Source organism: Quercus robur, chromosome 5 (assembly GCF_932294415.1).
Source record: "Quercus robur chromosome 5, dhQueRobu3.1, whole genome shotgun sequence".
Lineage (NCBI taxonomy): Eukaryota > Viridiplantae > Streptophyta > Magnoliopsida > Fagales > Fagaceae > Quercus > Quercus robur.
Window position 1 is genome coordinate 59,979,219 of NC_065538.1, and position 71,436 is coordinate 60,050,654.

General features: G+C 35.5%; 6 protein-coding genes, 1 non-coding gene and 1 pseudogene across 8 annotated transcripts in view; 5 read left to right on the forward strand and 3 right to left on the reverse strand.

The window, feature by feature from the left end:
• The window catches only part of LOC126726503 (histone acetyltransferase of the MYST family 1-like), a 6,693-nt gene extending 4,091 nt beyond the window's left edge, over positions 1-2,602 (forward strand). Inside the window, exons 7-10 of the mRNA XM_050431772.1 lie at positions 88-249; positions 1,147-1,240; positions 1,349-1,491; positions 1,989-2,602. Coding sequence (XP_050287729.1) covers positions 88-249; positions 1,147-1,240; positions 1,349-1,491; positions 1,989-2,192 — 603 coding nt within the window. The 3' untranslated portion in view covers positions 2,193-2,602. The remainder of the gene's footprint in view (positions 1-87; positions 250-1,146; positions 1,241-1,348; positions 1,492-1,988) is intronic.
• A 3,465-nt stretch (positions 2,603-6,067) lies between these two features.
• LOC126728464 (homoserine kinase-like) lies at positions 6,068-6,457 on the reverse strand. Its single transcript, XM_050434278.1, has one exon. The coding sequence runs from the start codon at positions 6,455-6,457 to the stop codon at positions 6,068-6,070; it is 390 nt and encodes a 129-aa protein (XP_050290235.1).
• Positions 6,458-8,377: 1,920 nt separating this feature from the next.
• On the forward strand, positions 8,378-10,728 carry LOC126726504 (60S ribosomal protein L18a-like). The gene is made up of 4 exons (XM_050431773.1): positions 8,378-8,539; positions 8,855-8,970; positions 9,073-9,136; positions 10,170-10,728. The coding sequence occupies exons 1-4, from the start codon at positions 8,525-8,527 to the stop codon at positions 10,509-10,511; spliced, it is 537 nt and encodes a 178-aa protein (XP_050287730.1). The 5' UTR covers positions 8,378-8,524; the 3' UTR covers positions 10,512-10,728.
• Positions 10,729-20,697: 9,969 nt separating this feature from the next.
• Positions 20,698-20,769, forward strand: TRNAK-UUU (transfer RNA lysine (anticodon UUU)). Its single transcript has one exon. It is a non-coding gene; the product is annotated as a tRNA-Lys (tRNA).
• Positions 20,770-23,964: 3,195 nt separating this feature from the next.
• On the forward strand, positions 23,965-26,857 carry LOC126726510 (cytochrome b561 domain-containing protein At4g18260). Of its 2 annotated transcripts, none has more exons than XM_050431779.1 (4): positions 23,965-24,486; positions 24,683-24,847; positions 25,541-25,689; positions 26,241-26,857. In XM_050431779.1, exons 1-4 carry the CDS (start codon positions 24,346-24,348, stop codon positions 26,581-26,583), a joined length of 798 nt encoding a protein of 265 aa, XP_050287736.1. In that variant the 5' UTR covers positions 23,965-24,345; the 3' UTR covers positions 26,584-26,857. The 2 variants fall into 2 exon arrangements, with proteins under 2 accessions (XP_050287736.1, XP_050287737.1); XM_050431780.1 differs by having other exon boundaries at positions 24,339-24,486; positions 24,670-24,847.
• Positions 26,858-28,699: 1,842 nt separating this feature from the next.
• LOC126726506 (serpin-ZXA-like) lies at positions 28,700-31,491 on the reverse strand. Its single transcript, XM_050431776.1, has 2 exons — positions 31,072-31,491; positions 28,700-29,599 (listed from the first exon to the last, which is right to left on the reverse strand). Exons 1-2 carry the CDS (start codon positions 31,438-31,440, stop codon positions 28,805-28,807), a joined length of 1,164 nt encoding a protein of 387 aa, XP_050287733.1. The 5' UTR covers positions 31,441-31,491; the 3' UTR covers positions 28,700-28,804.
• Positions 31,492-35,778: 4,287 nt separating this feature from the next.
• Positions 35,779-37,156, reverse strand: LOC126728465 (serpin-ZXA-like; annotated as a pseudogene).
• A 10,487-nt stretch (positions 37,157-47,643) lies between these two features.
• Positions 47,644-52,644, forward strand: LOC126726509 (urease accessory protein G-like). The gene is made up of 6 exons (XM_050431778.1): positions 47,644-48,067; positions 48,927-48,987; positions 50,481-50,682; positions 51,320-51,441; positions 51,583-51,687; positions 52,354-52,644. The coding sequence occupies exons 1-6, from the start codon at positions 47,766-47,768 to the stop codon at positions 52,435-52,437; spliced, it is 876 nt and encodes a 291-aa protein (XP_050287735.1). The 5' UTR covers positions 47,644-47,765; the 3' UTR covers positions 52,438-52,644.
• The last annotated feature ends 18,792 nt before the right edge of the window (positions 52,645-71,436 follow it).

Consider the following 71,436-nt stretch of genomic DNA (forward strand, 5'->3'; position numbering starts at 1 on the left):
TGTTTTATAGGATACCCTGTTGTATATGATTGTTTTTAAATTTTTTAATTGATTTAAGTTTTTCTTTAATTAAATGTTTCAAAACAGGTTGATGGCAAAAAGAACAAGGTTTATGGGCAGAATCTTTGTTACTTGGCAAAATTGTTTCTTGATCACAAGACCCTCTATTATGACGTTGACCTCTTTCTGTTCTATGTATTGTGTGAATGCGATGATCGAGGATGCCACATGGTTGGTTATTTTTCTAAGGTAAATTATTTATGCATTATTTTATTTTATTTTATTTTATGTGCTGTCTGAGTGAAAATGTTGTCTCATACCATTTTCTTAAGTATCATGACATTTGTATCTGTCAAAATCTGAAGGCAGGAATACTGGCATAAGAAGCATGGAATTAATTGGTCATGCATTTAGGTGAATCCCGCCTTCATTTGGAATTTACTCAAACGGTGGCTAATCACAATCCTACAAGTTATGATTCTTTTGGCCTACAATGTTGTGGCATTGTGATTTATCAAAAAAAAAATATACGTTGTAGGATCGTGATTTATCAACAAAAAAAAAAAAAAAAGTTGTAGGATTTTGATTAGGATTCTTAATTGGCATGAATGGAATGCATGCTTGTAAGTTGTAAGTTTATTTAATTGCTTTTATGAACTATGGTACTATATCTTGTATTGCCTCTTTGCTACAAATATATTTAGTGGTTTTGTAGTGATTTTTTTTCTTCTGACTCCCGATTCAATAACAATGTTACTGCAGAGTAATGGCCATATCCCTAAGTTAATACTGTGTTTGAACTTGACTTATTCATCAGAACTATTATAGAGGGTACTAAAATTAGTTTCAAGATACAAGGTTTAAGTGTTAGGTTTTAGTTTCTACGGGCTTCTTGTCTTTTGGTTCATGACACTTTCATTTAGGAAAATTTTGGTACTACAAGTTGTAGGCAATATCTTCAACCTCCCATCTCTTTTTTGCTCCATTGCTGACCTTCCTTATGAACCGTTATCCCTATTTTACAAATTTTGTTAATGTTTGTTAAATATAATGGATAAGCAGAGGGACAATTTTCAATGTAGACGTGAGTTTGAATCTTTCTGAAATTTACATATATACATAAGTATGTTTTGTCTGCTGGTGCAGGAAAAGCATTCAGAGGAGTCTTATAATTTAGCATGTATCCTCACCCTTCCTCCCTATCAAAGGAAAGGCTATGGAAAATTTCTAATTGCCTTTTGTAAGTTATCTGCCTATGGAAATTCTACTTTCTATTTTGCATGTCTTTGTTTTGGTCATGTATTTTCAAGCAGAAAGAATATCTAACAATATTTCTTGCATGTAACAGCTTATGAACTTTCTAAAAAAGAAGGTAAAGTCGGCACACCTGAAAGACCCCTTTCTGATCTTGGGCTATTGAGCTACAGAGGATACTGGACCCGGGTTCTTTTGGACATATTGAAAAAGCACAAGGCCAATATTTCTATCAAGGTAGCTTTGTTTGAATGTTTGATAAGATCCAGACAAGTTTGCTTTTTGTGGTTCAATTGCATATTGTCTTCTGTGAATTTGTTTGGCGTGTTCAGATATCCCACAGAAATGGTTTGAAATGTTATGTTTAGAATTTTTACATCTCTAATTGTTCACATTACTGTGCCTGAAATGACAACATAAGTAATCTGCACCAAATGATTTTTGAAAAATAGGAGCAATGCAAAGATTGGGCTCCGCACTCTGAAAAGTAGAAAACATTGGATTTGTCTATAGATATGGTAAAACCTGATAATTTTGTATGATATATTAGTGTAGATGTTGATCTTTGACAAATCACTCTTAGCATTATCTTATCTTTTTTTTTTCCCTGTCTGGTAAACATTTCTAGAGTTATCCCATTGGTTTTTATTTTATGAACTTTTCTCGTGAACCTCCCGTTTTCTGCTGGTTATTATTGTATTTGTACTTTTCTATAAATCCTTCACTCTTTACAGGAACTTAGTGACATGACAGCCATTAAGGCGGAGGATATCCTGGCCACCCTTCAGAGCTTAGAATTGATTCAGTACAGGAAAGGGCAGCATGTCATCTGTGCTGATCCAAAGGTCCTGGATCGTCATCTAAAAGCTGCTGGTCGTGGGGGTCTTGAGGTTGATGTTAGCAAATTGATATGGACTCCTTATAAAGAACAAGGTTGATGTCAAACAATTTATCCAGATACTGGCTGCCAACTTAGACTTGTAACTGACCTCCGATTGTATAAAATATAAGCTTTAGGGTATGAAACTGGGGATTCTTCCTGGAGACTTTCTTGTCATTATCCATCTTATGACTTTGTATTATGCATGTATCAACAAATAATGATTGGTATATTCTTACTTTAGTAGGTGTAGGCTACAACTGACTTTTAGATTTTAGATTTGTGAACTACTTGTTTAGATGCATTGTAATGCTCTTCTGATGATGAGACAAAATGACAAAAAATTGGGAAGGTGATCCGTGAGATTGGATAGGATTGATTGCCATCTCTTTGAAAATATTTTGTAAAACCAAACGTCTGAGATCATTTTAGGCATAATTTATATTATCCTTCTGACTTATGAGTGAAGTATCTTTCTGTCAAAATTTGATGCAAATTTGTGTGGTTCTATGGGAAAGTATGTAAATGTTTGAGCTTTAAAGGAAAAAACAGAAATTTGAAGCAAATTTGTGTAGTTTGTATGTGGGGAAGTATGTAAATTTTTGAGCATTTAAGGAAAAAAAATTATGCCGTGGCTTTTCTTTCTTTCTTTCATGACTGCCATTTGGAATCCAACAACGCAAACTACCCCGTGCTGGTGTTACCACTGGTTGAGTCATCCTGGTTTGGCTAAATTTGTGTTCGGCTTGGAGTTAGTGGTGGTTGCCAGGGCTGATGATGTCCGCAAAATGCTTGTACATGTACATGTACTCATTTTAATTCTCAGCATGAGTAAACTATGGGCAAAAGGCTTTCCTTTTCATTTGGTTCTTTTTGTCCTTGATATGACATTGAATTCCCCATCAATGCTACAGTCAGATGATGACACCTAACATCTCCAGCTTGATTTCTGTTTTGAGAAACCTCCTTGAAATAATGACTGCAAGAGTTGAATTCTCTTGCTATTCGTTTGAAATCCATGCACTGAACTGAGAAATGAACTAAAAAGCTTTGTTATTGCAATTTTCATATCCCATTCCGTTCTGCACTCTTTTCTTTGCTTAAAGACTAGGTTTGTCTTAGTTCCAATCCATTTCTAGTATTAACTGTTCTTGCTAGATGCATCAAACAAGTGAAGAAAGTAAAAATCAGAGACAAATGCTAAACAATAAGATAGGGATAGTGGACAGCCCAAGTCTCAAAAATATTAAGTGTACAACCACATCATATATTCATATCAATTACACTTGATAATTTAGAAAAGGCTCTAATTAGTACAGAAGAATATTCACAGTATCAGAAATACAAATATACAAAAAGAGATAAGCATTATAGCTTGTAAGAAATAAGCATTACAACTTGACCATCTCCATGTCTTGGCTCTTTTGTTGAATTTTCTGTGTGAATCTGATACCTTTTGAATCATGTGACAACAACCCCATGCAAAGATTCATTTGAATGTGTTTGTCTGTATGTGTATATTACTACAAGTGGGTCCAACAATTTAAGGTAGAAATGGTCTCAAACAGTTTCACAGTGGACTATAACGAAGTTTTTTTTTTTTTGAGTTGCAACTATAACGAAGTTAAAGGGTTTAAAAAAATGGAGTTTCTATATTGCAGCATCCATAGGGCCAATCTCCACTGATGCGAGATTGAGCATAAAAATCAAGTAAAAAAAAAAAGAGTATATATAAGCAAAACGCCAAAACATGAAGTAGAAAAATATGAAAATTACATAAACTTGAGTCAAATGAAAACACGAAATTAAGAGCGGGAAAAGACTAAATCATTGAATTTCAAGGGAGCCAAACATGAAGTAAGGATGAGAGAGAGAGAGAGAAATCGCGAGATAGAGAGAGACACACCCGGTGCTGCTGGAATAGAGAAAGCGTTGCCAGAGTAGAGAAGACACTACTAGAGGAAAGAAGGCACCGTCGGAAGGAGGGTCTGCCCTTGTTTAATAAAATCTACAAATTTTCTTATCAAAAAAAAAAAAAATTGATTTGGGTTAAAAAAAAAAAAACTATTGTGGCAGGACATGCGTCTGTTGATGTGGCAATAAATTAATTTTGGGTAAATTACAAAGTTGGTCTCTGTCCTTTACATCAGATGTCAATTTAGTCCTTAACCTTTCAATTGTGCCAATTTGGCCTCTAACTTTTTTAGTATTGTGTTAATTTAGTTCATGTAGTTATCCTTAGATGGAAAATGCTGATATGTCAAATGAAATAGTAAAAAATTATTTTTCATGCTACATTAACTGCCAACGGTACATTCATGTCAGATTAAAAAAAAAAAAAAAAATTTAAAATATGCTCACGTGAGATTGGATTCATCTCACTAAATGGTTCTAAAATTAAAAATCCTAAAAGTTTCTCTCTCTCGTCAATATGATCTCCATAGCTGCCGTTATACAAATTTCTCAAAAGTTAAGTGTTGTTTAACAGTTTGTTTAATTTTCTCCTACAGGCTTGCTTTAGGAGCTTGGGCTATAAACAAATGCAAAGCACCTTATGAAACCACTGTTGGCAGCTCATTAAAAATGGATTCATTTTTCTTTTTATTTGAGAAAGGTTGCCCACCATTTTGTAAAACTCTACGCGTTATCAGGTTTGGTTTGAATTTGAAATGATGGTAGATTTGTTGGTAGGTCTACATGATGATTCTATAAAATCTGGAAAGTAAAAAAGAGTAGTAGCAAATCACTCGTTTGCAAAGGGATCTGTGGCACTAGGTAGTGCAGGTTTGATCCTATTGGACTAACTCAAATTTTTTGAGCTGGTTTCTAGACTAGCTTTCTTAAACGGGATTGTTTCTTTTAAATGAGAGAGAGAGAGAGAGAGAGAGAGAGAGAGAGAGAGAGAGAGAGAGAACTTTTAGGGATTTTAGAACTATTTAGTGAGAAAAATCAGATTTGTGTGCAGATTTTAATTTGGGGTTTTTTTTTAAAAAAAAAAAATTAATCTGACTTGTTCGGTTGGTAGTTGACTTGGCATTAAAAATGATTTTTTACCATTCCGTTTGACACATCAGTTTTTTTCATCAAAGGGATAACGACAGGGATTAAATTAACACAACATTAAAAATGTTAGGGACTAAAGTGACACAATTAAAAGGTTAAGGACCAAATTAACATTTGGTGTAAAGGATAGAGACTAACTTTATAATTTACCCATGAATTTTTTAGGCGAAACTATAACATTGGTCCCTCAAGTTTATCCTATGTGCGTAATTGGTCCCTCAAGTTTGAAGTGAGCACAATTGGTCTCTCAAGTTTTAAAACTGAGTTGTATTAGTCATTTTATTAACTGCTGTTAGTAGTATTGCTTATGTGGTTAACGGAACAATGATTTGTCATTTATTTTAATGATGTGGCATTTATTTTATTAAAAAATTATTAAAAAAAAAATTACACGTTGCCAACAACTTTGCCCGTGGCCATTATTCTATTAAGCATTTCACACTTGTCAATGTTTTTCATTTTTCTTTTTTTGGGCCATTTTAATTACAGCATCTAAAACAAAACAATTTCCTCCGTACCAAATCTCTGATCCGTCGTTTATCCACAAAAAGAGAAGTTTCTGAATCTGCCACTCTAATCCCACCGCCACCATCCTTCACATGAACCCCATTCGGCTGGAAATTTGCAAGCGAATGCAAAATGAACATCCTAACTCAACTTCGCATTCTTACCAGGTTGACCCGCCTTAGTTGGCAAGTAGATTGTTGATCAGTGCTTGGACCATATCAGAAAGCTTGCCGACAACTACACTGGCCTCCAAGGATTTCTGGTTTTTAATACCGATGGTGGAGGCACTGGTTCTGGGCTTGGCTAAAGGCAAGCCTTTTTCTAGAGAGAGAGGAAGTCCCACCAGTCAGATTTCGAGCATTTTCATAACCTTGATCGTGCCATCGTGGCGATTCCGACGGAATTGGACAGAGGATCGCGGCTAATTTTTCCGGCGGCGTTGCCAGATATTTTTGTGATGGAGATCTTGCCGGGGTGGACGGATAAGTCGATGGAGAGGGAGATGAAGTCTCCGAGACCGTCAACGGCGTAGCTGAGGAAGTCGAAGCCGTGGCCAAGGTTAGCCACGGTGGCAAGAACGAAGGTTTTGACGGAGGCGAATATGGGTTCGGGTTCAAGTTCGGGTATGTGGGTGGGTCTGGAATTCGGAATAGACAGGTTGTAGCTGCAGGTGTAGCGTAATGAGTTAAGTTTGAGAGTGGGTGAGATACGATTCAATGTAGGAGGAGGAGGAGTTTGATACCAAAGAGCCATTGCTTTGTTTTGCAAGCTTTTTGCTTTGCTTTAGCTTTTTCTTTGATCCAACTTCGCATTTTGGAATTTTTTAATAAAAGAAATGCCACATCAGTAAAATAAATAACAAATCATTGTTCCATTAGCCACGTAAGCAACACTACTAACGGCAGTTAATAAAATGACTAATACAACTCAGTTTTAAAACTTGCGGGATCAATTGTGCTCATTTCAAACTTGAGGGACCAATTGCGCACATAAGGTAAACTTGAGGGACCAACGTTATAGTTTTGCCAATTTTTTTTTTAGGTTGTTTGACACGTCAAACTTTTTGATCCATGAGATAACGGCAGGGACTAAGTTGACACGATACTAAAATGTTATGGATCAAATTGACACAATTGAAAGGTTAGAGATCAAATTGAAATATAGTGTAAAGGATAGGGATCATTTATGTAGTTTATCCTAAGTATTATGGTGCATGTTTGAATTGGACAATGTAATGAATGGTTGAAAATTGCAAAAATTGGTTTGGAAACTCAAATATTGAACCAAGGGATCAGCTTTTTAAATATTTTGAAATTTAAAATTAAAAGAGTTTTTATTATTAATATTTTAAAGGTTTTTATTGTATTGTTGATATTTTTTATGGATTTAAATTTTTTTTTTTTTTAAAGATTAAACTTTCACTTCATTTTTTTTTTTTTTGTTTTTGAGAAAAACTTTCACTTCATTTTTAATGTACCCAAACTATTAAGAGCCTGTTTGGTTTAAGTGTTTCCGTAACTCAATTCTCAGTTTCCATAACTCATAACTCAAAAATGGTGGGACCCATAGCAAAAAGGTTATTTGGCCAAACGATAACTCTGTTTCCATAACTTTGTTTCCATCACTCAATTCTCTGATTTTTGAGTTATGAGTTATGGAAACTGAAAACAACAAAAGGCTGTTTTCAGTTTTCATAACTCATAACTCAATAGCATTTTCGTAAATAAACACACATGAGGGACCCACAGCCGCAACTTTTGACCACCTTTTTTTTTTTTTTTTTTTTTTACTGGTTCGTCTGTTCTGTTCTATTCTTTTTTTTTTTTCTTTAGTCCTAGACTCACCAAACTTAGTGGAAAAAAAAAAAAGCTGCACTGTGACAGGCGTGGGCCCTCCAAATAGTGTGAAAAATAGTGAGTGATGGAAACTGAGTGATGAAGGCAAACGGATGTGAAAAATTGAGTGATGAGTGATGGAAATTGAGTGACAGAAATTGAGTGACGAAAAAGGTTTACCCAAATAGGCTCTAATTTGCTCAATTGACACACAAGTTAAAGAGATTTGTATTAATATACCCCTTACCGTCTAAATCGAGCATTAAATAAGATTAAAATTGTGGTTTTTCATTGCAACCAATGAGGATATTTAATCCAAGCTCAAAAAAAAAAGAGGATATTTAATCATTACACCAATTTTTTTGTCTCATTTAACATCCAATTTAAAATGTAAGAAGTGCGTTGATACAATTCTTTCAAATTAAGGTATCAATTGGACAAATTGATAATTTGGAGATGCATTATAAATGTAGTGAAAGTTTACAATAAAACAAAATGTAATTTCCCCTTATAAGAAGATAGAAAACTAGCATATTGAGGATTCTAGAAAAAGAGTTTTCTTTGAATATTCTTCGGAAAAATATATATTTATTCTGAACTTTTATTGTAATTCTCATTTTTCTAAATTGCTAGTCGATTTCAAGAGAAGAGATGAGAAAATCAGAAAAGTTTGTGTAATTCAGAACTTTTTATATTTTTTCAATTTTTATTTTTCTGGGCTAATCAACCGGGCCTGGTCCTCAAACCAGCCCAAAGAAAAAAGGCCTCATACATATGAAAGTCAGCACACGTGTACACATTCTAATGGCTGTCACTAAATTTTCCTTATGTGGCAGTGACTCTAAACTCTCTAAGAATTAGGGTTTTCGTCTCCCAGTCCCATCTCATATATAACCAAAAGAAAACCCTACTTCACCGCTTCTTCTTCATACACAACGAGAGGGAGAGAGAGAGAGGCTTCTGAGATCTCAGCTTGTTATCGGAAATGGTTACTTTCAGAGTAAGCCTACGCATCTCAGCTCTCTAATCCATGGCCAATCCTCTATTGTTGTGTTTATATAACTCTTTCTATCTCTCGCTCTTCAAATATTGCTTGTTGTTTCCATTCTAATTTATTCTCTGTTTGTTTCCTGAGAAATATCTTGGAAGAAAACTGAGAACCCCTTTTCTTTAAACTTTTGATCTTATTATTATTAACAAGGATCTTGAATTTTCATTTTCTCTGGAACAAATAAAAAATTGGGGATAGAGTTTGGGATTTTTAAGGTTTCGAGGCTGTTAATAATGGTGTTTTTGTCTGACTTTGGTGTTACAGTTCCACCAGTACCAAGTTGTTGGGCGTGCTTTGCCCACTGAATCCGATGAGCACCCTAAGATTTACCGCATGAAGCTCTGGGCCACGAACGAGGTTCGCGCCAAGTCGAAGTTCTGGTGAGTGATTCAGTGGAGATCTATTGGAGTTTTTGGATTTGATATCTGGGTTTGTGTTTCTTTTTTGGGATTAAAATTTGGTTAAATGTTTGTTTGGATTAGGTATTTTCTGAGGAAGTTGAAGAAGGTCAAGAAGAGCAATGGGCAAATGCTTGCTATTAATGAGGTATATTGTCTTATTTCACTTTTTTAATTTGTCAAATGTATATTTTATATATATATTTTTTCTAAAATGGTTTCTTTAATGATATTGTGGTTAATTGTAGTTTGAGTTCTCTTTGTTTTGAACTTATTAAGGAAATGTTTTTTGCGTGTGGTTGTTTCTTGTGAGGTTGTTGAGCATATTGAAATTTTGATTCAGTTCTTATTCATGCTGAAAATGCACTGTGGAATTGTTTGAGGTCTGAGGTTTACTGTGTCAACAAGTTTTGTTTTTAATTTATATTATGAAACTGTAATCGGGATCAAGGCCCATCTTCTATTCAGCAACTAAATTGTTAACAGTTCTATGAGCAGTTTGTTTACCAATAAATTAAAGTTGTGTGGACATTAAGGGTTATTTAATTTGAATGGAAAGCAACTTCAGTTCCAGATACATTGTTATTAATTCAATGATGTATTTTCATGATATCTATTATCTTGTCAATTTGTTGGTGTAAAACCCCTTTCAAATGATGTTAAGCAAACTCTGTAGGTTTTCATTGTCCAGTGTTTCCCCAAAATTTCTCTCATCATTTTAACTGACAAATATTTTGGGATTTGTTGCTGGTGGTGTATTAGTCACCATGTCTGTTCTCTTGCTTGAGTCTTATATGTTTGCTAGATAGGTTGGAGAGAGGTAACTGATTGCTGTATGTTAATTGTAGTCCTCCCTGTCTTTGTCACCAGCTTGTAATTACTGCAACCATTAATTTAGAGTTGGACGATACTTAGGGTAAAAATAGATTTGTTGAATCAGGAGTAGGTAATTTGAATACCTGCAATAGCATGCTGCACATGCCTAAAATTGGTGTAACATTAACAAATTTTTATTTGGACTTTAGCATTGGCAATGTTCTATGTTTATTGAGGTCGTAACTTAGCCTATTTAATTGCTCTCCTTTTAGCATTGCTGGTTGTACGTCTGTGGAGAAAAAGTATGGGTGATTTTAGTTGACAAATTATGCAGTTAATGAGTATATATCATTGGGATTATGCAGATCTTTGAGAAGAACCCAACCAAGATCAAGAACTATGGTATCTGGTTGCGATATCAGAGTCGAACTGGTTACCACAATATGTACAAGGAATACCGTGACACCACTCTAAATGGGGCTGTGGAGCAGATGTACATTGAGATGGCTTCTCGCCACAGGGTCAGGTTTCCTTGCATCCAAATTATCAAGACTGCCACCATCCCAGCGAAGCTTTGCAAGAGGGAGAGCTCAAAGCAATTCCACAATTCCAAAATTAAGTTCCCCTTGGTGTACAAGAAGATCAGGCCACCATCTAGGAAGCTGAAGACCACTTACAAGGCATCAAGGCCCAACTTGTTTATGTAACTTGGTCAGTTGAGGAATGATCTCAGGATTGTTAGACCGGGGTCTATTTTTGAATCATTTTGTCAGAGACCTAATCAGTGAATGTTTCTTTTGGGTATTGTTTTATTTAAGAATATTAGCAAACCAAAGAGTTGAGTTTATCTTTGTGGTTTCCAAAATCCCTGTTTTGTTTTCGTTATAATTTTGCTATGACATATGATAGTAATTTTTTCTTTCAGGAGAGTTGAAATCCCTCATTCTTATGGTTGTGGTTCATTATATTCTCGTTTTCCACTTCTATGTTTTTAATGGTTATATTACGAATGAAAGATTTGATTAGTGGTGGGAAAAGAGCTACATGTTAAACTGCAACGATGGTACACAAATGTGCGTGATGGGTTTGACCAGCTCGGGTCTCTGTTTCTGTGTTGATGTTTGATTGTTTTTTGACTCATCGAGTGTTCTTGGTTTTTTTAAAAATAAAAAATGTTCTCAAAATATACGTAGAACGTATTTATTTGAAAAACACCAAAGTGATGTTTTCTGGTTCCCTCAAAATGATGTTACTATTCCGTAAACCAAATTGCCAGTTAGCCATAGCCGGCAAAATGATGTTACCATGGCAAACTGGCTTATTTGTTCTTTCTTGCTTCTTTAACCGATTTTAATGCAATCCAAACCACTTCGTTTTTCTCCATTTCTTCTTCAATTCCTTGGCGGTCTCGCACTCAAGGTCGATGGGTGATAGGATTCTCAAACTTGGTTGATTGCGGTGATTGACTCATGGTTTTTTTAATTGAAGGGGTTATGGTTGGTGGTGTAGAATTGTGGTTTTGTGATCGATTGGAGATTGGGTAGTGGCAGTGTGATTAGCTTGGGTAATAGGATTTGTTGGTGGCCCTTTTGTCTTGTTGAGGTGGCTAGGGTGAAAGAGGTTGAGTTGGAGCCGAGGAGATGAGCGTTGTGGCCTTGTGGGTCAGTTCGACTAGGCCACAATTGATAAGAGTCGTTGGGCTGAATGTTTTGATTAATGGTGTTGAGACCTTGTCCAAAAATACAATCTGCCAGTTTTATTTTCCACGGCTGTAATTTTATGTTGATGAATTTTTAACATGGATCTTGTTTTGGTATTGATTTGAGAAAATTTTTGGATTACAACTTTTGTCACAACTTGCTCACGTGGCAAGTTGTGAGTGTTGAAGTAAAAGTTATGGGTCCATAACTCCACTACTTATGACTTGTCACGTGAGCAAGTTGTGGCAAAAATTATGGCCTTAGCATTACTCATTAATTTGTACTTGAAATTTCAGATTGGTTTGTGTTGCTCATCAATTGTTTATGGAAACCTGTAAGTGGATTTTTTTAGGAAAAAAATAGGTAAAAAAATCCATAGTTTTATATTTAGAACACATATTAAATTTTATGCTTTGGGATACTCTAAACCCCACACTTTCACACAAGTAAGATACTTTAAACTCCATATTGTAATTTTTTGGGTATATTTTTAAAAGCATGGGATTTAAAGTGTCCCATCGAAAAGTGTAGGATTTAATGTGCTCTAGGAATAAAACTAAAGTTTATTATTATTATTATTAAATGTATTTTTCTAAAAAAAGAAATAAGCACATCTCGTGGGTTTCCATTTACCCTAACGATAAAGAATTAAAGAACAATCATCATAAAATAGACGTCATATGTTGAAATTCTATCTTATTTATTATAATAATAAAAGTTAAACCTCATACAAACCAAAACACTATACACTTTTTTTTTTTTGGGGACAAAATCGTACATCTATTTGTTTTTTTTTTTTTTTTTCCCATGTACATTCCCAATCACCAAACATCTACATTTGGTTGAAAGAAAAACTCAATCTCAAATTTAAAAATACACTAATATTTTGAGTAACCAAATAAAAACAATACTTAAATCTAATTTCAAGACACACAAAAAGCAAGATATTCACAAACGTCCATCTAAAATAGTATAAGCCCTATAATTTGTCTAACCAACCCCAAAAAACTCCCATAATATACACGATTATTGTTCGTATGCAAATTAGTTCTTTAATATTTTCTTTACTCATAGAAAGAGAAATTTGATTTGAGAGAGTAATAAAAAATTAATAAAGAAATTATATTATATTGAAATGTAGTGTAAAATAGATAATTTGATGTATATGTTTTTGAAAAATGGTTAGTAAAATAGAAAAAAGTATATTTTTATGTTAAGATAGACATGAATTTTTGCACAAGTTGATGCGAAAGTTTTAAGCTCATCTTACTTAACCAACACACCGTACATCTATTAGTCTTTATTTCCCAATTTTAAAAATAACAAAAAAAAAAAAAAAAAAAACTCTCTCAAACTCTAAAGTTTACAAACACACCATTTTTTTAAGAAAATAAACAAAAAATGAGAAAACTCAAAACTTTGCATCCAAATTCACATATACAATACACTTTCTCCTGGTAGTGCTTAGGCCAGTGTTGGTGAGCCTCCTTATGCGGTATAGGCTCTCCAATAAAATTAGCATCACTCTCATTAGACTTTTCTACCACCTATGGTTCCTCGGGGAACTGCTGCTCTCTTTCATGTTGCCACTTGCGTTTGTGCCTCTTTCTTAGTTACTGACTTGCACTTCATCATTACAACTGCGATCAAATCAAGAGAGGTGCAACATAAAAGAGACCATGAGACAGATAAAGAGTGAGAGAAAAAGAGAAATAGTAGGGCTAAGCATGAGTTAAGTGGGTATGAGTTTGCCCTCAATTTGCAACTCGATTTGTACGCATCGTGTTGTAGAGAGGATAATGGTAACCTTTTTCATGGAGTAAAAATAAATGAATAGTTATGGGCAGTAGACTCTCTAAAATAGGGTAGGGAACAAAATAGAGAAGGAAACTCAAAAAACATCCCACATTAGCTTACCTATCTCCTCCCTATTTTGGATTTTTGCTACAATTTTTCTCTCTCTTTCACTCCCTTTGTGAATCGTGAACACTCCCTCACTACAAAACGCGGGGGCCTTGGGCCGCGTTTTTTAAGCTGTGGCTATAAAAAACGTGGCCCAAGATAGACTGAAGCCGCATTTTATAAAAACGGGGCTTAAAAAAACCTTAAATTCGCATTTTATACGCGGGGCCATAGAATGGTCCTGAGGCTGCGTTTTTTTGAGCTAAAAACGCGGCCTAAGGACCTCCGTATTTAATTTTTTGGCAAACTCTTTTTTTTTCCTTAACTGTGGCCGCATTTTTAAAATGCGGCTCTAGTATACCTGAAGACGTGTGTTATACACGCGGCTTTAAACGGGGCTATAGGACCTGGGCTTGGGCCGTGGTTAAAAGGTGCGGCCATAGGACCGTTAGTCCTATAGTCACGGGTTTTAGGCCACATTAGAAACTGCGGCCTAAAAAAACACGGCTATAGGCTATAGCCACGTTTTTTTGACATATAGCCGCGTTTTAAAAACGTGGCCAGAGGACCTTTTTTTTGTAGTGCCTCTACACTATGCTTTGCTTTCATCACCTTTTATTGAGTGATTTTCATCTATATCACTACATTTGCAAGTTCATTCATCTATTTGTGACCACTAAATGACTCCATTAAGTTGCTCAAAAAAAAGAAAATGACTCCATTAAGTAGTAGATAAAAACAAAAACTCCACATAGAACTAAGCTCAATACACAAGGAAAAAAGAAGAAGGAAGAAAGTACGTAAAAACCTATTTTACCTATAATTTTATACTTGGGACAAATTAAACCATATACTTTTAAATAGTACACTTTAAGTACCCCAGATTGGAATTTTTATGATATATATATGAAAGTATAGGGTTTAAAGTGTCCCATTTAAAATTATGAGGTTTAATGTGTCCTATAAATAAAACTATAGGGTTCATTATTATTATTATTATTATTACACTGCTAAAAGCTTGTTTCCCACCAATACAATGCTTCTGAAGATTCTCAATAATGGTGCTCATTTGATATTATTTGACACAAAAGTTCAACAATTATCTCTACATATCCTCCGTATGATTCCCTAAAGATTGGAGTCAAAAGAGAAAAAATTCACTTTTTATTATTCATTTGTCACTTTTCACTTGTTATTGTTCACCTGTTATTATTCATGACATTGTTCACTCCGAATTTTGCCTATTTAAGGGGGGTTGTCCCTTAAGTTTGGAATAAGTTTTTCTTCAGAATATTCTTTCCTTAGAACTTCTTCCCTTAGAAGCCTTCTTTAAGAGAAAGTTCTTTATTTCTACTACCACTATTTCCTTACAATCTTGTATTTAGGACTAGAATAAGCTTTGTAATTGTTAACCTGTACTGTTGAGATCTTGTAATCACTACTACTACTGTAAGTGTTTTATTTTACTTTCAATAACAAGTATTTTCAGTTTTTAGTTTATTGTACTACTTATTACTATCGCCATCTTGGATGGTTCTAAATTTTATTGCTTTCATATATACTACTTGGCTGGTTCTACCGCCTTACTACTGCTTTTAAATTACTTTTTATATAACTGCAATACCGCCTTCTTGGCTAGTTCTACTTTGTTTTTATATTATTTTCAATATAATACAACTGTGCTTCTGCCTTCAGCTTGGTGTCCCTTCATTGAACATTTTAAAAAAGTACCCATTTGCAAGTAAAATAAATTTTGGTTTCTACACAAGGGTTTTTTTTTTTTTTTTTTTTGTGGGTTTTATTTATTTATTTTTATTTTTATTTTTTATATAACCTTAAATCTCTTGTTAAATAACAATGGAGTTTACCAGTTTAATTAACTAGAACTCAAGCTAAATAAGTTATTTATCGTTGATTTTATATGTTAAAAAAATAGTTTTTGAGTTACATCATACCAAATAAAACACTTTAAAAAAATTGAACAGAAAAAGAAAAAGTATTTGTTTTTATTCTTATTTTTTTTTTAAAAGAAAATGTTGCGACAAAACATATCCTTGGGTTTGCATTTGCATAGAAGAAGAGATACAGTAAAAAAGAGAAAATGTTTTTCCAAGCCCAAACCCGCCCGAACCCCACAATCTCAGCCCATTAAGCTCAAAATCCATCAGTCACATAATACCATAACCATGTCCAACTCAAACCCAACAATACTCCAATCCTGTGCCTGAACAGAGCCCAACTACAAATCCAGTCAGCCTGCGACCCACCTAACTCTAACCAAGAGAGCCCAACTAAGTATATAACCTACCTATCAACTTGAACTCAAGCCCATCTTCCACATCTTGACTCAACCAAGTCCAAAACTCAGCATCTTCGGCGCAAGCACAAACAAACTTAGCCCAAAAAAAAGAAAAACCCAATATCTCAAGTCTCAACTCTCAAGTGCGCTTTTGCATATTTTGTTGGAATTTTGAATTCTTGGCCTTCCACCTTAACGCTAGGAATTATTCATTTCTATTTAAGCTCTAAGGAATAAACTTCCCACCCATAATTCAAAATTTGGTAATTAATTTATGTTAGCATTTAAATTTTAAAAACAATAATTTTGCAAGTAACATAGCATTTAAATAGCTCAGATATTTTTTTAAAAAAGCTTAGAGAATGAGGTGTTTACAAGTTGTTATAATTTTTTTTCATTTGAAGATATTAAGAACCAAAATTTTTTAAATTTGTTTATATATTAGATAATGAGAAAGAGGAGATTTGAACTCTAACATCTCTGTTAGAATTAGAAATATCAGGATTTGTGAGTTGTGTAACAAACCTATTGATATATCTCTCAATTTCTTTTTTAGCCTTTTATAAATACCTTTAAATTTTTTCTTTATGATTAAATATTCTCTATATATTTGTTTGCCATCAACCTTTTCTTTTAATTATTTAACTTATTTGTTTATTTAGAAGTTTTTTACAAAAGTCTCATTCTTTTTTAGATATGACAAACTTTCAACAAATAAACAATCAGTAAAAAGCTGCATCCAGACGCATATCAAATATATATATATATATATATATATATTTTCCTTTTCATCTACAAATTGCAAATGAGCAAGGCACATTAATCTCCAAGACCATACCCCCTTCAAAGAAAAAAAAAAAAAAAATCATCCTCAAATATAATTGGTGTATGCAAAAAACAAATGATAATTCAATAGGCTAGCTAGTAGTGGCTAGTTCCTTCCTCCTATGAATGAGACATTTGACGTTCCAATGCATTAATTGTGGTAAACTATGTACTCACGTAGTACACAGTCACATCGATTAGCTATATAAAATTGCCGGCAATCCCCTTCAGTACACATTTGATTATTGACCCTTTTTTTTTTTTTTTTTTTTTTAACGGTTGTTACTGTGTCACTCTGGTTTGTTCAAGTGGCACTGTAGCTACAGTAATTATCTTTTTTTTTTTTTTCTTTGGTCTTTTAAATATTTATAAGAAACCGTATATATATTGTTATACTGACACAACAAATTTTATAATATTTTCATAATTATTGAGGTGTCAATTTTTTATAAGTCAAAATAAAATAATAAAATATAAAACTGTAACCAATCACAACTGAAAATAAATGTTTTGTGAAAATGCTGTAACACTTGTTGGGTGAATGTGTAAAAACTACAATAATTTTGGTTTGTTCAATATGTACTATTCATCTTTTTTTTTAATCAACGATTTGTACTATTTTTTCTATATATAAGAAGAGTGAATAGACTCATGAATAGTATTATGAACAGTATTTTTGGTTTAGTGACTTGCTTTTTTCTCCCCTTTTTTTTTTTTTAAGTTCACCAACTTGGTTTGAGTTTTTATTTTATTTATTTTTTTAAGATCTTTAAATGTTTACTTTGTATTTGTAACGTAAGTTTACATTGTATACATATAAAAAGTAACAAATATTATATACATTTAATAAGCTCATAAACAGTGTTATGAATAGTATTTTTGGTTTAGTGAGTTGCCTCTTTCCCTTTTTATTTATTTTTATTTTTTTATTTCTTCAAATTCACCAACTTGGTTTGAGCTTTTTTTTTTTTTTTCTTTTCTTTTAAATGATCTTTATATGTTTACTTTATGCTTGTAATGTAAACTTACATTGTATATACACAAAAAGTAGTAAATATTATATACATTTGCAAAAAAGAAAAAAAAATGTACAAATTGTACAAATTTTACATTGTAAATGCAATGTATATTTCTATATATAAAAAGAGTGAATGAGAAAAGTTACAGTAATTTCATTATAATAGTTTAGTTTGTTCAACTTTTACTGTTTTGCTGGTCGTGTTTTTTTTTTTTTTTTTTTTTTTTTTTTTTTTTTGGTGTGTGAATGCATAAAGTTATAGTATATTTGCTATATTATTTTTGGTTTGTCCAATTCACGTTGTTTTGCATTATAATAAAATATTAACATCACAAATTGGCACAATATTTTCACAATTGTTGAGGTGTTAATTCATCATAGGTCAAAATAAAATAATAAAATATCATACTAGAACTAGTTACAACTAAAAATAAAAATATTGTGAAAAAGAAGTGCTATATCCACAATAATTTTCACAATACTTTAATAACAAATCAAATATGGTAAATTGTTATTAGTTTTAATTTAAACTTACCAATAAAATTACTTTTTTGCCCACCAATAACAACTTGTAGTAACCTACTACTTATGATTTGTTGTGAAAATGTCATGGACATAACATTTTTTTGTGTGAAAAATATTAAGACATCTTGATGTTGTCACAATATGTTCAAAACTGCGAAACTGTCAATTCTTTACAAGTTAAAATAAAATATAACAAAATTATAAAGATATTATGAAAATGTTGCGTCATTCTGTTGTATTTTTTTTTTTGTTGATTTAATCAACTTTGTTGAGTCAAAATTCACTATTCCACATACAATTTTCTTGGGTTGACTTTTTGTATTTTTTTTTTCTTTACACACTATTTTAAGTAAAAACACATAGTTTTACACACAAAAACAAAAACAAAAACTTGGGAAAAAAACATTTTTCATCTTTTATGTTTGGGGTAGTTTACAATTCTTTCTTAAACTTTAAAATCAAGCAATTTTTCCCTTAATATTTTGGAAAAGAGCAAATATGTCATATTGTTATTCTCTCAGTTAAACCCTAATGAAACCTTATGATTCTTAAAATATTTTATTGTGTAATGTTTAAATTACTTCCGCTAAATTTTAACATCTTAAAAATTTTATTTACGTATTTTGAGTTTTAAATGACAGAAATTCTTAGAAAGTTAGAATGATGATGGTAGGTGTTTTATTTGTTATCTAAAGAGCATTGATTTTCTAGATTTAAATTTTCAAAACTTATAATTTATCTAATGAAAAATTTGATTACATGTGCCTTTTGTTATCTTTTTATTTTTTTTATTTTTATTTTATTTAAAATTTCTTAGCAAAACTTAGTTGTTCATTGTTAGAAGATGATGATACTCGTTATCATTCTTAGAAATTTTTAGAGAGTAGATATATTGAGGCCGTTTGGATTCAGCGTTTTCCGCTGAATCCAAGCTGCGTTTTCTGAATTTTTTTTTTTTTTTTTTTTTTTTTTTTTTTTTTTTTACTTTAGCCGCATATTTTGACTAAATCAACTGTGAACAGTGCATTCGTGCACTGTTCACGGACCCACAAATTTTACTTTTCAGCAACTTTTTCATTAAAAATGGGTCCCACAATACTATTCACATATTTAAAAATTATTTTGCTACAGTGTTTTCAGTTTCAGTTTTCAGTTTCAGCAAAAATAAGCTCAATCCAAACGGACCCATTGTCTCTAGCAAGTAGGTACTAAAAAACTATTATAGTTAAATAAATATTTATATATTAAATAGCTACCCTAACTTTGTGGTTGATCAAAATTCTTATACGAATAAGATTAACTTTTTATGACATAATTATCAAAATTCTTAAAATTAATGTCTCTTTTGATTAATGTAAATCTTTATATACTTTAAAAATCAAATGATTCATATATTTGTTTTGTGATACAAATAAAATCTAGAATTGACTTAATTATTACTTTTTTTTTCCACGGCAAGCACGTGCTGCCCTAATTAGTATTAGTATATATTACCTATGGGTGTCCAAGCAGACCCGAAACTCGACCAACCCGCCCAACCTGGTCAATGCCGGCTTGAAAACCGACCGACCCGACGCCAGCGATGATTGGCAGTGGGTCTCCGCCCATAAAACCCGAGACCGGCGGGTCGGTTGATGGGTTTGAGCATGAAAAATCGATTTTCAACTGATCCGACCGGGAAACACATCGAAAAATGGTAACATTTGTTCTTCGCTGATTTTATACTAAGATCTCGCTGGATCTCTTCGAGATCTGCCAAGATCTCTTCAAGATTCGGCCTAATCTCATTGAGATCCGCCAAGATCTCTTTGAGAGTCGGTCAGATCCAGCAAAAACCAGAGATTTCGGTGAAATCCGGTGACGATTTTTGGAAAACTGAAACCAATCGATACTCGATCGGCAAACCGTTGACATTCGACCACTCGAACCGTTGCCGTCGGCGGGTTGATGACGGGTCCAAGTTTAGGAGACCTGATTTGGTCAGGTCGGTTCTGGGTTGGGCACAAACCCGACCCGGACCGATCTGTGGACAGGCCTAATATTACCTATGTAGTTAGAGTAGATACATATTGATTCAGTTTTTTAAACATGAGAATGAAAATGAATCGAACAAAGATTATATGGACCACCGACCGAATCTTTGATGAGTTCTCTGTCCACTTTAAAAAAAGTTTTTTTTTGATACAACACTTTAAAAAAAAAGTTAGTTGAACATAATGCAAATGGCAATGATTACTGTTACTTTTGAATGTCTGAAATGATCCACTCGATTTGTCCTCCTAGTGCGTTATTAAAGAAGAATATGTTTTATCCTCTTTTGTTTTATCCTCTATCTTTGTTTGGACCGTCTAAATCAAGGGACAAGGGTAGCTCCCTTTTCAAAATTGGAGTTTTCAACGTTGAGGGTTGAAAATCTTTACATTTTTCATCGTTTGAGTCAAAATTTCCACTTCAAATTAAAGATATATATAGACAACTTTTTTTTTTTGGTTCCGTTTCAGACTTTCTCACTAGGTGTTGTCAGTTGTCACTTGATAATTTGCTGATAGAGGAATTATGGCGTATGGTTGAGCACGGTTCTTTTACGTAGACAATACAAACAATGTTTACTTACAATCAGTGAAGCCGTCTTAGCTCAGTGGTAGAGCGCGTGGCTTTTAACCACGTGGTCGTGGGTTCGATCCCCACAGACGGCGATATCTCTCTATGTTTTTATTTGGATTTTTTCTCCAAAATTATAATGATTCATATGAAAATTCACGTGTTTTTTGGATTTTTCTCCAAAATTATAATGATTCATATGAAAATTCACGTGTTTCATTAAACTGTTAAAATAAAACTACATGCAGATAATTATCATTTTTTTTTTTTTTTGAAAGTTCATGTAAGCTGGAAGAAATTTCATCTAAATTTATTTGGAAGGAGAATTTTATCTATCTTTTTCTTGTTTGCTCCCAGCTCCATACAGTGGAAAAAGAGAAACGCTAAACAGAGATATGATCACAGAGTCAATACCAGCCAATAATTGATGATGCATGAAAGGAATGAGAAAAAAGAAAAAGAAAATAAAAATCGACAACCTGATTTGATTAACCTAGTCTGGGTCGAGGCTCCTGGGTATGATTGATTTGAGCAAGTAAAGATGGTAAAACAAATAGTAATAGATACAGATACCGATTGATCTAGAATGAAATTCAGTATATGACGATTGGCAACGTCTAGCCACATTTGCAAACCCTGTTTCTCCTTTTCTCATCACTTTTCACACTGATAGTCGATAGATAGATAGATATAAGGATTAATTGTCAATATCAATATCATGAGTGTGAAGAAATCAATTGCAGCAGAAACGAGGCAGGCAGGCAGGCAGGCAGGCTTGCCTTGTTCAATCACCAAATTTCTAAAGCATTGAACTTGTTGGACCATCGTAATTTTTAATTTTTTTATTGCAGGGAATAGTTGCACCGACAATATATAGATGGTGCATCCACATCACATGTACCTTGAAGCAAATTAATGGGTGTGTTAATATTTTGGGTAGGACTAGGAGATCAAAACAGGAGAGCAAGATAAGATCCCCAATGTCCTACTTAATGGGTGTGGGCTCTCTAACATTACCCGTGAGTGCTCAATGATCGAATCACCCAATAATTAATTAAGACTCCTACCGTTTTAATAATTAATACTTATCCCCTTTATATATATAATATTTATATAAATCTGTATGTCTTCTTCATGCACATCATTTGGTTCTTCTACGATTTAGGTAATATAATTCACATCAAATGGCCATTCTTAATGAGTACTCCCTCTTTCTCTTTGTGCGTAAGTTTGTGAGTAATGTTGGGTGCATTTTTTCCCCCTTACAAAGCTTATAAATGGACCCCTTATTGACAACAATGTTTTTTTTTTTTTTTAATTGTTTTTATCATATATTTTTAAAATTTTTGTTATTGACACAAATATTATTATACACTGTCACAATATGCCACTCCTATAATTATGAAATTTTTGTGTCACTCATTGTAAGTATATATTGATTTTTTTTTAAAATACTAAATATTTTTATCACACACATGAGGAGGGGAGAAAGTTTTAAAGAAATTGACAGTGATGTATATCCAAAATAATCTAACTTTTAAATACACAACATAAACTTTAAACTTCTTTAACTCACACTCATTTTCCAATGTGAGTTAACCCACATTTTTTTTTAAAGAATACTAAGTATTTTTAACACATATATACTTGAAAAGTTAAAAGTGAATAATTAGCAACACATGGATCAAAAATTTTGAGAATTTAGTATTTTGTTGTTCTTATGAACATAAATTGACAAATAAAATAAATTTCATAGAATTTTATTTTACCTCAAAATAGAAAAATTAGAAGATATAGCCTCTTTACTATTTTGATATATCTTATAACATGAAATATTACGTGTTACCTTGAGAGTGATGAAGTTAAGATGCAAATATCTTGCTATCTTGAGAATATATATATACACACAAACGTGTACTGTATAAACATATTTTATCAATCGATATAACATGCATCAATCACTCTTACCATTATCTTACTAGCACTATTAAGAAAGATAAATCATAAAAGTTATAAAATAATACTCTCCTTCGTATCAAGGTAATAGTTATAGAAAGACTCCAAGTTTTTGCAAAGAATGAGAGTGAAAAAATACCAAAAATGAGTTCTTACTATTAGACACTAGACTAATGGTGCATCTCTCTACTAGATTGAGGAAGAGAACCTATTCATAGGTTTATTGGATTAAAAAACACAAAAAGAATAAATATGGATTTAATAATTATGAAAAATGTGTCTTTATTAGTTATGGGGGTGGTCTATGAAGTATGCATCCATTGGAATTTGTTCATATCATAGCCAAAACAAAAGTTTTAGGTCATAGATCTCATTATGTTAGGCCATGGTGGGTCGGTGGTTAGTCTTTTTGAAACTTGTTTTGCATTTTCACCATTTAATATTAGTTCGATATTGCCATGTGATGTGTTAGATTGTTAATGGGAATTAAAGAAGGGCAATACTTGATAACAGGGGAAACCGATGAGCCAAAAACCGCACTATCCTAACTATTACGGTTTTACCCCTGTGGAACTTTTGTCCACTTTGGGCATTATGAGGCTCGTATTAGGTCTTGAGCCCTTGACATTTAAGAAGATAAAAAACAGTTAATTACAGTAAGTGTGCTACATCAGCTAAAATTGTGTTTTCAAACTAACACTAAGATTACTTTTTTGTTCTAATAATAACAACCAGTAACAACCTGTCACTTAGAATTTGTTGTAAAATGTTGTAAAAATATTGTAGACATATTATTTATCTTTCAGTTAAATTGTAAAATCGTATTTTAAAAACATATGATTTTCAAAGTTGCAACAAATTATGTATAACAAACATTAACCTAAGAAGATAGGGGTAGGTGGTATTGGTAATATAGTTTCTATCATCATCGAAAGACATATACCTCAACCTCAATCTCAACATCTCCATATCAGCTAAGCTCACTAGTGCTCATCTGATGATGTACCTCAGTTGTTGACCGACCAACATGTTGTGTATAACTTGTGCCATAATAAAACATACCTAGACTTCAAGCTATTTCTAATTATTTTTTCACATGAAGCGCAATGCTTAAAATTATTGTAGGAATGAAGAAAATAAGGCACGTCCTACAGCAATGTCCACTAGGACCACTACGATTCCACAAACGTTGTTATCAAATTCCTCATCCATTAGAACTTTGACCCTTTTCTATTTGCATTCCCACATTCCCTTTTATGTAACCAAAAAGCTTGTCCATGTTAACCCCACATCGTTGAAAGTATTCATACCCTCTTATCTTTTTTCCTTAGGGAGTTACATTCTCTGCTCTTCCCATTCATACCAACCACCATGAATTACCTACGCTTATAAATGTCGTAGTCATAAGTCATAACTAACACAACATGGCTTTAGCTATTCTGTATATTCACTAATCATACAACATTTTTTCTTTGTGCAGTAAGAACTTGCAGTTACTAGATCAGTAACGTGGCCATCTTTTGTAGAACTCTATTTAAATCCTCTCATTGCCACCGAAATAAACTAATATTCACAAAGCATCTACCTTTCAAAAAGAAAGAACAGAAGAACTTTCGAGGGAAAGAGAGAGAGAGATAAAGAAGAAGGGCAGACATATAGAGAGCATTAGGATATTGATTTGTTCTCATATTCTGGTTTTTCTTGGATATTGAAGAATGCAAAATTTTCACAATTGTGTACCTTTCTATGTCTCTGCATACTACCTTATTCTTCTACCATTAGTTGGCTGTTCATTCCACGAAGACATGAATCATTTCAGCAGTCACAAGAGCAATATTACAGATAACTTTCACAAGGTAAACTAGTTTTTCTTCAAGTTTCCTTTCTTCGCTTCCTCTTCATCTTCTACAAAAGTGTTAAAAAAATTATATTATCCATGGCAAGCCAATTAGTCTCTCATTTTATTTATGTAGTAGTTTATTATCAGCTTTCTAGTATCTAGGAAATGTTGTGCTTAAGCTTAATTAACTGTTATTTAGTCACCTTTTGCAGCTAAGTCCTCAGATGACATCTGATATCACAATTCATGGGATTCTCCTATGGGCTTCACTGGGGTTCTTATTTCCTGTTGGGATACTTATTATCAGAATGTCTAGCAGAGAGGAACCTGGTTCTGCACGGTTCAAAGCTTTTTTCTATGTCCATGTCATTTTGCAGGTAAGCTCTTCATTCTTGTTCTGCATATTATTCCATGAATGTTCATGATCGATTTTTCTTTTTAATCAATAAAAGTAGTGTCTGTGACCCATTACATCAATGTATATCTTTTCTGTTTTTTTAATGTACATGACCACAGATGCCAATTCAGAGCTACAATATGTAATCATTGAAGCTTTGATCTTAGTTTACATCATTATCATAAGTCACTTTTACTTTAATGATGTTGTCCACAATTCTTTTAAAAGCAAATCTTTTTTGTGGCACACGGTTTTGAAACAGTTAAGTCGAACTAATTTAACTATATATTTGATTATGTAATTCTTGTCATTGATGTAATCATGTTTTATTCATATTCATGAGTTTGTGTATGCTAAACCTTAATAAGGTCCTGTATACTAAACCAATTTATTTCCTTTCTCTATTATTGAATTTGAAAAAAATCATAATTTCTATAAGAACTAAACAACCTACTACTGTCACTAAAAGGATACCTCTGTATTAATTTTCCACTATATCATAATCATTTACGAATTTTTCCATGGGTCTAGGAATTATTAAGGCACTAGTTTTTGAGGATTCAAATGAATTAAAAGGAGAAAATTTTCAATTTCTTCCACTAGTGATCATTATTCTATTTTGGTTTTTAACCTTTGCCTCCTATGTGCTAAATTCTATCTCTTCATCTAACAGATACTCTCAGTGCTTCTTGCCACAGCCGGAGCTGTCATGTCAATAAAAAAATTCGAGAATTCATTTGATAACAGCCACCAAAGACTAGGTCTAGCACTTTATGTTGTCATATGGGTGCAAGTCTTTATTGGATTTTTCAGGCCTAAAAGGTATTTCATTTTTTTTAATATAATATTTTGGTTTAATTGTGGAAATTATGATAGTTTTTGAGGTACTTGCACTTTGCACCCTAAACTATGAACACTTGTAATTACCATACCAATTGTAACAAATTTTAGAAATTATTCCTTATAACCTGATTGACTAGTAAGATTATCATGTGTAAATTATATGACCACAAAATTTTTGTCATTAACTGATTGCAAAGGAAAAACAGAGAATTTAATTTTTAACAGTCATGTGACTTGTACATAATTGTTAATTTTAATAGTCAATCAAGTTACATGGTGCAATTTGTAAATTTTTATAGTTGTTAACTACAAGTTTTCATAGTTTGGAGTGGAAAGGGAAAGTACCCTCATATTACTGATATTAATTTAGGGTCAATTTTCCATTAACCCTTTTTTCAATCACAGTAGAAACCGGTCTCTCACCAAGTTATAGTTGATTCTTAAATATTGATGCAAATTGTAACTACAAAGTCTAAATTATTGCAAGTTCTTGTTTATTTATGCATATCTAAATTTCCCTCCTTTTGCAGGGGGAAGAAAGAAAGGGGTATGTGGTATATCTTGCATTGGATACTTGGGACAATAATTTCTCTGGTGGGGATCATCAACGTTTACACAGGCTTAAATGCATACAATAGGAAAACATCAAGGAGCACAACCCTTTGGACTATACTTTTCACAGCTGAGGTCTCTTTTATTGCTTTCTTTTACCTCTTTCAAGACAAATGGGAGTATATGCAAAAGCAAGGTGTCACTTTAGGTGATTTGCCGATCGCACTTTCTAATCAAGAAATTCCTGAAAGGTTCAACCAAAAGGAGATGTTGCCTGAACCATGTAGCAAGCGCAATGCACTTATGAATTTGTTTGACTAACAAGGGGTTCTTTATAATATCTTTTTTTTTTTGCTATAATTTTTCTTTTGGGTTTCTCATTTGCGCTTTGTTTTTGATGCATGCACTTTATACACGTGGAAGGTAACTTTACAAAAGATTACACTAATGGAGTGCATGCATCAAAAAGTGGAGTACGGATTGTGAATCCAATTATGTCTAAGGATTTTTCATTTTTATGTGTAAGTACATATATATGTATATTGTAGCTATATGTTTGATATTATGGGATTAGTAAATTTGGTGGTTTTTTTTTAATTGATTATTTTATAGATATGACGGAGGAGAGATTTGAATCTTAAATGTCTCCATTGAAAATATCAAAAGATGCTAACCAGTTGAATTATAAGACTCTTGCAAAATTAGACATTTATTAATATGAAATTGTTAAGAGATTATGTAATGCTTTGTTTGAGAATATTATGAAGTTTATAAGCATATTTATGTGTAATACTGTTTTGAAGTGTGTTATGAGAGAATATTAGAATGCAGTACTTCAAATTTTTAATAGCATGATGCATCATATACGTAAAAACATGTACCACTTCTTAACCACTGATGTGCTAGTCTCCTTTATTAATTATTGACAAGGGAAATTGTTTAGGAAATTTTAGCGTTAATAAAACTCGTCATCGTTTTGAGAAAGGAACACATACATGTGTTATTGTTGTGTTAAAACTTAATTAATTTGTAAAATCAAATAAGAGGCAAGGGCTAGCTCCATGATCACAAACAGTTAGTTGATCAGAAAAAGATTTGGTTGCATACTTTCTAATTAGACACTTTGATGTTGCTTGTTTTGGTAGGTTCCGGAAAAATGTCATGGAGTTCTGATTGGACTATTTAAATAATTTGACTGGCTTACCAAAAGAAAAATTGAAAAAAAAAAAAAAAAAACCAAAGCATAGAACCACATTAATTAGGTTGGCAAATGATTCGAGCTAGGTAGAAACAATGTTACCATCGTATCAAGTGAGTTTAGAAGAAGCTACACTTTTATTTATTAGCAAAGTCAAAACTAGCCATTCCTTGTAAATACTTTTGATTAGTAGTAGAGCTGCGGAAGATGCATATATATGATAAAGCTTTCAAACACTAGTAATTATGAGAACTTCATATCATTATCATTAATCTGATATACTTGGCTCATAGCATAGAAATGTAAGAATTGGTTCTCTTTCATTAAAAAAAAGAAGAAAGAAAGAATGAATCGGTTCTCATACCTACATCTAAGGGAAAATAAGTGGGAAAAGAGCCTAACACTACAAAAAAGGGGCTATCCCAACGTTTTTAAAGTGCTGGGATAGCCCCAAAAAGCGTCGGTATAGACCAAAACGACTTTTTTTTTTAAATTTTTTTTTTTTGCACTTTGTAGTGCTACGCAACGAGTGTGGCAATAGGTCCGTCTAACCTACACTAGTGCTTTTAAAACCGTTGGTATAGGTCCTAGTGGTTTTGAGACCCTCTTCTAGTGTTTATTTATTTATTTTTAAAGTGTTGGAACATTCTTTATTAGCAGTTTCAAGAACTATAGCGGCACTTTTTTAAAATGAAAACCATTGTTGTATGTGTACCTATAATAGTAGTTTTAAAACCGCCCCTACAAGGGTATTTAGGGAAATAGAAATACAACCTATACCACTAGTTTTAAACCGCTATAATACGTATTGCCTATGCCAGCACTTTTAAAGCCACTGGTATAGATCATTTCAGATATAGAAATAAGCCCTATATTAGCATTTTGGAAACGCTGTAATAGGCCCAGCCTATACCAGCGTTTTAAAAAATGCCACTATAGGGTATTTAGAGAAATAGAAATACATCCTATATCAACGGTTTTAAACCTTTGTAATATGTACTGCCTATGGTATACCATTATGGAGATTATAATCTCCATAGTGGTATAAAATTCATTAAAAAAGTAAGCTAAATGAATTTAGTGGGTTTGGAAATACAATTTTGTCCTCTATCCACCCAAAATGAGAGAGAGAGAGAGAGAGAGAGAGAGTCCAAAGTACTAAAATTTGCAAAAAAAAAAACACCAAACAAATTTAACCTTGAATACAAAGTACTAAAATTTGCAAAAAAAAAACACCAAACAAATTTAACCTTGAATACAAAGTACTAAAATTTGCAAAAAAACTCAGAATAAATTTAAACTTGAAAGACACATCAAACCTCCTTTAACATAAACAAATATCAATTAATCATAAAGCGGGTTAAGAATAACTCCAACGAAGAACACGACCCCAGATATCTCTTCTCTAATCATGAATATGAACGGATGGTCTGCCACAAAACTGGGAAGTGGAGGAGGTTCATATCGTGAACAAGTTGCAGGAAGATCAAAAATAGTAAAAGACATTGCCTCAGTACCTTCCTCATTAACTTCAATAAAAGACCCGTGTAATATTTTGGAAACAAATACTTTTTCACTTTCAAGAGAATCAACCATTCCTTTGAAGTCTCCAACCATCTCAAAAGGTAATGTCAATCCTATATTTTTCATGATTTTTGAAGCATCAAACTTATATGAAAATTTAAATTTTGGAATCCGCATCTCGGAAAGATATACTTCTTTTACCTTAAAGCAATCACCCAGTAACTCCGGGGTGGAATTAAAATTTTGAACTAAATCTTGTAATCCATCTTTCTTGTTAGGAAGAATGACATACATGGAGAAAATTCTTTTATCTTGTCCTTTTCGATATGGAATTTTAAGAACCTTAAAACTTTTGGATGATCCATAAAAATGTTTCTTCTTTGTTTTTGCAATCATGAAAGGAACCCGAATTGGTTTACCATCAAGGGGATAAAAATCTTTATGTTGAGTCATATTCATATCAAAAGCATTTAACCAAGCTCCCTTGAAATAAAGTGCACTGGCTAGGATGAATATTGTTTCTTTATTAATGGCGTTATGTGGGAGAAGCTCTTTTATGAGCCCTTTCGTCGCATTATTTGCCCATAAATTCACTTCATTCCTTGCTATTTCCGCCTACAAAAATATTTCAATGTAAAAAGTTATAAATAATCATTGTCAAAGAGATTTGGTGGCAAACAACATTCTAAATCAATAGCAGTTTGTGGCAGTGACCTTTATTAAGGGAAACTATTGTGCCTTAAAGCACATAAAAGGCTACTAATGAGTGCCATTTAGATAATACACCGTAGGTGAACCTTAATTCTTGTGCAAGAAAACAACGGGCCATTTGTGCATTTAGAAGAAGCCACTCTTTTGTTTATTGCAAAAAAGAAAAAAAAGAAAAAAAGAAGACACAAAAAAAGTTTTAATATGTGTAAACAACTACATTAAGTATTTAGACAGTCCTTATACAAAATTTAAATAAACATTAGGGTTTAGACAGTCATTTAATTGTATATACATAATATCGTTAGAATGGAGAACTAATTTTGCTATAGATTCTATTTCTTTTCAACTATTATTAGTAAAGGGCCTTTTTTTTTCAGCTATTTAAATGTAAGGCAATTAACAGTATCATAAAATTACAAAACATGTTATAGAAGTCTTTCAAACAATATCCTAAACTAAAGAAAAGCTAACAGTTCTTGTTTGACATTAAAAAAAAATCCCTAAAAAGTCTTAAAAGTCAATTAAAGAAAAACTATAAAAGATATATTTCCATACATCTCTCTCTCAAGAAAAAAAGAAAGGAGAAAAGGAAGCCCTTTTCATTTCACAAATCATCAAACAACTCTCTTTCTCTGTGAAGAGAACCTTTTCTCTCTAAAAGAAAGTCTCCCTCTTCTACCTTTCTCTATTTACCACCTATTTCCATTATCATTGCTTACCACAACAAAACAAATAACAACTTATGTTATTCTTGGTCTTCCTCCCATAAAAAGGGAAAAGAACAACAAGAACAATCATATTCATAGCACCCTTTCTTCTCAAAAAAAAAAAAAAATTCATGACACCCCTAACGAAGAGTTTTTCTTCTTATAAAAAAATTAGGTTTTAGATTAAGTTACCCTTAAAAAGAAAAGAAAGAAAGGAAATCGACAATTGAAGTGACGAAAGCTATTAGAACATCACCATTAGCGGCAATGAAGAACTCTGTTAATGCCATGGTCAAGACCTAACCCTATTCTTACTCTTCTACTCTAAATTTACACAACATTCATAGTAAAAATCTTTCAAACAATATCCTAAACTAAGAAAAGCTATGGGTTCTTGATTTCTTGGAAAACCCAGAAAGTCTTAAAGATTCAATTCACGAAAAACTCTACAATCAGTATAATAAAAGTCTCAAAATCTTTTACCACAAAAAAAAAGTCTCAAACTCTACAAGCATGCAGTATAATAAAAATTACAAAACATATAATAAAGGTCTTTCAAACAGTACCCTAATCTAAGAAAAACTAAAGGTTCCATTGTTTGACAAAGAAAACCTACAAACAGTATGATACAAAGTCTCAAACTCTACAAACAGAGAAGAAGTTTCATACCTGATTAACAAAGTCAAGAGTGTGGGCTTCTGCTTTGAAAACGGTTTTGGCAAACTCCTTGAAAGAGGGTTTGAGAGAGAAAGGTTGATTAGTCCAAAGGGTATTAAGAGAAGAGAGAAACAGTCCTTGATTGTTGTTCTCAATGGGTGCTCCAGCATCAATCATTAGCAAGGACTTGGCTTTGAGATCGTTCAAGTCCTTTGCTCCAAGGAACCACATCAATTGCTCCAAGGTACGACCCATAGAAGCAAAAGCCAACAAATTCAATGCGTTGCCGATTGAGATTGGAGACATCACGACATTCTTATTGCAACCCTGATTGATCTCATTGAGAGTGAGTTGCCAAGCCATGTGCATACAGAGTTCCATCTTTTCCTGTAAATATTATCAGTATACTTTCATGGGTGGGGGAGTATGTGAACTTATATTGGTGGAGTAGCGTAGTTTTTACGTATTTCATTCATATGACAAATACGCTGAGTAGCGTGATTTTTAAGTTTTCCGTTGGGAGAGTAGCGTCATTTTTACAATTAGAAGCGTTTTTGTTTTTTTTTTTTTTGTTTTTAGAGGAAATAGAAGCGTTTTTGTTATTCAAAGTTTCAAACTGACCTAAGCCTTGCCTTTTTATGTGCACTTATCATTTCTTAAAAAAAAAAAATATTGCTGAAAATGTGAGGAAAAAAAAATAAATAAAGAATAGAATTGTGGCAATGGTATTGCCGAAATAGGTGAAAAAAATGATAAGTGCATACAATTTTTACAATATTTTTACAACAAATTTTAAGTGGTAGGTTGTTATTGTTGGATTAAAAAATTAATCTCAGTGTTAAATTCAAATTTGAACTAATAATAATTAATCACCTGTGATTTGTTGTGAAAATATTGTAAAAATATTGTGAACGTAACACTTTTTTTTTTTAATTTCTCCCCAGATTTCGGCAACCACAAATTTTTTTTTCCTCCCATTTTCGGCAATGACATTGCCACAATTGCCAAAAAAAAATTTCACCTATTTTGGCAATCCCATTGCCACAATTCCATTCCAATTTTTTTTCCCCCTCCCATTTTCGGCAATGACATTGCCACAATTACCGTTTTTTTTTTCTAGCAGGAATTTCGGAAACACCGCCGAAATTCAAAATTTTCTCTCTCTCACTTTTCCTCTTTCACTCTCTTTTCTCATTTCACTAAATAAGTTGGAACAGTACCTATAACGGAAATAAATTTCAGATTTAGCAATATTCAGCCAAAAGACTCCAATTGACGTACCCGTTGGCCTTTTTTTTTAGCAGCAGATTTTCATTTTTCAGCTAAAATCCAATTTTCTTTTGAGTATATATGACTGGAATAACCTAGTATTTGGAGCGGCACGAAATAACAATGTCTTTGTACCGACGTAGGTCCTGGTAGGAAATTTTCGGTCATACCACGTGGTACGGTACAAATTTAACTTCATTTGTTTTGGCTCACTATTGGTGAATTTTCCATTTAAAAACTAGAAAACTATTTTTTAATTATAGCTTCGGGGACTTAAGTTGTACAAAAAATGGTGTAAACATAGGATGCATTAAGAGCGAGATTCATGTAGTTTATCACACTATGAATGCTAGAATACTGTTTACATTGTATAAGTGTGTAATTACTTATAAATTGGTCCCTTAACCATTATGCTTCTTTCCGTCAACATTCATTTTAGAATCTTGTTGTGAAGCACCCCTAAAATCTCTATTTGAACATAAAAATAGAAGAAAGGAGAGTCTTTTGGCCGAATATTGTTAAATTTGGAGTTTATTTGCGTTATAGGCACTGTTCCAAGTTATTTAGGGAATTGAGGAAAAAGAGTGAATTTTGGCAACGGTGTTGCCAAAATTCAATAAAAGTATGAGAGAGAAAGAGAAAAAGTGGGAGAGAGAAAATTTTGAATTTCGGTAATCACATTACCGAAATACTTGCTGCCCAAACCTGTTGACCGAAAACCAATTATGGCAATGCCATTGCAGAAATAGGAGAAAATTTTTTTTGTGGCAATGTCATTGCTGAAAATGGGAGGAAAAAAATAAATAAATAATGGTTGCTGAAATTTGGGGAGGAATTAAAAGAAAATGCTCCGTCCACAGTATTTTTACAATATTTTCACAACAAATCATAGGTAATTAGTTATTATTAGTTCAAATTTGAATTTAACACTGAGATTACTTTTTTAATCCAACAATAACAACCTGTCACTTAAAATTTGTTGTAAAAATATTGTAAAAATTGTGTGCACGTATCATTTCTTAAAAAAAAAAAAAAGTGGAATGAATTTGTGGCAATGGTATTGCCGAAATAGGAGGGATTTTTTCCCCTCCTATTTCGGCAATGCTATTGCCACAAATCCATTCCACTTTTTTTTTTTTTTTTTTAAAGAAATGATACGTGCACATAATTTTTACAACAAATTTTAAGTGGCGAATTGTTATTGTTGGATTAAAAAAGTAATCTCATTGTTAAATTCAAATTTGAACTAATAATAATTAATCGCCTATGATTTTTTGTGAAAATGTTGTAAAAATATTGTGGACGTAGCAATTTTTTTTTTAATTTCTCCCCAGATTTCGGCAACCATTATTTATTTATTTTTTTTCCTCTCATTTTCGGCAATGGCATTGCCACAATTGCCACAAAATTTTTTTTTCCCTATTTCAGCAATGGCATTGCCACAATTGGTTTTTGGTCAGCAGGTTTGGGCAGCAGGAATTTCGGTAATGTGATTACTGAAATTCAAAATTTTCTCTCTCCCACTTTTTATCTTTCTCTCTCATACTTTTGTTGAATTTCGGCAACACCGTTGCCGAAATTCACTCTCTTTCCTCAATTCCCTAAATAACTTGGAACAGTACCTATATCGCAAATAAACTCCGGATTTAGCAATATTTGGCCAAAAGACTCAAAGAAAGGATGCCTTTTACTGTTAACGATGAGATTTGACCAAGCATAACATACATACATACATACATATATATATATATATATATATATATTTAGGGTGGTCATTAAGAAATTTTAATTATACAAATCTAATAAAGCGATAACTTGAATAGATCAATGTCACCAAATAATGCATATATTCACGAAGTATTACAATTTCATTCTACTAACATAGAGAAAAAGGAAAAAAAAAAAAAAGAACTGATAATAGATAAAATGAGAATTGATAATGCTAAGATGAAAGTAATAAATTAAGTGAAAGAGTTTGAAATGATAAGATATATATATATATATATATATATATAAAATATTTGCTAGAACTATGAGTTGAGTCGCTAAGGAGTAAAGAGAGCAAAATTGTTGCGACTACAAAGTCAAAAAAAGTATAACTGTCGTTACCATCAAAGAGAATTTACAACCACAATATTTTTCTTGGTATCATTTTTTAAGGAAAAATGAAATTATGAACTATTTTTATTAAATAGGTTGAATGAGTTACAAATTCAAGTAATTAACAATTTTTATCTTTTTGTTTTATAATAGGATTTTTGTTGAATAATTTGTTCACTTGTTATTGTTTGGTCTTATCTTGTTTTTGTTTGGTTTATTATTTGGGCTAATATTTATTATTGTTATTTAAGCCTTAAAAAAAAGGATTAAGAATTATGTTTGGGGGGTAGAATTAATATTGGAATAACGCTATGTCCACAAAATTTTTACAATAAATTTTAAAAAACTGTTATTAGTGGGTAAAAAAAAATACCATATTGGGACCAAATTAGAATTAATAACAGCTTACCACTTTAGATTTATTGTGAAAAATGTTGTGAATGTAGCATTACTCTTATTTTTTTTGAACCAAAATGTTTGTAATTCTCAAATCAGGATGTTCAACATTTTTATTAGGGCAGTCACAATAAATTAGTTTAGCATATAATTTTTTTGGCAAGTATGTGTAAGTGTATATATATATATATATATATATATATATATGAGATATATTTACATTGTTGTTATAGACCAATAGTTAATGATGTAAATTACGAGTCGCAAAAGTTAAGTGAAAATGTGACGACAAAGCATAACATAAGGAGTACATTAACATCATTGTAATAATATTTCGATGACATAAAAATTGGTTCTCTTTCATTAAAAAGAAAGAAAGTAAGAAGTGGTTCTCATACTTACATCTGAGGGATAATAAATGGGGGAAAAAAAAAAGACTACTCTCCAGAATTGCATAAAATTCATTTAAAAAGTAAACTAAACATTATGAATTTAGTGGGTTTGGAAATACAATTTTACACTCCATCCAAATAAAATTTGCAAACCTCCTTTAAAATTTAACCTTGAAAGACACATCAAACCTCCTTTAGCATAAACAAATATCAATTAATCATAAGCGGGTTAAGTACAACTCCAACAAAGAACACGACCCCGAATATCTCTTCTCTAATCATGAATATGAACGGATAGTCTGCCACAAACTTGGAGGTGGAGGAGGTTGATATGGTGAACAACCACATAGAGGAGAGCCAAAAGTCAAAGCTGTAGCCTTAGTTCCTTCCTCATTAACTCCAATAAAAGACTGGTGTAATATTGTGGAGAGAAAAACTTTGTCACTTTCAAGAGAATCAATCATTCTTGTGAAGTCCCAACCATCTTAAAAGGTAAGGTCAATACTATATTTTGCATGATTCTTGAAGCATCAAATCCATACGAAAACTTAAACTTTGGAATTCACATCTTGGAAAGATTTACTTCTTTGACCTCAAAGCAATCACCCAATAACTCTGGGGTGGAATTGAAATCTTGAACAAGATCTTGTAATCCATCTTTCTTCTCAGGAAGAATGACATACATTGAGAATCATCTGTTATCTTGTCTTTTTTGATATGGAATTTTAAGAACCATAAAGTTTTTGAAAGATCCATAAAAATGTTTCTTCTTTGTGTCTGCGATCATGAAAGGAACTCGAATTGATTTTCCATGTAGGGGATAAAAATCTTCATGTCAAATCAATTTCACATTAAAAGCATTTAACCAAGCTCCTTTGAAATAAAGTGCATTGGCAAGGATGAGTATTGTATCTTGATTAATAATGCCATGGACGAGAAGCTCTTTTATGAGCCCTTTTGTGGCACTCTTTGCCCATAAATTCACTTCATTCCTTACTACCTCCGCCTACAAAAATATTTCAATGTAAAAAAGTATTAATAATCTTTTGTCAAAGAGATATGGTGGCAAACAACAGTTTATATTTGATAGCACCTTGTCGCAGTGATCTTATAGGGAAACTATTGTGCCTTATAGCACTTAAAAAGGATATTAATGAGAGCCATTTTGATAACACACCATAGGTGAACCTTAGTTCTTGTGCAATAAAACAAGAGGCCATTTGTGCATTTAGAAGAAGCCACTCTTTTGACACTCGCAAAAAAGAGTTTTAATATGTGCAAAAACTACAATCACGAAAACCTAGAAAGTCTTAAAGATTCAATTCAAGAAAAACTCTACAATCAGTATAATAAATGTCTCTAAATCTTTTACCACCAAAAAAAAAAGTCTCAAACTCTACAAACAGTATAATAAAAACTACAAAACGTATAATAAAGGTCTTTCAAACAGTATCCTAATCTAAGAAAAACTAAGGGTTCTATTGTTTGACAAAGAAAAACCTACAAAGTCTTAAAAGTAAATTCAAAGAACTCCACAAATAGTATGATACAAAGTCTCAAACTCTACAAACAGAGAAGAAGTTCATACCTGATTAACAAAGTCAAGAGTGTGAGCTTCTGCTTTGAAAACGGTTCTGGCAAACTCCTTGAAAGAGTGCTTGAGAGAGAAAGCCTGATTAATCCAAAGGGTATTAAGAGAAGCAAGACTTAGTCCTTGATTGTTGTCCTCAGTGGGTGCTACAGCTTCAACCATTAGCATGGACTTTGGCTTTGAGATCATTCAAGTCCTTTGCTCCAAGGAGCTGCATAAATTGCTCCAAGGTACGACCCCATGAACCGAAAGCCAGCAAATTCAATGCATTGCCTATTGAGATTGGAGACATCACGACATTCTTATTGCACCCCTGGTTGATCTCATTGTGAGCAAGTTGCCAAGCCATGTGCATACCGAGTTCCGTCTTTTTCCTTTAGGCTTACACTTCTTTTCCTTCTGAGTCTCGTAAATATTAGGCTACTTTCGTGTGTGGGAGTTTGTGTGAACTTGTATTAGTATTTATAGGTAGAGTTGCGTGATTTTTACAGGCCATTAGTAGCGCTTTTTTAATTCAAACTGATAACTCATGGCCGTTAGGACTTTTTGTAGCCGACTAATAGTGTTGCAATGGGTAAAATCAAGTTCTACTTTTTTTTTTGATAAGTAAAATCAAGTTCTACTTGGTTAAGGATTAGTGCACAGGAAGCCCACTAGCCGAGTTTGCCTAATATAAGTATGTTATTATTGTTATTATTTGGGCCTTGCTTAATTTTATTTGTGAGAACGAGTTAGCCTCTTAGGAGAAATAGTGCAACAATATTATAGTCAATAGTATATTTGGGGCTTGGTATGGTTTATGTCTGTGTGCCAGTATTGTAACATCGACATGGATTTAGATTCGGTGCAATAATGCACCATGTAATTACCCTTTGTTGTGATATATAAAAAATAACATGGTAAAAAATTTATGACCTCATACTTTAAAATTTTTTTTTTTTTATTATCTTAACTTTTACATCCCACAATTGAGTGGTAATCAATATGCTATTGCACAAAATCTAAATCCTCAACTTCATACGGATTAAAGGGGGGAAAAAAACTGGCAAAAGAGAATATAAACATGTTAGTTCGGTCTCACTCCCTGATGATACACTCTGCACCTCTTTGATATAGAGTTATTAGAGTGTATATATATATATATAAATTTTTTTTGGGGGAATTTTCAACAAAGTTTAGAAAGGACAGTTTTCTATCTCTTAATCAGAAGAGATGCCTTGTCCATTGATTATAGGGTACCCTTGGAAAAAAGAGGTCTTTAACTACTTTGGGGTAGTTTTTTTTTTTTTTTTTTTTTTAAATTTATTTTATTAATAAATGGTGATATTAGGGTTTCTTCCACCAAATGCATGCGCCCTAAGTATATGCACACATGTTTTATGAATGCATACACAACCCTATATGAGAACTGTTGGGCTTTGTGAAGCTTAGTTGTGTTTAATCTAGTTGACGACCTGACCTGACTCGAAATAATGTTGCATAGTTTTTAATGGGAGATTTTTTGAGGCCCAAGCCGAAGAAAATTTCGGCCCGTTTTGTAGCCCATTGTGAATCCTGTGCGCAGGATATAGAAATTTTTTTTGGTGATTAGGGTTTTGTTGTTGTTGTCATCTTTAGAGAGTGTAAAAAACTATAACCGCACTTTGTATTTTCCTTGATAATAGTGAAATCCCTGCAATTCTGTAGACGTAGGTAAATTACCGAACCACGTAAATATTGTCTTGTGCGTGTAATTGTTTTCTTTGGCGTGCATTTTCTCTATTTTTTGTTTCTCACAGGTTGGGAATTTCGGGTTAATTCCCAACAAGAACAACTATTTTTGTTTCCAACCTAAATTTCCTTGAGCCATATATGATTGTTTTGGCTCGCTAATGGTGATTTTTCAATTCTAGAAGTAGGAAGCTATTTTGTCATTATAGCTTTGGGGACCTAAGTAGTACAAGGGGACCTAAGTAGTACAAAACAAGGTGTATGTTAGAGTCATAGTTTCTATGTAATTGACTAATCCTTTAATAAAACGCACTTTACTTGTAATTGGGTAAATCTAAGTTGGGTTTAATATATCAAGAAGTATGTTTTTCAAACATATTAAGTGGTATCATTAAAGACATAAAGGTTGATCCAAAAAACAAGTGAAGAAAAGCTGTTTTATTAAGTCTTGACACAAGCTCAACAAATACTGCTATCAAAGTTTAATGGAAAAACTCGACACAAGCTCGATTTATTGAGATCTACGATTTTAAAATTTCCAGATCTGAAATTCGGCCCATGATAACTTGGATGATTAGGACTTCTCTTCTTACAACCCTAGTCATATATGAGGCTTATTCTAAAAGTCATCATGCACAAAAACAAAGACTTAGAACTCATACACTTTGTAAGAAGCTACTGCGTTTTGTGCACCTTAAGATTTTGTAACCAAGTGCTTTTGGATCTTCATCGTTTATGAAGTGAAGAACTTTGCAGCCAACAATAATCAATCAAGTTGCTAGAGTTAGTCACGTACTAGGATCCGTGCAAAAGAGTTAATCACAGATTGGAGATTTGTGCAACAAATAAAAGAAGACTACTACAATATCAAGTTCAATTGGGTATTGAAGTGAAGGTTCAACTATATGCTGGTATTTTTCTGATAGGCCAGGGTAGTGGTAAGATTTTGTAACCAAGTGCTTCCGGATCTTCATTGTTTATAAAGTGAAGAACTTTGTAACCAACAACAATCAATCAAGTTGCTAGAGTTAGTCACATACTGAGATCCGTGCAAAAGAGTTAATCACAGATTGAAGATTTTTGCAACAAATGAAAGAAGACTACTACAATATCAAGTTCAATTTGGTATTGAAGCGAAAGTTCAACTGTATGTTGGTATTTTTCGAATAGGCCAGGGTAGTGGTAAGATTTCTCATACTTGTAATTGTTTGATTATTGATTAGTGGATTCTTAGGAGTGGTGACCTTAAATTCACCTAGTGGAGTTTTTGCCTTGCGAGAGGTTTTCCCCATTTGTCAACAAATCATCATGTTAATTTATTTTTTGCTGCATTTAGTTTATTTGGTGATTTGTTGGTACCTCCACGATACGATATGTATGTATTTGATCTAATTAATTAACTTGGTAATTGAATTAATTAACTGGGGTCAATCTATCTTAACCCAACAGTGTAGACATAGGGCATATTAAGGGTGGGATTCATGTAGTTTACTACACTATGAATGCTAGAATACTATTTACGCCACCTAAGTGTGTGATCACTTATAAATTTGTTCCTTAACTATAATGCCAATGTGTTATTTCCGTCAAAATTTATTAGAATCTTGCTATGAAACATCTCCAAAATCTCTCTTTGAACACAAAAGTAGAAGAAATGATACTCTTTTTAGGTGGGTTAACAATGCAAATGTGACAAAACATAACATGAGGGGTACATTAACATTGTTGTAATAGTCGATAATGTAAACTAAAGTCTTAAATGTTAGTTGGATGATTTAGAAGTGACTCTAAAATTTAAGGGTGTAAGTAGAATTTAGTTGACATTGAAAAATCAACAATCTCATTCTTGCAAGCTTTTTTTTTTTTTTTTTTTTTTTTTTTTTTTTTTTTTTAATTTAGAATTCTAAGTATTTGTAACACACACATGGAAAGAAGGGAAAAAGTTTTAAAAAAAACTTACAGTGGTGTATATCCTAAATGTCCTAACTTACAGTATTTCTTTTGAGAATACTAAGTATTCTTGCAAGCTAGTAGGTTGCAAAACAAGAGAACCATAATCTTCTAGCTATCATTATCTTGTTTCAATTTTAATTATATAACCAACCGTCAAAATTAATAATTTATTCTTCACTTACAATTTACCACTCATTGTTTGTCTAGCAATGTTCTTCAAGGGCAGAAGTTATTAACATTTCAAATGGCACGGGAGCCTACACCATTTGATGAATGAAGCGTATGTTCTCAAAGATATAACCAACCAAATATATAAACAATTAAACACAAGAAAAATAAGCACTATTTTTTTTTTTTTTGGCTAAATGAAAAAGAAGCACACAATTTGATCTAATAAGCTTCAATATACATAATACATACATTTTAAAGTTTTCTGTTTTTCCCTCACCTAATTATACTGATCTTAATGAAATATTTTATTTAAAGAACCTTTTTGGCATTTGAGAAAAAGAAAAATCTTTCGTTTAATTGCAATTGAAAATTAACGGTTACTATTTAAATGCCGCTAATGAATTTAAATTTATTTCATAAATCTACTTTTGTTTTCACAAATCATATAATCAATCTTACAAATAAATCTCATTCTTAGAGAGGTTTAATTCTAAAGCTCTATTAATATAAAAATTAGAAATACCACTTAGTATAAAAAAAAAAACTAAAAAGTCAATAAGTTAGGAATAATTAATTTTAATATATTATTTAAAAAAAAATTAATTTCAATTTTTAAAGTTCTAAAAAAAAAACTATTATATACATGACATCAACTAGGGTGGTAAAATTGGACAGGACCTGTGAACCCGATACAACACGACATGAAATTAGAAAATTATGGGTTGAGGCTTAACGGGTTCGTGTCATATTCAGGTTGACATGACTGACCTGTTTAATAAATGTGTTGGGTTAGTGTTGAACACATAAACCTGTTTGACCCATCTGATCCGTTTAAATAAATGACATGTTACCAATATACCCATATAAACTTATTAGTTATTGTGATTTATTTTCTTTGATATATTGTGATTGATTATTTGTGATATTTGGATATGCTTTAGTTTTAAACAAGGAAGTCAATACCGTATCGGATGCTGTATCGGTTTGGCCAGTAGTACGATATATTTCAGATACCAGTCAATACTGGTGTATAGTTTCGGATTTACTGCTATTTTCATAAATAGATATATAAATATAATATTTTCTAGGTATAATATTTTATTTAAGCAAAATTTTCTTTGGACTAAAGAAAAATCAACTAATTTATTATTCTTTATTTGTCAAAAAATGATAATATAAATATTAAAAACAATGAAATGGCCTTATGGGTACATTAGTAAAGAATGAATATATTAATGTTAAAAAAAAAATGAACAGCAAATAAATTCAGACTTATTCATTACAAATAACAATTTACAATGTTTTTTTTGGTTAAAAGGCCATTCATATAAAACCAACAAAAGAAGACTACACAGATACAGATGCCATACTAGCAGCAACTAGTCTAGCATAATACAAACCATTATTGTCCTTAGCAACTAAAGTTTCTAGTTCAGCAGTAAAAGGAAACTCAAAAACAACAAAATCTTCCTTCATAACACTACCCCATTTTGCCAACTAATCTGCACACTTGTTGGCTTCTCTAAACACGTGGGGCACCCTTACTTGAGGAAGCTTGCCCAAAAGATACCTGCAATCAAAAAGCAGAGGAGCATAGGCAGAATTAGGATTTTTATTAGAATTAAGCAGCCCCACAATCACCTTAGCATCTAGTTCCACTTCCAGCTGCCTAATTCCCATATGATCCACTAGTTTCAACCCATCTCTTAGAGCCCATAGCTCAGCAATAATACTTGAGGTGAACCCGATTGATCTTGCATATCCCCTAACCCAATCACCTTGACTATTTCTAATGATTCCTCCACCTCTTGCCTTGCCTGGATTACCAAAAGATGCACCATCCGAATTAAGCTTAAACCAATCCTCCCTTGGTTTATTCCATGCCACTGGTATAGCAAACTTAGCAGTGGCTGTTTTAGCTTTACTCACACAAAAATGGTATTCTCTAGTTTGATTAATACACTCAATGGGCAGCCTCGGGTTGGGAATAGAGTTTTCAAAAACAATCTTGTTCCTATTTTTCCAAAGAGCCCAAATGGTGAATAAGAACACTGAACTCCATGGCATATCAGATTTGTGCTTAACAAGACTCATACTATTTGATTGCAGCCACTCTTCCAAACTTCCCGAGAAGGTATGTACAAGTGCTTGTGGAACTTTAGCACAACTCCAATATTTGCGAGGTAGCTCACAGTCATGTAGCAGATGCGCAATGGTCTCATCATGCCTTTTGCAAACAAGGCACTTGCCATCACAATTTATCACTCTTGCTGCCAAAACACTCTTAACATGAACACTAGTATGTAAACACAGCCAAAGAAACATGATGATTTTAGGCAAAATGTCAAGCTTCCATATCCACTGCCCCTTGAATGAAGTTTCTGAAGAATCATCCTCAATACATCGCAGGTAGGCTGACTTGGTGGAGAAATCACCATCTCTAGTGAATCTCCACATAAGGGAGTCCTCTCTTTGACCAAAATCCTGAATAAGAATAGCCTTGATTCTATCCTTTATAGTGTCTAGCAACTCAAATGAAATTAAATCCCAATTCCAGCCATCCACACCCCTAAAATCTTCCATGGTGAGAGATAAATCCCTAGGGCATAAAGGTCCTTGAATCAAATCCCTTAGAGAGTCACCCTTTAGCCATTTGTCAAACCAAACTTTAGTCCTTACTCCATTTCCTACACCCTAACAGATTCCACTAGAAAAAATAGGGAATCCGATTTTTATGGCTTTCTAGTTAAGGGAGCAAGGGAGATCATCAAGATCCCTTGCTCTCGTTCTAGAGGGAGAGCAATATTTCTTCAATATGACCTTAGCCCATAGTGCCTCCTTCTCTTGGTACATTCTCTAATTCAGTTTAGCAAGCAAAGCTATGTTCTTAGCTTTGGCTGCTGGAATTCCGAGACCTCCATCCTCTTTCGGCCTCACAATCTTGCTCCAACCAACAAGATGCAACTTCCTCTTCTCACTCGTGGATCCCCAGAGGAAGTCCCTATTCAATTTATCAAGTTTATCACAAATATGAGAAGGGAGACCACCCCTTGCATAATGTGGTTAGGAATGGCTGACATAACAGATTTGATTAGTACAGCCCTACCTGCGAAGGATAAAAATTTCGCTTTCCAACCCGAGAGTTTATGCATGACTTTGTCCACCATAAAATTATATTGTCTACTATTTGAAATGGCTATCAATCATTAACTATCAATTATGGTAGAAACGGAGACGAGGGTGGGGGGTGATAGGGCGGCAAAAATTATAGAAGGCCTGCCTTTTGATGGGAGCATTGTTATTGATACAGTCGGGTATGCTGGAGGACTCTGGATTCTCTGGAAGACGGAAGACGTGGAGGTAATCCTGCTATCAGCCACGAAGCATGAAATACATGCAACAGTTAAGGTGTGTTCTTCTAATTTATCTTGGCTTATATCAGCTATTTATGCTAGCCCTAGAATAGCAGAAAGAAAAATTCTCTAGAATAATTTAAAAATTGTTAGCCGGCTGCACAATCTCCCTTGGCTCATGTTGGGTGATTTCAATGAGGTGCTAAGTGGGGATGACAAATTTGGCAGGAACGGTGTTAATCTAAATAGGGCCTTCGAATTTAAAGAGTGCCTGGATGAATGTAATATGCTGGATTTGGGCTTTGCCAGCCCAAAGTATACTTGGATGAATAGTAGGCCTATTACGGACCTTATCTTAGAAAGGATTGATAGATGTTTTGCTAACCCAACTTGGAGAACCCTGTATTCAGATGCCACTGTTACCCATCTGCCTAGAATCTGGTCGGATCATTGCCCGGTCCTTTTGGAGCTATGTAGACCATACGTGTGCCATCTCAATAAACCATTTCGATTTCAGACAATGTGGTTACTGTACTTGGAATTTCCTTCAGTGGTGCAGCATGCATGGTCGGAAAATAGAGGGCTACACACAGCTATTTCAGATTTGAGTAATGCTACAGCCACAAACTATTTTACAACATTTTTACAAACTATTGATGTGACAAATTTTTATTAGTTCTAAAATGGGTCCACTACTAACATTACATTTATGTTTATCAATAGTTATTTAAAAATTACTAAAGCCACATCAACAGTTTGTAAAAATGTTGTAAATTAGTTTGTGTCTATAACATTACTCTTCAGATTTTGCTATTAGAGCTAAAAAATGGAATTCTGAAGTGTTTGGAAATTTATTTACTAGAAAGAGAAGAGTTCTAGCCAGATTGAATGTTGTTCAGAAAGCTCTGGCTGAAAATCCCAATGGTTTCTTAATTGACCTGGAAAAGATATTAATTGAAGAATATTCGCTTATCATGCTCTAGGAAGGGGAATATTGGGCGCTTAAATCAAGATTGAATGCAGCCAATTTTGGGGATCGCAACACTTCTTTCTTTCATGTGACTGCTGTGGTAAGATGTCATAGAAACAAAATAAGATGCATTAAAGATTCTGTTGGGAATTGGATTCTTAATGATTTGGAGATTAAGGATCATATAAAAGCTGGGTTTTAGAAATTGTATGCGACTGAATCCCTCTACTCCCCAATTGCTTCAAATGTTTCAGATTTTGCTTGTAGCTATCTTTCTAAAGAAGACAACACTAAAGTTGATACTGAAGTTTTTGTTGAAGAAATAAGGGATGGTTTGTGGTCTCTCAAAGCTTTTAAAGCCCCTGGCCTGGATGGTTTTCATGCGGGTTTCTTTCAACATTTTTGGGCAGATGTGAAGAACTCGGTTTGCAAGGAAATTAAGGAGGTTTTTAGCAATGGAATCATACCGAGTTATCTTAATGAAACCTTTGTGACCTTAATCCCAAAATGCCAAAGCCCTGAGACCCTTAATAATTACAGGGACTAGCTGGACCTTCTGGAACTTAATAGTAAGGGCAATGAAGGAAAGTTTACTAGGCTATTTGAGTCTAGAGAAGTGGAGGACCCGACAATAGGTAATGTACGTGTTTTGTCAGTGGATAACTCTCAAAAGAAAATATGTGCAGTTAATGTGAATGACATGGAGGTTTGCCAGGAAGCTTTGAGCAGTGGGAATGCCGTGTGCAGTGAAATATCTCAGAGCTATATAGGGACGGATGAGATTAGTAACAAGACCCATCAGAAGCATAAATCAAAAAGCAATGAAAGTTTGTGTATTAAGAGCACCAAAAGCCTTAAGGGATCTAAAATTCAAAAGCGCTTATTAACAAGCTTGAGAGGCAGAAGCGAGTTTGTCGGGAGTGATGAGCTTGAGAATGGAGGGAATTTTATTGGGAATGAGTCCAATACCTTAATCCGGCTGGGCCATATGGTATCGAAATAGGACTGTGGTAATACCAGACGAGATGATTGCACAAATCAGGGCCACTTTGACGGAGACGCTAGGTTGGTTCGAGGAGGAGTTGGGCCAAGCTTGGAAGCACATATTTCCCATAACCCCATCCAGCATCAGAACTGGGAATCTGGCACTGGACCATTCGGCTTGGAATCTCACACCCAACTTGTGGTGGAAATTCCTCACGGATGTTCCAGCGGTTTCGATGGAGGCATTAGAGGAGTTGAGCAGGCAGCGACGGCCATCAGTTGTGCCCCATTGGGACGAATCGAGTTGGATCATCCAAGAAAGGAAACTGGTGGACTTCAGAGGAGCAGTCACAACCCACATGGGAAACCACCCTTCTCTGAAGCTCATTCAAATCCTTGCACCAGTGCAAAAACTAGATGCACTCCTTTATTGCAGGGAGGACATAGTAGGCATCCTGAAATATATGATGATATGGAAACCGAATTGGATGAGGTCCAAAGATATTCTGAGGAGGATGGGATGGAGTATGGTGGAAGCAGCTGTAATGAATACTAATCCCATGGAGATTGAGGTTCCTTTGGGTCAATTTACAAAGTTGAAAACTTGGAATTAGCGATTTTGCTTTAATGAGAGTAATTCTATAATTGTGACGGTGGGCTAGTTGATGCCAGCTATTGTGTACAAAAAGAGTGTTTGGTCTTATCTCTTTTCTCTAATAAAAGAACCACAACTGAACTGACTACAGCTTTTTTTTCAGCCCGTGGACAAGCGAGCAAAGCCAAAAAAAAAAAAAAAAAAAAAAAAAAAAAAAAAACAAGATTTGAAGAATTTTTTTGCCATTATTCTCAAGTCAAGACCGAGATCGAGAGAGAGAGAGAACTGCTACCCGGCCTGCTCCGGGCAATTCTCAATTGGGTAAGTTCACAAATCTTTGGATTTTTCAGTTTCAGTATTCTTTTGGGTATTAGCTTTGTTTTGGAAACCAATTCCTTGTGATTGTGAACCTAAAAAATGACAGAATCGTGTTTTGGCCCGGTATCCATTTACTGGCCGAAACATCCGAATTTTGCCGGTATAGTCGATAAGTCGCCGGTACGGCTGGTATTTTTTTCGGTACGAAACAGGGGGTGTATTTGTACCGGTGCACTGGCCGGCATGGTATATACCAGTCATATCGACTGGTACGGTACGGTATTGACTTCCTTAGTTTTAAATGATTAGTTTTGAATTTTATATTAAAAATATTTATTTATTTGTTTTTTCTTAATTTTTTTTTTCATTTTGATAAAATATGATAAATAGATCGACACGACTGACCCGTTTAATAAATGTGTTGTGTTAGGATTGAGAAATCTTAACCCGTTACATATCGAGTTAATGTTGACTTATATAATCGAATACTCATAAGTTTACACGACACGAATCTAACACGGAAACACAAATTGCCACCCTCATCAACATTTCAAAGCTCTTTGCGACGAGAAAGGCATGGTGCAATTTTCTTAAGCAAATCGAAGCCAAACCGACCAATCTGCACTTGTTCTCGATCCTTGTTCTTGCACTATAATATACAAGGTCAAAAGTCTTCACTGACTTCTCAGACACCCAAGAAAAAAAAAAAAAAAGGATTCTAATAATCAAGGGTGTTTTCGTAATTATGCAAAGCATGACCAATATTTTTCATCTTTATCTCCTCCCTGTACCAATTTCTCATCTTCCTCGATCGGTTCCTCACTCTCACTCTAGAGTCTAGACAGACAGACACACACTTCTGACTTCTGAGTAAAAAAAAAAACTACTTTTAAAACAGCAGACAATGACTTCACACCATGCCCATGACCATGCCCATGCCCATGCCCATGACCATCATCATCACGACCATGATCATCAACACCACCATCATGATCATGACCATGATCATACTCATGGGGATTCAACAACAAAGTCATGGGTGGGCCCTGATGGGAAGGTGTACCACAGCCATGATGGACTGGCACCACACTCACATGAACCCATATACTCCCCAGGCTACTTCAGCAGAAGAGCTCCACCACTTCTCACCAGGGATTTCAATGAAAGAGCTTTCACTGTTGGCATTGGTGGCCCTGTTGGTACTGGGTATCCTCTATTTCCCATTTTAACTATTCTATTTTGTTGCTTGCTTCACATTACCATGACAATTTACACCCATCTATTTTTTTTTTTCTCCTTAAAAAAAAAAAAAAAAAACTGAGAAATGATTGATTATAATTCTAGTTTATGAACTGCTAATTTTTAGGTTCCTTTAAGTTCATGTCTATTATTAAGATTCAAATTCTTATGGGTTACTGGGTAGTGTTAGTTGGTTTAAGTAGTCAACTTGGTAACTCATTTATTTTCATAAGTTCTTCCTCAATTAATTAGAAAGGGCTGTGCTCTTGTCCCTCATCATTCTTTCTGGATAAGTGCAAATGTTTGAGAAGGGTGGCATTCACAATGAAATCAAGTGCTAACATTGTATTTGTTAGTCTATTCTATTAACCTATTTATCATTCTTTTTGGATAAGTTCAAAAGTTTGAGAGGCATTCACGATGAAATCAAATACTAACATTGTAGTTGGTAGTTTATTCCATGAACCGATTTATTTGAGTCATTTTCATTATTATAGTGAATATTTCTTTCACGCTTCAATGTCTTTTGACACTTGATGATGTGCACTTGTATACAATTTTGAGCTTTGGTTGTTTCTTCCTATCATTGTTTTTGACATATTTGCCTTGTTAAGTATCATTCTCTTGAAATGTGAATATGGATGATTAAGAGGGAAAATAGAGATATATGATTTTTGATGCCTTCATATAGGATTTTTCATTCATCCAGCCCTTCATTCAAACTTCATTGCTTTATTCCCCTTTTATTTCAATTTATATATTGTGCATTGCTAGCCTGTTAAACTCAATGAACAGGTAATGATGCAGTTCTCTTTCATGCATACAGGAAAACAGCTTTAATGCTGGCTCTCTGTAAATTCTTGCGGGACAAGTACAGTCTTGCTGCAGTAAGTAGAATTTCTAAAAGCTTTGAATTTTTTTCTCGATTATGATTTATTCCTTCAGTGTTAATGAATTTATAGATTTGGAATTGATGATTTCCGCTCACATTTGAGCTATTTAAAAGATCATCAAACAGAAATGCAGCTTTTTTAAGGAAAAATTTAGCTCTTTGCTGAACATAACCAAACCAATCAAGAGCCGATCCTTGGTGAAAATTAAGAAAGAGAGAGGGGACAAAAGAGAAAAGAAAAAAGAAGTGTCACCTTCACTATTTTAAACTGAATAATTGCTTGAAAGTATTTGCAAAATTCCAGTCCTGAGGGTACGAAGCTTTTCTTGAACTTTGTGGGGTAGTTGATGTTTGTAAAGTAAAGACCATGAAGTCTGTGTGGATCATTTGCCTGAGGAAAGGCTATATATACATAAGATAAATTGTAACAATGAGGCTTAACCTAGAGCTTCATGTCTTGAAGTTATAGATAGATATACAGCTCATTCAAAAGAAATCTGCATTATTTTTAGTGGTTCACCGTTCACCTCAGATTGACCTAATCTCATTTCCCTTCATTACTTCCAAACGCATTCATACACATATATTTCATACTGTGTACCTATGTTTAAGCATTTCATTCTTGTATATATGTATATATTTACTAATCCCAAAAATGAATCTTGATTTATTTACAGTCTTTCTAGCTTATTATATGTAGATTTGCACTTCCCTCTTTAGTTAGTCAAGAATGGATGCTAAGTATTTAACATATTCTCAACTCATTCAGTATCTTGTTTTGAATTATTTAACATGACTGTGCCCAAAACAATATATAACCAGTTGTTTAAATTATATTATAGACTCAATATTGAAGCATGAAGTGGAAGCAAGATCTTAGATTTGCTAAGGTAGATTTTGCTTACTTAGCATATCATCTCACTTACCTTGCTTAATCTTTTTTTTTTAAACAGTGTATTATTTTAAATTACTTGGTTGCTATTTTTCTGGAGATCTCAAGCACCCGTAAAATACAATTTTCTACCAGTTTTCTGTTTTAACAATTGCAAGAAGTGAATTAAAATGTTTCTTTATTAAAAAAGCCCAATCCATTTTGCTTCTTTGATATCAAAGGCTATCAATTTGATGGCCAGTTCAGTGTAACTGTGTAATAACTGGCAACAGTGAGCCTTGCAAGAGGTACCATCCTGATCTGGAGGAGGTGGTGGGGCAGCTGCTGCCTGCTGGTTCAACCGACCATGGAAAAGCTGCTTGCTGACTCCAAGAGAAATACAACTTCCTTTTGAAAATAACCTTATTATTCATACAAAATGATGGATGGTCTAATACAGGAGCTTCATATACATGGGAATATATATACCATTGAACCCATGCTAGACCCTTTGCATGTTCTGTGCACACAACCAGTCAACATGTTTTGATAATTTGAAGGGGGATGTTAATAGATGCTTTAAAACGGATGGATTAAGAACTATGTAATTATTGCAGGTGACAAATGATATATTCACAAAAGAGGATGGTGAGTTCTTGGTGAAAAATGGAGCACTTCCTGAGGAAAGGATTCGTGCTGTAGAAACTGGCGGCTGCCCACATGCTGCAATTCGTGAAGACATTAGCATTAACCTTGGTCCTCTCGAGGAGCTTTCTAACTTATTCAAAGCAGACATACTTCTTTGTGAATCAGGGGGAGGTACTTTCACAAAAATGATTGATGTGGAATATGTTTTATTTTAAATGGATATGAACTGATATGAAGTTGGCACGTCATAAGTTAAATTGGCAATGATGGTCATATTGGCACCACAAAAACAAAATTTGGAGTTGAGTGGCTTAAAAAAATTAATTTGGGAACATGCAGTTTAATTAAGATAAAAATGGCAGTGATGATAAATCTTGGAGTTCTTTTTTTTTTTTTTTTTTTGACATGCAGGGGGCAGGGGGAGGAATAATAAGAATGGGTCTTAATGGGGAATTAGATATTTCTAAGAAAAAAAAGGTTAGCAGCTTTAAGCACTCTGGATATTCAAAAATAAAAAATAAACGAATAGTTTGTGATCTGTTTGTAGAATATAGTTACAAAATAAGGATATCATTTATATAATAGATGATATCATGTGGCAACTAGTTTTGGCGGTTGGGGTTAGTTGCTCGTAGGTTTTACTAGCTAGAGGCGAGTCCAAAGAGCTTTTCTTTAGAAAGGTTACTTGTGTTATCAAAAAAGAATATATTTACAAAATAAATTTGTAACAAAATTGCTCATATCAAATTGTGTGTAAGTGATTCAATAAAAAAGGTTTTGATATTCACTTGAATTTGTGTTGTTGCAGATAATTTAGCTGCCAACTTCAGCCGAGAACTGGCTGACTATATCATTTATATAATAGATGTCTCTGGTGGTGATAAAATTCCTCGCAAAGGTGGTCCTGGAATTACCCAAGCTGATCTCCTAGTATGTGCTTTCTTAATTTCATAGCTGTTGCTTCCATTGTGACATGCACCTACTCTGTCAGTGATCAATATTGTCAACCGATTTTAAATATTAACTACTCAGGTAGTCTGATGAAAATGAGTTGATTCCATTGGATTGCAGGTAATAAACAAGACTGACCTTGCACCAGCAGTTGGAGCTGATTTGACTGTTATGGAGCGTGATGCACTTCGAATGCGTGATGGAGGGCCATTTGTCTTTGCTCAGGTTGGGTTGAGTACACATTTTATTTGGTTATCATAAACATTCTATTCAGCATTATATTGGTCCCATGAGCTAATGGGAGCACAATTACATTAATCTTGTGTTTCCATAGAATGTGTATAATGTGAAATGTGATTTAGAAATAAAACAGAAATTAAGAGGGAGACTAATAAAATAGAGATATGACAGATCAGAATGTGCTCGATGGCATTGTTACCTGTCATAGTGCATCTTGACCTGTAAATATGTAAAAATGTGCTTATCTCAAATGTGATAAAATAAAAAATAAAACTCACTGTAAAATGCTAGGCCAGAGTTTGAAATGAGCAATTTTCTTTTAACAAATGTGGAGGTCCTTCTATTATATCATTATGTTGGGGTTCTGGACCATTCAAGGATAACTTGTTGGATAGTCATGAGTCTCATGAGTCATGACTTACACAGTAGGTTCCCACCCCACTGATCATCTACGATGCTGGGAATGTTGCTTCCTCAAATGTCACCCTCTTGGGCAGGCAATGTTAATGTAGTCCAAACCTTTATTATCTAACATCTAGCACAATATATGGACTATAGAAGAGAAAACATTGTCTTTCTATTTCGAATCTTTGATGTCCTTGTGAGAATGTCAATGTCAATATTTGTGTTGTCCATGATGTATGTATGCAGGTGAAACATGGGGTTGGTGTAGAGGAAATCGTGAACCACGTATTACAGGCTTGGGAGCTAGCGACTGGGAAGAAACTTCATTGAATTGTCTTTCACCTTGTATTTTGTATCTTATGTCACTCTTGTATTGGATAGTTATTTAAATATCTGTGCCTTCATTTTTGCAATAATTTTGACTTTGTTTTCATGCATTCTTCAAATTTGGGTAACCAAGTACAAGTTTGAATTCAGTTGTACTGATCAATATCTTTGTCTTGGATGTTATTACAAAGAGGTCTGTTGTTTGGAGAATGGAGGTCTGTTGTTTGCATTCATATCAATCCTAGAAGAGTAATTCTGAAAACGTCCTATAGTATTGGGAAATCAGCAAGTCACATGGTTTCAAATCTAAAAAACTTAAGTCTGATTTTTTTTTTTTTTTTTTTTTTTTTTTTGAGATGAATTAGTTGTTAAGTTAGAACACAGGGATTTGGGTAGTGTACTAACGGCTTATTGAGACTAAACTCTGACCAAAGGTAATCTAAGTCTGATTGATTAAGTCTGATTGATTGTTCAGCCTATGTGCTAAACGAGTAGGACAATGATTTGTATGGATTCTAGAGAGATGTGAGGGTTTTTTTTTTTTCCATGTTAGGCTAATATCCCAAACATATGTATTATGTTGATGCTTTAGAAACATTTTTGTTATGTGACAACTTTTGAAACTCTAGTCTCCATAAGATTCGAGTTACAATGTGAAGAACTTGAGTCTTTGAAACTTGAGTTCCACTAAAAACTTCAAAAAAAAAAAAAAAAAAAAAATGAAGAAAAAAAGCCATCTCATGATTTTCTTTATGGAAAGTGGTCACATAACAAAGCCGAGATAGTAGGTATAAAAAGTTGAGAATTGAGTGAGACCTAGGCCAATTTACACTACAAAAACCATTTAGGCGGTTAAATATATATTTCTTTCCTTTGTTCATTTTCACATGGGTGCCACCCTCTCTATTCCCTAAGGTAGCCAATATATCTTGCCATTGTTCATTGTCCACATAAGCAGCTCGTGGACAATGAACAAATTAATGCCTTATCCGGTTATCCCTTGCAATCTCTCTCATTTCCACTATAAATACGTACCTATATTCTCATTATAAGAGACAAATAGAAACAGAGAAGCACTGAGAGATAGAGAATAAAGATATATATGTATATGTATGTATGTAATCCTTAGTCGCTGTATTACAAGTACCCATCGATCTTCACTCCATTAGTTGCTGTATTACAAATTAGGGTTTAAAAGTTTATGTTTGAAAAGAAAGGAAAAATGGGTGAGGAGAGTAAGAGGAAGACAAAAAGGGTGGTGGAATCGCTGGGATGGCTAACGGTATCATTGATCATGCCAAAGAAGCAAAGGGCCATAGCTGGTTTGGGGCTTGGCCGAGTAGCTGCGAAGTTAGGATTTTAGTTTAGGGGGGACAAGGTTTAAAGACAATATTAAACTAAAATAACCTTAAAAAAACTAATCAATATTAATAACCTAATAGATAAACAATTGTAAATAACTATAATTGTTATACAAAATTTAATATAAGTATAAACTATAGTTTATTTTTTCATAACAAATTTAATTTGCTCAACAGTATTTGACGTTTTATATTTTTAAACTGTTGCATAGTCACTAATAATCAAAGTAAAAAAGTATAGCAATAAGCCAATAACCTGTAAAATTGGAAACTAAAAAGTCAAGAAGGAGAAAAAATGGATAGTGGAGGTTTGAGAATTTTAATACCGTATTGGGACATTAGTTAGTTTATCTTTTCTATATAAAAAAAATAATAATAGAGTGTAAAATTTAAGACCACCATCATTACGGTGAAAGAAAACCCAAAAATAATAATAAAAAATAAGAAGAATAACAGAAGAAAATTGAGTTAAATAGTAAAGTGTCATATATGGTGATAAGCTATAAATTTGGACAATATAATAAAAGCTTAAAAGAGAAAATAAGTAGTACTACTGTAAGTGGGATGATCTATGCAGCTCTTTCCCTTTTTATTTTACGTGTCAGGATTGTTTTTCTATAACAAGATGTGGGAACCAGAGATGAGACTGTTGGGCCTTAACTCACTTGGGCTCACAATTTATTTGTAGTGGGCTTGAGGATTTCCTACTCTGGGTCGTTCTCAGCAGAGAGACTCAAAGTAACACTCAATCTCTCTTCTCCCTTGACTGTTTTCTCTCTATTTTTTTGAACCCCTTCTTCCTCCCAAACTTCTGCTATTTATAGCTAAGGTTAGTGGGGAGATTATGATTACAGCCACCGTTAGTGCTATTGAAGGTCCAATATTATCTGATTTAAGTGGGTGTTTAGGTGAGAGTAGGGTGCAACAATTATGGCCTTGGAACTTGGTTCCAGCTTAGTCGATTGTGCACGGTAATGCAGTTTCCTGAGCATATCATGATTTTCCTGGACACGGTTCGTACACTTGTTTGGAAAAGTTTATGCCGAACACTTCTCAGAATTCAAGGCCCAAAACTCGTTTTTACGCTAAGGCAGTTTCAAGAAGGGCTTAGGGCAATGGGGCTGTTCCGTTGAGCCTGGGCCTAGGGCCCATATGGGTCTTGGGATCTCGGTGCCGTACATTAGCCCTCCCTTGATTCGTACCCGGTTGCCGGGAAGAATCAAGGAGCTGGCTGAGCCTTTTGACCTCGGAGATCTTATGGCTTGGGACTCGTGGTTATGGTTTCTCATTAATGCTCATCTCAAAAGACGTGCCGTTTCGCGGCGCTAGGTACAGTTGTCATTATTGCCTGACGGTTCGTGAAACGAAGCGGCGCGCGTATCGGTTACGTTTGGTATTCGCAGGGCTGTTCGTAAATCGTGCCCATTTATTACTTGATTAAACGTTTCTTTCCCCCCCTTTTTGACTCTATAAATAGTTTCCCTCAGAACATTCTTTCATTTTTCCTCCACCTCTAATATTTCGCGCTTACTCTCTGCCGACCAACTCTCTGTGTGCTTACTCACCTGCCCAGTGTTCCTTTCCTCCTTAGAACCCACAGTAAGTTTTTCTTCCCCTTCCTATTCCTTCAGTTTTATTTCTTCAAGTTCCCTTTCATAGCATTAGGCGTTATAGATGGGTTACTCTTATCTTCTAGAGTCCCCGGTTGCCTTGGCCACCTTTAGGAGCACATTTAGTATTCCCAATGACGTGGATGTGGCTTACTGCCATAAGAGTGATATTGCTCTCCACCGAGGATTAGGTACAACCTTCTTTCCTCTGATGTCAATTTTAGAAGGCGGGTTAGGTTCCCCATGGATCCTCTTTTGACAGATACACTTAGGTACTACGGGCTGTGTCCCGATCAGCTTTCTCCCAACTTTTATCAGGTAGTTAGCTGCGTCAGTAGGTTGAACCATACCTTTGATTTACAGTTAAATTACCATGACATTAACCATATGTATAGCCTCTGTGAGAACAAAGCTACCAACTATTACCTAAAGACAAGAGATAATCAGGTACGGTTGATATCATGCTTACCTGATTCGAACAGGAACTCCGCCGGAGAGTTCGTTCGGGTTCCCCGTGGTTTGCCGGGGACGTCCCTTGCCCCCTTTCACGGCGTGAAGTGGGTTTGTACCAATCCCTTGATCTAATTTTTTTCCTCCACTTTTCCTTTTCTTTTTATTGAAGTAAATCTTTATTATCAGATCCTGATATGACACTTGCTCTTTTGCAGGTGGCAAAGTGTTTGTTCCAGACATCAGAATCGTCCATGCCAAGGATTTGAACTTCATCCTTCGTTCCGAGATATACGTGCATTGGGACGGACAACTCCGGGCTTCGCACCTAATCCTCGGAGTAGAGCCAGTTTACTCCACCTGGCAAAACTTTAAGCAAGCACTTCTAGTTGATAGTCCCCTGCTGTCATACATAGACGTCCGGTACGCAAACTTCTTGCCGCCGAAACTTACAACCAGGGAGGCGAGGGAGTTTGGATGGCACTTCACCTGCTCGGATGAGCTAGCCCCTTTGCAAGACGAGTTCGCGGAACGGGTGTCTCAGCGCCTTAGAGAGTTAGCCCACAAAGCTATCCAACAAGAGGACCCTGTTCAAGAGCAGCCGCAGCCCGAGAATCCGCCCACCGAGCCTCAGCAACTAGTGATTGAAGCGGCTGCCTTATCGACTGAAGCTATCCAACCCGGCGGAAGGATGGTGTCAAGGAAGGTTATGACCATTGACCGCTTCGTGCCCAGTGCACGATAGCCCAACTAGCCCCCACCTTTTCAGGGTTGGGGCCAGGTGCTTCAGCCTCCACCCTGTTCTCAGGCTGGACGGGCCCGTAAGAAACAAAAGGTCACCGATCAACCTTCCACGGGCCCAAGAGATGCTGCCGTCCAAAATCCTCCCCAGCCAACAGGGGGGATCGTTATCCGTGAGCCGCAGACCTAGGTTGGTACGGGGGTTGCGTCCTCCTCCCAAGTGGCTCCAGCGTGGAAGCCCAAGTTCTTATTCGACGACAAGCCTTTGCCTTCAACCGCCTGTGTGCGGATGTGGGAGAAAGGCGAGGGTGGCCGTATTGCCCAAACTCTGGCTAAAGGTCTTCTTCTTCCCGAGGACGTGCACGCCTTTGAGGAGGGATCTGAGGAGTCTGTGGGGCGCCGGTTAGAGTGGCACGCTATCGCGGTAATTCTTTAGTTTATCTATTTCTTCCCATACATTCACTTCTACTTCCTTACTAACTTTTGTGCTTGCTAGGCTGCCGAACTGGCTCACATAGTGGCTGGCCGGGCATGGGATCTTGCCGAGGAAGTCGAGTGCGAAAAGGGGGCGCGGGAGTCAGTGGCTAAAACAGCGAAGGAAAAGCTAAAGGCAGCTGAGTCCGCCGAGAAGAAGGCCGTTGCCGCGGAGAAAAACAGGGCATTGGCGGAAAAGAGGTGTGCGGAGCTCTTGACTAAGCAGAATGAAATGGAAGTCAAGCTAGCTGAAGCCATCGGCCTCAATACTTCCAATGCCGAGGAACTAGCCGACCTTAGGGCTGCCCTGGCGGCCTGCGAGTAGAAGTGGTACAACGAAGGCTTTGCTGATGTTGAGAAATCTGCAGAGCCGGTAGTGGCTCAGGCTCGGAACCTGGGTTTTGAGGCCGGGTGGTTCGCCGCTCTCCAAGCACTGGGAGTTCCCGAGGATTCACACCTGAGAGACCCCGGCCAAATTCCCTTTCCGAGCCCTGTGACTGCCGTGCAGGATCCCCCGGCTGCTATTGAGGAGGAGGAAACGGCAAGCATGAGGGAGCTAGTTGAACAAATTGACGCTCATGCCGAGCCGGAGGATATGGAAGCCACCAGCATCCCGACTGTACAGGACCTTCTCGGCGAAGACTCGCGTTTCCCCCTGACCGACTAGCCAGAAGTGACGGATCCGACCTGACCCCCAGCTGATTTTCTGCAGCTTCTTACTTTATTTATGCTTTTACTTATTTTTATCGCATTTTTAGTTTAATGGTTTATTTGCCTATGTCACTAGGATGTGGTGAACGAACAATTACCTTTACTTGTTTAATCGGTAAACAGCTTCCTTTTTTAACTTTGGTTTTAATTCGTTGAATGAATTTCTATCTATTTGTATGTTTCGCTTGGACTATGCCAGTGTTTTGGTTGTTAATGGAATGATATCCCAAAACCTATCGCGCGGTGCTTTGGAGAATCCGAGAGTGTCAATGGATTTAGCGTTTGTAAAGGGTTAGGGTTCCCGTATGTTCGACGATTTTGATCCTACCAAGGATGATGTTTTTGTCCTTTATCCTTTTATTCCTTGGTGACGATAAGGCTTCCACCCGCTCGGTGAATTTAGCTTAACCGAGGGCCAGGTTTCTGTCCTTAGTGTTTTTAGTGATAATGTTTCCACTTGCTCGGCGATTTTAATCGAGTCGAGGGCAAGGTTTTTGTCCTTAGAGATTTTAATGATAAGGTTTCCACCTGCTCGGCGATTTTAATCGAGTCGAGGGCCAGGTTTCCGTCCTTAGAGTTTCTATTTGCAATTCTCTTGGTGTGCAATTATGGAATCAAAAAACAGCATATACAAGCAACTTCATCATAATCTTGATTTTAGCAAAATACAAGTTCTGGCTTACACAGATGGTCACGCGTAGAACTTCTTTAAGTTGTTGGCGTTCCATGGCCGGGGAAGTGACCTCTCGTCAAGGTCTTCCAAGTAGTAGGCCCCTGCACCAGCGATGGTGGTAACTCTGTACGGTCGTTCCCAGGTTTGAGCAAGCTTCCTTGCAGCTATGTCTCGCATGTTTCCCACGACCTTTCTTAGTACCAATTCTCCGGCACTGAATTCTCTCCCCTTTACATCTCGGTTGTATCTTTGGGCTAGTTTCTGCTGATACTCGGCGAGCTGTATGGTTGCGGCCTCCCTGCATTCTTCTAGCCAGTCCAAACGCGCCATCATCAGGTCGGCGTTCTGGGCGGGGTCAAACCCCGCGACCCGTGCACTACATAAGCTCACCTCGGTTGGTATCACGGCCTCTGCCCCGTATGTTAAAGAGAACGGGGTCTCGCCCGTGGATCTTCTGGGGGTCGTACGGTAAGCCCATAATACATTGGGTAGCTCTTCTGCCCATCTTCCTTTCGCCCCATCCAACCTCCTCTTGAGCCCATTCAAAATAGTCTTGTTCACTGCCTCAGCTTGGCCGTTACTTTGTGGATAAGCCGGGGTTGAATACTTGTTCCTGATGCCGAGTTCGCTGCAGAAGGTTCGAAAAGCTTTGCTATCGAACTGTAGCCCATTGTCTGTTACTAGCGAATTTGGCACCCCAAACCTTGTGACTATGTTTTTCCATACAAACTTTTTCACGTCAGTATCCCGGATATTTGCCAAGGCCTCGGCTTCCGCCCATTTTGTGAAGTAATCTACAGCCACTAATACAAAACGGTGGTTTCCTGTTGCTCGGAGGAATGGTCCGAGGATGTCAAGCCCCCATTGTGCGAACGGCCACGGGCTGCTGACGGGGTTTAGATGACCTGCTGGCTGATGGATCAAAGGGGCGTGCTTTTGACACTGTTCGTACCTCCGAACATATTCGGCGGCATCCTTCTGCATCTGTGGCCACCAAAACCCCTGGGTCATTGCTCTGTGCGCTAAAGATCGTCCCCCAACATGGCCGCAACATACTCCCTCATGTAGCTCGGCCAGAAGCTCGCTTACTTTCTCGGGATGTAAGCATAAAAGGTAAGGGCCTGCAAAGGACCTTCAGTACAGTTTGTGATCCGAAGACAGCCAGTACCGGGGAGCTACCCGACGAATCTTTTTGGCCTCGTCTTCATCATCTGGAACTTTATCCTCGGCAAGGAAATCTATGATCGGGTTCATCCAGTACGGATTGGCCATCGCTACCTTGGCAACCTCCACTCTGGCTTGGTCGTGAATATTCTTCACACTGATGCTTGTCTCCCTTATAAGCTCTATTGTGACTAGTCGTGGTGTGTCCTTGGTAGCCGATGAGGCTAATGTGGCAAGTGAGTCGGCGTGTTTGTTTTGTAACCGACCTACCTAGGACACCTTTACCGTTTCGAATTGACCGATAATCTGCTTGGCCGCACTTAGATAAGCTTTCATTCGAGAGTCCCGAGCCTCGAAGTCTCCTGTGATTTGATAAACAACCAGCCGAGAGTCCGAGTAAATCTCAACATCTTTTGCACCTAGATGCAATACAACCCTCAAACCGGCCAGTAGGGCCTCATACTCGGTTTCGTTGTTTGAGACTTTAAATCCCAATCTGAAGGAGTGTTCCAACCGTATGCCCTCAGGGGTGATTATGACAATACCAGCCCCGGCCCCCATAGCATTTGAAGTGCCGTCCACAAATACCTTCCACGGACGAATTTCTGCATTACAGATTACCTTGCCGTCGTTCTTGGGTGTGAATTCTGCGATGAAATCTGCAAGAACCTGTCCCTTCACCGAGCTTCTAGGTCGGTACCTTATGTCAAACAATCCCAACCGAGTCTCCTATTTGGCAATTCGACTCGTGAAGTCTGATCTCTTTAACAGTGACTGTAATGGATACTCGGTGAGGACGAACACCATATGAGCTTGGAAGCAGTGTGGCAACTTCCTAGTGGCGTGCACCAGGGCTAAAACCAACTTCTCCAGGGGCAAGTACCTTGTCTCGGCATCTACCAAGGTTTTGCTTATGTAATATACTGACATCTGTACTCCTTGGTCCCTTAGTAACACAGCACTTACGACATGGTCGGTGACTGAGAGGTACATAAACAAATCCTCCTCGGGCTTCGGGGCCGTCAACCTTGGTGCCTTTACCAAGTATTCCTTCAGCTCTCGAAAAGCCTCATCACATCCCTCGTCCCAATGAAACCCCTTCCACTTCTTCAGAAGTTGATAAAACGGCCGGCAGCGATCGGCGAACTTGGAGATGAATCGGTTTAGGGCGGCTAACATCCCAGTAAGAACTTGCACCTTCTTGGGATTGCTTGGTGGTCTAAGACGGCACACGGCCTCTATTTGGTCGGGGTTAGCCTCTATTCCCCGGGTAGAGATCAGATAACCCAAGAACTTGCCAACCCCCACACTGAAAGTGCACTTCTCGACATTTAGGCGCAATTTATGCCGCCGTAGTATCTCGAATACTCCCCGGAGGTCTTCCGTATGCTGTGACTCTTTTCTGCTTTTTACCACCATGTCGTCAATATATACTTCAACCGTGCATCCAATTTTTTCTCGAAACATTCTCGTCATCATCTGCTGGTACATGGCTCCGGCGTTCTTCAATCCAAATGGCATGACCTCGTAGTGATAGTTTGCACTTGGGGATATAAATGCTGTCTTTTCTCGATCCTCGGGCGCCAAGGCAATCTAGTGGTAACCCTGGAAAGCATCCAAGAAGCTCATCCTCGGGTGCCCATACGTGGCGTCTACTAGTTGGTTAATCTTGGGCATTGGGAATGGGTCCTTGGGACACGTCTTGTTCAAGTTTGTGAAGTCCACACAAACTCTCCATTTACCGTTCTTCTTCTTCACTACAACTGTATTTGTTAGCCATCTCGGGAAGAATATTTCTCTTATGGCTCCGGCCTCCTTCAACCGCTGGACCTCCAGGTTTACTGCGTCGACATGTTCCTTTGACGCTCTTCTCGGTTTCTGCTTCTTCGGGGGAAATGATGGGTCCACGTTGAGTTTGTGGACAATGAACTCAGGATCTACGCCGGGCACTTTATACGGGTTCCAGGCAAAAACGTCTACGTTCTGCAAAAGGAACAACAACATCTCTACCTTTTCCCGGTCATTCATGCTTGTACCTATCTGGAAATACCTGTCAGGATCTAGAAGAATGCTAACTTTCAATACCTCCTCGGCCACGTCCGCTCCTGTTTCCCCTCGGGGCTTCTGTAATTGCTATGAAGTTTCTTTCTCGGTCTGTTCAGCTTGTCCGAGCTGTTCACTTTTCCATCTGACTGCAGCGACAAGACACTGCCTCGTCACTTGTTGGTTCCCCCTCACCTCGGCAACTCCATACTCAGTGGGAAATTTTACTTTCACGTGGAGGGTGGATGGAACAGCCTTCATTGCGTGAATCCACGGCCTCCCCAGGATTGCGGTATACGGTGAGAATGATCAGACTACTATGAAGGTAACTATAACTCCCTTGCCTTCCATGTCCACCGGGAGAGAGATTTGTCCCTTGGGAATTACAACTCTCCCGTCAAATGAGACCAGCGGCGTGTCATATTTCGCCAAATCTTGGGATTTCAATCCGAGCCCTTCGAAGAGGTCCGGGTACATGATGTCAGCCCCGCTTTCTTGGTCGATCATCACCCTCTTCACCAGGAACCCGCCTATCCGGGCCGTCATCACCAAAGTATCATCATGAGGTTGGACCGTCCTTTCCAAATCGTCTTCTTCGAACGAGATGGTCAGCCATTCAACTCTCTTCTTCTTCTCGGCTGAATCTCCTCCCGTGCAAGCCACTGTTAATACCTTTTTTGCTGCTGCCGTTCCTCTTGGTGCAGCGTGGATGACTTCGATCACCCTTAGTGGAGGCGGGAGGGGGTTCCTTTTCTGTTGGACGCCCTGGCCGGCTTCTCGGTCAATGGAGTCTACTACAAACTCTTTCAGGTACCCTGCCTTTACTAGCTGCTCGAGATGATCTTTTAGTACCCGACACTGCCCGGTGGTGTGTCCTTTGTCTTTGTGGTAGGTGCAGTATAGGTTTTGATTCCTCCGAGATGGGTCGCCCCCCATTTTGTTTGGCCACCTGAAGAATGACTCGTTCTTGATCCGATCTAAGATTTTGTGCACAGGCTCTTTGAACGCCACATTAACTCTTTCGATTTGCATCTCTGGTTCTTGCATTCTGAAGTCTTTTCTGGGTCTTGTTGACACAACGCCTTGCCAAGATCTCCCAAGTAACGGAGCTTTCCCCCTGCTCTGCAGCCGATCATCCTCTAGGCGTTTGTACTCCTCTATACGTCTTATAAGTTGCCTCATATCCTCGGGAGGTTTTTTCGTCAATGACTCCCATAATTCAGAGTCTTCGGGGAGCCCCATCCTGAAGGTTCTTGCCGCAATTTTCTCATTTCCTCCACCAATCTCATTGTAGAGTTCCCAGTATCGGCTGGCATAACTCTGAAGGGTTTCCTCGACCCTCATCTTTATGGAAAGTAGCGCGTCTACCGACTGTTGCACTCAGCTGCATGTCACGAATCTACTGCCGAACTCTTGAATCAGCTCGGTGAAGCTACGTATCGAGCCTTTCTGTAACCCATTGAACCATCTCAGGGCCGTTGAGCCGAGATTGGAGGGGAATACTTTACACATCAATGCATCATTGTGTGCATGCAAAGACATCATGTGGATGTAATGACTGACATGCTCCACGGGGTCTATCTTCCCCTCGTAGGAGTTGAATGGCGGTCGCGTAAATCTGCTCGGCATAGGGGCCCGTTCAATCTCATCGGAGAACGGCGACCTGGCAGCCATTCGTAAGGCTCGGCTCATGGCGTCCATGGCAGCATTGTGGAGCTGCTGTTCCTCCAGTGATTCTGACCCTTGGTCATCGTATCCATGCGACCGTGAACGGTCCCGCTGATGACGTGTCTCCCGGGAGTGCTAGTGTGACTCTTGAGAGCGTGATCGGTTTTGGAATTGTTGCGTACCAGATCGGCTGGAGCCTTCCTCGCCCCGATTTCTCCTTTGCTGAGGGTTGCGATTCCTTTCTTGGTGCCGACCCCTTGCTTCCAGCTCTAGATCCATTACCAATCTGTGCAACCGCTCCAGTTCTCGGTCTCTATCATCATACTGCCTATGCGCCGAGACGCCCGAAACCGTTCGGTGGGTTTGAGCCGACCCTTCTCCCAATCCGGACCTTTCCTCTCTTCTGGGGTGCTCCCTATCCTCCCGCCGTTTCTGCCTTCTCTCCCTCCACGTCGATCCCCGAGAAGATCCTATGGAACTGCTTGGCGCATGCCTCCTGAACGCTCCTCGGACATTTCCCTTGTTTGAGTCTCAGTCGAACCACAGTTTCGTAGGAGAGCCCCACGATGGGCGCCAATTGTAGGAACCAGAGATGAGACTGTTGGGCCTTAACTCACTTGGGCTCACAATTTATTTGTAGTGGGCTTGAGGATTTCTTACTCTGGGTCGTTCTCGGCAGAGAGACTCAAAGCAACACTCAATCTCTCTTCTCCCTTAACTGTTTTCTCTCTATTTTTTTTGAACCCCTTCTTCCTCCCAAACTTCTGTTATTTATAGCTAAGGTTAGTGGGGAGATTATGATTACAGCCACTGTTAGTGCTATTGAAAGTCCAATGTTATCTGATTTAAGTGGGTGTTTAGGTGAGAGTGGGGTGCAACAATTATGGCCTTGGAACTTGGTTTCGGCTTAGTCGATTGTGCTCGGTAATGCAATTTCCCGAGCATATCATGATTTTCCCGGACACGGTTCGTACGCTTGTTCGGGAAAGCTTATGCCGAACACTTCTCAGAATTCAAGGCCCAAAACTCGTTTTTACGCTAAGGCAGTTTCAAGAAGGGCTTAGGGCAATAGGGCTGTTCCGTTAGGCCTGGGCCCAGGGCCCATATGGGTCTTGGGATCTTGGTGCCGTACACATGACATTTTTTTTTCTTGAATTTTTTTTCCTATGTTGGGCAAAGCATTTAAGAAAGGAACCTAAATACTATAGTCTAGAGGACTTTTCAGGAGGAGTCAAGGGGGGCAGTTGCCCCCTCTCGCCCCCCCCTTGGCTCCGCCCCTAGCTGCGACACTGGACAATGACGACCACAAGCGTTTTGTCAGGTAAGGGTTTTAATTCTTTCTGGTTCTGTACACACAGTTTGTAATGTTGAAATACTTTTAGTAAAAAATGAGAAACACAAGGTCAAAGATTTTAATTAGCTTCGAAATGGTTGATTGGGGCTGGGTTTTAACAGTTCAAATCAGTGTAATAAGAATGTATAGTAAAGAGATTATGTGGGTCATTATTCTGATGCAACTTGTTTGTTTGGGTTTGGTTGTGCAAACTAGTCACTCCATACCAAATTGTTTGTCTACTCAAGAAAATCTAACCCTTTTTGTGGCAACACGGTTTTGAAACAGTTAAGTTGAACTAATTTAACTATATTTGATTATGTAATTCTTGTCATTGATGTAATCATGTTTTATTCATATTCATGAGATAAGGTCCTCTATACTAAACCAATTTACATCCTTTCTCTATTATTGAGTTTGCAAAAAATCACCATTTCTGTAAGAACTAAACAAACTACTACTGTCACTAAAAGGATACCTCTGTGTTAATTTTCCACTATATCATAATCATTTAGGAATTTTTCCATGGGTCTAGGAATTATTAAGGCACTAGTTTTTGAAGATTCAAATGAATTAAAAGGAGAAAATTTTCAAGTTCTTCCACTAGTGATCATTATTCTGTTTTGGTTTTTAACCTTTGCCTCCTATGTGCTAAATTCTATCTCTTCATCTAATAGATACTCTCAGTGCTTCTTGCCATAGCCGGAGCTGTCATGTCAATAAAAAAATTTGAGAATTCATTTGATAATAGCCACCAAAGACTAGGTCTAGCACTTTATGTTGTCATATGGGTGCAAGCCTTTATTGGATTTTTCAGGCCTAAAAGGTATTTCATTTTTTTTTTTTATATATATAAAATTTTGGATTAATTGTAGAAAATTACCATAACTTTGGAGGTACTTGCACTTTGCACCCTAAGCTATGAACACTTGTAGTCACCATCCCAATTGCAACAAATTTTGCAAATTACTCCTTATAACCTGAATCACCTGATTGACTAGTGAGATTATCATGTGTAAATTATATGACCACAAAATTTTTGTCATTAACTGATTGCAAAGGAAAAATAGGGAATTTAATTTTTAATGGTCATGTGACTTATATATAATCGTTAATTTTAATAGTCAATCAAGTTACATGGTGCAATTTGTAAATTTTTATGGTTGTTAATTACAAGTTTTCATAGTTTGGAGTGAAAAGGGAAAGTACCCTCATATTAGTTTAGGGTCAATTTTCGATTAACCCTTTTTTCAATCACAGTAGAAACCGGTCTCTCACCAAGTTATAGTTGATTCTCAAATATTGAAGCCAAATTGTAACTACAAAGTCTAAATTATTGCAAGTTCTTGTTTATTTATGCATATCTAAATTTCCCTCCTTTGGTAGGGGGAAGAAAGAAAGGGGTACGTGGTATATGTTGCATTGGATACTTGGGACAATAATATCCCTGGTGGGGGTCATCAACGTTTACACAAGCTTAAATGCATACAATAGGAAAACATCAAGGAGCACAACCCTTTGGACTATACTTTTCACAGTTGAGGTCTCTTTCATTGCTTTCTTTTACCTCTTTCAAGACAAATGGGAGTATATGCAAAAGCAAGGTGTGACATTAGGCGATTTGCCGATCACACTTTCTAATCAAGAAATTCCTGAAAGGTTCAACCAAAAGGAGGTGTTGCCTAAACCATGTGGCAAGCGCAATGCACTAATGAATTTGTTTGTCTAACAAGGGATTCTTTATACTATCTTTTTTTTGCTATAATTTTTCTTTTGGGTTGATCATTTGGCTTTGTTTTTTACGCATGCTCTTTATGTTGGAGTATGCATGTGTTTCAAACACTTAATGTATGTTTGTGTCCCACATTGGTTAGGAATGAATCTTGTTATGAGTTTATAAGGCTTTGCACATCTTAGGTGGTAAGTTGGATTACAATGGGCTAGGTGTTGGCTTGGGTTTAGGTTTGTTACATCATTCTATTTCCTTTCTTTTTCCTTTCAGCCCATTTTGGTTATGCCCGTTGGGCATTTAACAGCAGCCCGTTGGGGCATTTAATGTTCAATCCGTTGGGCATCAAATCTGCACAGTAACCATTAGGCCTAGTCCTCTAGTTAGCCCACTTGTCTTACATGTTGGTATATATAAAACCCTACAACACACACTATTCATTCAACATTCATTTTTCTTCTCTTCTCCAGCCGCACATCCCTCTGTCTTTGCTCTGTTTTGCTGCAAAATTTTCAACTTCAGTTTTTTTTTTTTAAGGAAAGGAAAGGCAAGAGTAATGTTGTTCTAGTTCTTCTTGCTTGAGTGTGTGATCAACTTGAAGAAATTACTATAGTCTAATCTTGGGAGGTTGTTCGGTCAAGAGAGCCAATCACACCGAGTTCTACTCCGGGTGGCACGAATCAACCTTTAAAGACAACACATTTGCGTGATTCTATAGTTTGTGAGATCTTTCTAACTCTATTTATTTTTGTCATTGCTAATTTTTAGGGTTTGTATTGTTGAATCAAAACTTGTTTATTTAGCCATATTTTCCAACACTTTGTACATGTGGAATGTAACTTTACAAAAGATTACACTAATGAAGTGCATGCATCTAAAAGTGGAGTACGGATTGTTCATCCAATTATGTCCAAGGATTTTCGTTTTTATGTGTAAGTACATAAATATGTATATTGTAGCTATATGTTTGATATTATGGGATTACTAAATTAAGTGGTTTGTTTGTTTGTTTGTTTTTTTTGGTGATAATTTAATAATTATGACGGAGAGGAGATTTGAATTTTGAATGTCTCCATTGAAAATATCAGAAGATGCCAATCTGTTAAGTTACAAGATTTTTACAAAATTGGACGTTTATTGATATGAAATTGTTAGGAGATTATGTAATGCTTTGTTTGAGAATATTATGAAGTTTATAAGCATATTTATGTGTAATACTGTTTTGAAGCGAGTTATGAGAGAATATTAGAATGCAGTACTTCAAATAGATGCACCATATACGTAAAAACATGTACCACTTCTAAACCACTATGCACTAGTCTCCTTTATTAATTATTGACAAGGGAAATTGTTTAGGAATTTTTAGCATTAATAAAACTCGTCATCATTTTGAGAAAGGAACATGTGTTCTTGTTGTATTAAAACTTAATTTGAAAAATCGAATAAGAGGCAAGAGCTAGCTCCATGATCACAAACAGTTATTTTTTATCATAAAAGATTTGGTTGCATACTTTCTGATTAGACACTTTGATGTTGCATGTTTTAAAAGGTTCTGTAACATTCCGACTCAACTTTATAGTTAAACTATGTGTTTGAGTAGTTAATTATTATTTTAAGCCACTTTCTTTTTATAATTAATAGAATAATATTTAATAAACATATTATTTTATAATGCCACTGAATAAGAATTATAAAGATTATAAATAATTGAATAGCTAATTTTATTATGAATATATACTAAGAATTTACAAAACTATATTGAGTGGTTTAAGTTATTAGATACATAGTTGATGTTTTAATTAGGTATGATGCATGAGATGTTATAATATGGTTAATGTTGTAAGTAGGTAGTCAAAGGAAGGACATAGTTGTAATTCCACTTACACATGCAACCAAGTGAAATTCAACACGTGTAAAGCCAAAGTGTCATGCATGTTGACACACGTTATCCTCTTAAACTCCAAAGACCAACACCTAGCCGGCCTTGCAAAAAACAAGCTTCACCTCATTCTTCTTTCTACTCTCTCAAAGCAACTAGAACAATAACCAAGAAGCTCTCTCCCTCTCTATTCTCACAGGTCCAAACAAATCAGAATTCTCACCTCACTTTGCTCTTATTTTTCTTAAGGAAAGAGCTAGAAGCTCTCTTGAGTCCCTTCTCTCAAACCCACGGGTCCAACATCAAAAGAAAGAAAAACTCTCAACTCTCCTCTCCCTTTCGCACCTACGTGTCCAACAGCAACAAGAAAGTTTGTTTCAATTCTTCTCATGCTCTTGTTCCCAACTTAAAGTTAGAGTGATTCTAGCTCTATTACTCCAAGAACTCGTGTCTAGGGTAAGGGGAAAATCTAATTCTTTTAATCTATTGTCTAGTTAAATTTAAGTGATGGTTATATGAATTTGTATATGGGATTGCTGAATTCTAGAGATTGCTGATTGCCTGAATATGATTTGAGTAATTGTTTATGCTTGCATGTACTCCTAAATGATAAACTAAGATAAAATTTGTTATGGGTAAGTGTTGAAATAAGTAAAATAGCTAGATAAACTTATGAAATTGCTAATTGAGGTGTTGAAGGTGTAGTTGATTCAGTAATTGAAGTTTGTTAAGAGTTAGTTAATAGGCACTTCAAGAATTTGTTAAGAGTTGCACTTATTGGTTAACCTGTTTGGTCATTATAAATCTTGTATTTTTCTATGATAGGTATGGGTAAAAGGTTTGTAGGAGATTATTATATAATATGTCTAGTATGTGTGTATTAAATTTCATATGAAAATACCATCGTTTGATAATTGTTTGTGAATTTACAATAAAATATTGCAAAAATGTCACTGTGGCAGATTCTGTGTTTACGCATGATAAATTATGTATTAAATATTATACAGTGAATTTGGATGCTAGGGATATTTCCTATGAAATCTAAGACACTTTTGGTTGTTATTGATTTGGTTTCACAGCAATTGGATCAATACAAAAATCATAGTGCAATTTGTAAGTTAATTGAAATTCTGTTAGGACAGATTTGAGTATGCTGTCTTGTATGATTTTTAGTAAATCATGGTTTTATTATTTAGTTCTAAAAATGATATGAAATCTACTAGACATACATAGGAGTGGCTCTATAAATTGACATGAAAATTGGATGTGAATTGATAGCCCATTGGTATCTTATAAGTAAAGTATATGTTGCTGGAATAAATAGTGAACAGTAAATGATATAACTAACTTTGAGGATTTAATTTTAAAGTTAGGGTGAATGATTTGAGCTATAAATTAATATGCTCATCATTTGGTATGTCTGAATTATAGATAAATTTTGTATAACTTGGCTTAAGGTTTAGTACTTAAAGGAGGGATTTTAAATCATTCAACTGTTATTTTTATGAAGTTGTTTTGTTCATTCTATATGTTGCCTTTATGCATGCACCATTGCTTTCAATCTCAAACATATTCTGAATTGATTTTAAAGTTATTTGACATGATCTGAATATGAACATTAAAATAATGGTTTCTCTATGATTTGGTACATCATGTTGTTTGATAAATGTATCTTGTATTTGGGGAACCTTGTTGAGGTGAGACTATGATTTTTCTTGATTTTAAGAGATAGGCTTTGAGATGAATGTGTAAGTTTATGATAAGGAATAATTGATAGTAATAAACTTTGATATAAATTAATATGCTCATCATTTGGTATGTCTGAATTATAGATAAATTTTGTATAACTTGGCTTAAGGTTTAGTACTTAAAGGAGGGATTTTAAATCATTCAACTGTTATTTTTATGAAGTTGTTTTGTTCATTCTATATGTTGCCTTTATGCATGCACCATTGCTTTCAATCTCAAACATATTCTGAATTGATTTTAAAGTTATTTGACATGATCTGAATATGAACATTAAAATAATGGTTTCTCTATGATTTGGTACATCATGTTGTTTGATAAATGTATCTTGTATTTGGGGAACCTTGTTGAGGTGAGACTATGATTTTTCTTGATTTTAAGAGATAGGCTTTGAGATGAATGTGTAATTTTATGATAATGAATAATTGATAGTAATAAACTTTGATATTTGGTTTAGGTGTTACCAGCCCTTAGGTTTGAGTTCCTTCTACATTAGGCTCTCGGTTCCTCAACTTTCAAGTAAGGTATATGGGCATTTGATAAGTCATGAGGTTATTTTAAAGTGTATTATGCATTAAAAGGTTTTTTATTAGAGATATGACATATAATCATGTTTCAGACAAAGATATGTTCGTGAGTTTTCGAAACCTTATGTATATGATTTAAGCATATTGATGCTATTACTTATATTACGAACATAATATTTTAAGAATGAAGTGGATATGCTACTGTTATGAAATATTTATGCAAAAGCATAGTTATCAGAAAAATATAGTTTTCGGTTATTCCATTGTTATGATCTGAACTCAGTCAGTAGGGGTTATAGTACTAGTATTTTCATGGAGATTTTGATTGGCCATTATAAGTAGTGAGGACTTTGCTACCCGCACTCGTTGGGAACGACCAACTTGTGGAGATGCCAATCGACCCCCATAGTTAATGATATGATCACACCGAAAGGGGTAATGCTTTCTGATATAATCTTGGGATTATCTAGAATTGTGGGGAATACTGGATGCCTAGCATTATGTGTTGGAAACCTCCCAAAGTTGTGACAGACTTACAATTGGACTGACTAATATGTATCATGAATGAGCTATTAAGCTATTTGGAAATTATAAAGAAAAATTGTTTTTTAATGATAAAAGTTTTTGAAGTTCTGTTGTGCTTTAAAGATAAAGCTTCTGATGAAAACTTATGTTAAAAAGTTATCAGATATTTGTTCTTTAAGAAACGTTAAATTTTATGACTACGAAAGTTATAATATTTTATGAGAATAATTTTATACAGAAAAGTTTTCTTATTCATCAAGATGTTTCTAATTTAAGACAAAGTTACCAATTATTTGATTTAAGTCAAAATGGTTATTTTGTAATGAGAATATATATATAATATATATGTATGTATGTATGTTGTATGT

Excerpts from the sequence above, each read along its gene's own strand:
- LOC126728464 (XM_050434278.1), bottom strand. The coding sequence starts at position 6,457 with ATGGCTCTTTGGTATCAAACTCCTCCTCCTCCTACATTGAATCGTATC.
- LOC126726504 (XM_050431773.1), top strand. Across the intron at positions 8,971-9,072 it reads CGCGCCAAGTCGAAGTTCTG|GTATTTTCTGAGGAAGTTGA; the intron begins GTGAGTGATTCA and ends TGTTTGGATTAG. Across the intron at positions 9,137-10,169 it reads AAATGCTTGCTATTAATGAG|ATCTTTGAGAAGAACCCAAC; the intron begins GTATATTGTCTT and ends GGGATTATGCAG.
- LOC126726510 (XM_050431779.1), top strand. The coding sequence starts at position 24,346 with ATGCAAAATTTTCACAATTGTGTACCTTTCTATGTCTCTGCATACTAC. Across the intron at positions 24,848-25,540 it reads ATGTCCATGTCATTTTGCAG|ATACTCTCAGTGCTTCTTGC; the intron begins GTAAGCTCTTCA and ends TTCATCTAACAG. Across the intron at positions 25,690-26,240 it reads GGATTTTTCAGGCCTAAAAG|GGGGAAGAAAGAAAGGGGTA; the intron begins GTATTTCATTTT and ends CTCCTTTTGCAG.
- LOC126726506 (XM_050431776.1), bottom strand. The coding sequence starts at position 31,440 with ATGGAACTCTGTATGCACATGGCTTGGCAACTCACTCTCAATGAGATC. Across the intron at positions 29,600-31,071 it reads CTCTTGACTTTGTTAATCAG|GCGGAAATAGCAAGGAATGA; the intron begins GTATGAAACTTC and ends ATATTTTTGTAG.
- LOC126726509 (XM_050431778.1), top strand. The coding sequence starts at position 47,766 with ATGACTTCACACCATGCCCATGACCATGCCCATGCCCATGCCCATGAC. Across the intron at positions 48,068-48,926 it reads GGTGGCCCTGTTGGTACTGG|GAAAACAGCTTTAATGCTGG; the intron begins GTATCCTCTATT and ends TCATGCATACAG. Across the intron at positions 51,688-52,353 it reads GGCCATTTGTCTTTGCTCAG|GTGAAACATGGGGTTGGTGT; the intron begins GTTGGGTTGAGT and ends GTATGTATGCAG.